We start from the raw sequence: 72089 nt of genomic DNA, 5'->3' as shown, positions 1-72089 counted from the left end.
TCTGTGATCCGGAAGGAAGGCAAATTCATTGAAGAAAAATAGTCATACATTCTTTCATCACCACAATGTAAACAAACGTCCATAACTCAGAAACCCACCTGTGTATGAAGATGAAACAAGGATGTTTGACCTCCCTATGGATAGGGGAACACAATGATTCCCAGGATTTATCCACTGGAGTGTCAGTTCACCAACCAGCAAGGCGATAAAAACTTGCGTAAATTTTTTTTCTGAAGCTTGCGTTTTTCTTTTTACCCGTTGTTTTTGAATGTGTTTTTTATTACTATTGTGCATAAAATATTGACGGTTTTCTAAAATTAGGTCACATATCATACCAGAATTGAAACCAGGGACCTCCACACTGAACACCCAAATTCTTAGCCACTACTATCACAGCTTTTCACCTCATTTAATGTCTACTTTATAAATGAAAATTTTAGCTAAAATTTACTTAATAAATAGTAAAAGTCCTTTGCTAATCAATTATGAGTCATTTTCAAGCACATGATAACCACAAAACAAAAGAACAATTAATGTAGTCTCATTCTATGTACAGAGAAACAGAGTACACTGTATACTTTGTAACCAAACGAGATTTAACCACTGTTTATCACTGTTTTCCCAATGACTTCAATACATTTTTATCGGCAACCACAGCATCCAGTTGTTATGTCATACGCAATTAAGACTAATTGCAATTTTAAGGTCTTTAAATGAAGGTCTGGCACACGAAACAAGCATTGAAAATGACTTAGAACTCAAATATTGTATGTTTGTAGGCCAAGTTGTAGGTGAAGACTTGTTGGAATTCATTAACACCTTCCACGGTGGTTGTGTAAGCTAGAAACAAGTTGCCTATGCTAATCATTCCAGACCCTTTTTTGGAGCAGGCACTTCGATAGCACCATGCGGAGAAAAAACGGTCCAGCCACACAGGACTATCTCTGCATTTTTAATTATAGCTATGTTCTAACAAAAAAAAGTTCATAAACAAGTGTAATAAAATTATCCATGCAAAAACAACCAAGCAAAGAAAGGTTGCAGCCTTCAAAAAAACCTGGGTGAAAAAAGTTGTAAAAGCCTCACTCTTTTTATACACTTGGTTGTTTTTGCATGGATTTCACTTCTTTTTGTATTTTAAATATATACCCCAAAGCCAACCATAAACTGGCTTTGAAGTTTTTTTGTACACAAATCATTGTTTTATTTACAGATGCAATGAAGATGATTATGACAAACTAGTACTCTCCAATACAGAAAAAAACCTACTGATCCAATACCAAGTCTGTGCTTGCTTGTACTATAGTGCCTGTATTTATTTGCAATGGTGTTTTGTAAATTCCTCCCAAGTTAGGTATACATGATTGTACTATTTGCCTATTAGGATTTTGCAGTAACTGTTCTATCACAGTATCCCAATTTTTAATGCAAAACGTTATATTTTACAGTTGCTCAATTTTTAATAAAGCTAATTCTGCACCTTTTTGCTAGAATACGACTTCCAGCCTGTTTTCACACGGTTTTATTAGCATAGCACTTAATATGATGATTACTATAATGACAATTGGCATGAGCGAGTCTTAATAGTAGTGTACTACCCCATCAATCTGTGCCAAAATAGCTATGCAAAATGGTGCCACACCCTTTAATTATAAATGCTCATACTCTCGTGAGACGACATTACATGTGAGCTGCACTGTACCATCACCTTTTGTTTCATTTAGCTTACTCCAACTGGAGCATTATTTTACAAAAATAATACAGTGTATGCCAGCTCAGATGTACATTAGTGACCCCTGACCTTCAATTAGGGCCTAACCTTCATTTATATCACAGTTGATTGTAGCTTGCAATTTAGATATGATGAGAATTTTTATACTTGGTTCTTGTCCCAGGTTAGAGCTATGAGACTTAACTGGCTAATCGACCAGTTATTGTAGTTATCAGTTATTTTTTCTCATAACCGGATAATCGATCTCTAATATATTCACTCAAAAATGTATTGTTTTCCTTTTTAAACATTGATATCACACTAGTTGTAAGATTCAGCTTTACGTATAATGATATGTTGTCTATCACTTTGGCCACTACACGTATAATCTGACAAACTATACTATGAATTTTAAGGTGCATGGAGCTTAAAAACTAAGTTCAGCATAACAATTAGAGAAAATTTTGTTAAGTTTAGTTAACCGGATAACCGGCAGTTATGATTTGCCCAGTAACCGGTTATGATGATCTGTCCAGTTTCACAGCTCTATCCCAGGTTCACTTTTATGTCATGCACACTTTTTTTACAGCTTGGCTGTTTTGGATTAGATTTCACTTCTTTTTGTATTTGTATACCCCAAAGCCGGCCTATGGCCAGCTTTGGGGCTTTTTAAACCTATATTTTCTTTTCTACAGGAAGAAGAAAAGATGAAGCAGATGAATACTTTAAATATTTCTGATTTTATCAATAAATGTACAAATTATATATATATATAATACATATATTTATTACAGAACTCTACATGGTGGTTTCTTTGCAACTGAACACTCTACAACGTGACTTCTTCTAGCTGCTCTCTCTACAGGGTGAATTGTTTGTAGATCGTCTGAACGATCTACAAGGTAACTTCTTCTAGCTGATCTCTCTACAGGGTGATTTGTTTGTAGCTGAACTATCTACAAGGTAACTTCTTTTAGCTGATCTCTCTACAGGATCACTGTTTCTAGCTGATCTCTCTACAGGGTAAATTGTTTCTAGCTGAACTCTCTACAGGGTGGTTTGTTTGCAGCTGAACTCTATACCTGGTGGTTTCTTTGTAACTGAACTCTCTACAAGGTGACTTCTTCTAGCTTATCTCTCTACAGGGTGATTTGTTTGTAGCTGAACTCTCTACAAGGTAACTTCTTCTAGCTGATCTCTCTACAGGATCACTTGTTTGTAGCTGAATTCTGTACAGGTGATTTGTTTGCAGCTGAACTCTCTACATGATGGTTTCTTTGTAGCTGAACTCTCTACAAGATAACTTCTTCTAGCTGATCTTTCTACAGGGTGATTTGTTTGTAGCTGAACTATCTACAAGGTAACTTCTTCTAGCTGATCTTTCTACAGGGTGATTGTTTGTAGCTGAACTCTCTACAAGGTTACTTCTTCTAGCTGATCTTTCTACAGGGTGATTTGTTTGTAGCTACAAGGTAACTTCTTCTAGCTGATCTTTCTACAGGGTGATTTGTTTGTAGCTGAACTATCTACTAGGTAACTTCTTCTACCTGATCTTTCTACAGGGTGATTTGTTTGTAGCTGAATTCTGTATAGGTGATTTGTTTGCAGCTGAGCTCTTTACAGAATGGTTTCTTTGTAGCTGAATTTTCTACAAGATACCTTCTTCTAGCTGATGTCTCTACAGGGTCACTAGTTTGTAGCTGAATTCTCTACATGGTGGTTTCTTTGTAACTGAACTCTCTACAAGGTGACTTCTTCTAGCTGATCTTTCTACAGGGTGATTTGTTTGTAGCTGAGGAAACTTCTTCTAGCTGATCTCTCTACAGGGAGATTTGTTTGTATCTGAACTCTACAAGGTGATTTCTTCTAGCTGAACTATCTCTTTCCGTAGTTGAACTCCCTAGAAGGTAACTTCTTCTAGCTGATCTTTCTACAGGGTGAATTTTTCTAGCTGATCTCTATACAGGCTACTTGTTTCTAGCTGATCTCTTGAATTCTCTTCAGGGTGACTGCTCTATTAGGGTGACTGTTCTATTAGAGTATCTCGATCTTGCTACACCAAGTTGGATTTCGTGTTATAACTCCGTGGCTTTAAGTGTGATTCTTCTACACCATTGAAGAGCCTTTCTAAGATGATTACTCCATCTGTACAGTGATTTTCAAAGCATTACCCCAAGAGGTTTTTCTGGTAGGCGTGGCAAGCAGTGGTTTTTTTTATTAGCTAATCTCGATTGCATAATTGTTACACACTGTTGGTTTTTCCGTTGTATCTTCCTGGTTTTTAGCTCAATTTCTTTCAAACCACAAAAGGTTTGAGGTTCAATAGTTAACCTATTCACCCACCGATTTTCAGCTTCTTCCCATACGCGGTTTACCCTGTAGGCGTGACAACATATTGGTGTAATCTTTCGTGAATAATCGCTCATAACTCTTTGCCTGTTTATCGTATTCTAGCCAAAGTTGGTACAGAGATGCGCCTTTATACCCCCCTTCTGTGTGCCAAATTTCAAGGCAATCGGATATGGCGTTCGCGTTTTATAGCAGTTTTTGTAAGTGTGCGACAAGAGGAAGAAAAATAGGAAGAGGAAGAAGAAAAAAAACGAAGAAACTAAGCCAATTTGTGAATTCGCATATCTCGGGAACGCTTGAAGCGATTTCGCTCATATTTGGAATGTGGAGTGCTGAAGTTGGAGGGCATGTCCACAGCAAAAATCGGCTTGTTTCATCAAGGCAGCACAGAGCTACGGAGGTGCGCAAAATTGCGTTTTCTTTCTTCCTGTCAATATACTCATGAGTGTTGCGCGCCGGCTTCTTGGGCCGCACAACACACTACCGTGTGTCTTGATGCTTTCGTTTTATGTTCTGTATAATTGTGGTCAAAACATCAACAGAGAATTCATCATTTGTCTCTGTAAACAGTATGGATATTCTATGGTACATAAGCATTTATCATTCTATGCTTGTTTCAGTACTTTTTATCGATGTGTTATGGTCCCTACTCTAGTTGAAAATTCCAAATTTTTCTGTGTACTTGTTTGTTAACTTTTTTTTGTAAATTATTATTATGACTGGTGAACCCACGCATACCGCATCTGAAATGGCACCGCGCGCCCCAATTATCGTATGAAAAGTGAAGTATCCATTATGCTTCATTGTCAGCTTTGTTCAACCTGTTACGCAGCATTTCGAATCAAGAACTGTTCGAAAAGCACCTCTGCAATCCACGCATACTGAAAGAAATGGTGCCACGCGTCCCAGTTATATCAATTATCATCTGAAAAGTGAAGTATCCATTATGCTTCATTGTCAGCTATGTTCAACCCATTACACAGCAGTGCGAATCAAGAACTATTTGAAAAGCACTTCTGTCATTAAAATAGCCACTATGAAAAATACGGACAATTAGGGAAGCCATCATGTGCTATCGCCAAATTGACGTTTTTCGCATGAATGGGAGACAAAGGAGTACACTAGTAAGTCCATGAAGAATGCATTGTACGTACTGCAGTATGCCAAAAGGCACCTGTGGGGCCGAAGTGACGTCGAACAGTGAAAAAATCAAGCCCGTAGCCTTAGCCGTTATCGAGTTACAGTTGTCTGAAAGCATCGGTCAGTCAGTCAGTCACTTACTTACTCAGTCTGTCAGTAGAAAATTCCGTTAAATAAATTATTTTTAAAATTCAATAGTAACTTGTTGAAAGCATTTCAGGTCAATCTGAAAGTTTGTTTGGGCTTAGTTTTACCTAACCAATACTGCCTCATCGTTGTCAGGGGAAATTGAGGCTGTTTTTTGGGTGATATTATTTTGTGGACCACACCCACTCCTTTGTGGTCCGTACTATACAGTACTATTGTACTGTATGATCAAGAAGTTTGCAGACATTTATTATACTTTGTTCATCACAAAAATGCCACCTGAAACAGGCATGTACAATACATTTTGATTGAAAAACCATTAAAAATTAAATTAATTATTGTATACTGCCTACCTCAAGTCAGTTCAGTAACTTTCCAGGTGCGATACATATATAGCAACTCTCTGCAAGTACAATGATGCCAGAAGTCAGAAATTTTGGAATGTCAAAATGGCCTAAACCGACCTGGTGTACTAACAAATTTCCCTATACATTTTGTATTCGGGCATGTAATAAAAGGCGTAATAACCCGTGACATGTAATAGATATGTCAGATTCTGGACCAGATTTTGAAAGAGCAGTGAATAGCAAGTAAAGTAGAAAAGGAAATTTAAGTGCATCATTTTAAGGTTGAAAATCACTTTTTCTGATGCTCTGAAGCTATTTCGACATCTTGACACCCATTAACCTTCACTACATTATATAATTAGCGTTACAATGAAACATAAACATTGTGAATTAGCTTTGCAGGTTAGTTTATGAAAATTACAGTGTTCCATCATTAAGCACAATAATGCCCTGTAGCAAACTTCTTCATACATGTTACACAGGTGACGCACCCTAAAAGGCACCCGAGATATTCCATCTCCATAGTAACAAAAATAGGCACCATAATTTCTCGATTATTATTCCAAAAGTTGGTCATATTGTTGTGCAGCACTATCAAGTGTTATATGGTGAAATTTTGACCTTTAACCCTAACCCTTACAAATTAGCTTGTCCGTTATATGTGTTAATACTAACCTTATAAGATGCTCATCTACCATGGTCATTTTCGATTGTTGTGTGCGAAATGCACTCGATCCTTCTTGTAGACCCAGTGTGTACAAATTTCAATAAATTACACAACAATATGGCTGACCAAAAAATGTTGTTATCGAGATGGAATATCTCTATAGAGCTAATTCTGGAGGAGGACAGAAACATTTTAGGCACTACTTGAAAATATTACATTAATGCATAATTTTGTTTGGAATATCACATGAACACGAATGGTTGCAATACATAACCAGCAAATGGTGGGAATCACTGGGGATCATTAACTCTTTCAACTACACTTTTTGTGAGGATTCAGATGATGTACAAAAGCGCTCAGATTTCTACACAAAAACTGATGAAACACTTTCGCGCATATAGTATTGATTCTAGCACTAAGCAAGTTTGCATATTCTTAGGCCACTCCAACTAAATTCTCTGTTTCCCATCCACTTCCCGCATCTGGTTACTTTCAGCTCTAAATATTCCATTATTCTATATTCTTCCATTACTTTCCTTGCATACTGACAGGCTCAGTAGAAGCCATCTTGAAACTGTGTCAGCATTACTATCAAGTTGGTGCAAACTTCATGTTTGTAGTACTTAAAAGAGAAGGAACAAACTTAAGTATGCTTTTATGCAGCATTTTATGATTGTGCCAGACAAATAATGACTTGAAAAGCTGCCAATCTTGTAATGAAATAATGGAAATGGACCTTGCCTCTTGTGCTAGGTGGGTGTTCCATCTAACCCAGGAAAAAAAGGAAATGGACCGCCTGCTCACATGCCTGAGTCCAGGACCGGAAACAGAGAATTTATTTGCAGTGGCCTTAGCATAACAATGATGCCAAACAACTTTGCTACATAATCCACATCCCAAACCGAGAATTCATTTTATTGGTGCTTAAACCGCTTCCACCCTCCTCTAAGTTGATTCTAGCTATGCCCAACCATCAGAAATTAGTTGGCTACGCCCCTAGATGACAATTCCCAGACACTGTGTACAAAAACACTGAAACGGCTGAAGTGACAAAGGTGAAGAAACCACCAACCCTAACATGAGGTTTGCCTGTTAAGCACTATGATGTCTTTCACTGTCTGTATGAAGGTGAGTTTGAGGCGAGCTAGACTGGTTGACCCGCTTCAGTCACTGCCAACCCTAGCTCACCGGCCATAAAGTTAGGCCAGGCAAATTTGATTGTTTCTCATCCCCACCCGCATCCCTTTTTATCCCACCACCAATAATTTCATTATTGCTGCTATCAATCACGTGTCCACGTATTTTGGTGCTAAGAAAGTTAGCTATCATTTTAGGCGACTCCAAATAAATTTTGTTTCCCGTCCTGGACTCAGGTATATTTGTATGCGGGCAGGCGGTCCATTTCCATTATTTGTCATTATAAATTGGCAGCTTTTCAATGCTTGATAATATGCAAGAATAACCGGAAAATAATGGAATACGGAATATTTAAAGCTGACAGTAACCAGATGCGGGCGGTGGACGGGAAACAGAGAATTTATTTGGAGTGGCCTTACAGCACAGCAAATGTCACTTGCACCTCAGAAACAGTGCCCGGGGTAAAACGTAAGTACTAGTTCTTAAAAAAGGCTTTAGCTACGGCCACTCCAAATAAATTCTCTGTTTCCTGTCCTGGACTCAAGCATATTTGCATGCGGGCGGGCGGTTCATTTCCATTATTCATTATAAGATTGCAGCTTTTCAAGCCATTATTTGCCTTGCCCAATCATAAAATGCTGCATAAAAGTATGCTCAGTTAAGCTTGTTCCTTCCTTTTGAGGTTGCAAAAATAGCACAAACGTGAAGTTTGTGCAGACTTGATAGCACTGCTGACACGTGAGCTGACATGGTTTCAAATGAGCCTGTCAGTATGCAACAATAACCGGAAAATAATGGAATAATGGAATATAATAGAGCTGACAGTAACTAGATGCGGGCGGTGGACGGGAAACAGAGAATTTATTTGGAGTGGCCTAATCTTTAGCTATAGTAATAGACAGCTTGATTTGGGGTAGTTTTCATGAATAATGAAAAATGACCTCCCGCCCGCATTGAAATTCGAATTTTTGTGGATGAGAACAAGTAATCAAGTTTGCCTGGCCTTACCTTCATATGTACAACTAGTGTGTTTGATAGTCGACTCGTAAAATAGCTACTGTGTTTCGTATTCAAAACCGGTCACAGCCGGCACAATAACCACTGCCTAGTTTTCATTACTGTATTATATTCGTAGCTAGGCTATGGGACACCTCAAACAGGCTCTGCCTTCTGTGTACACCCTCCAGTGCCTAACTGGTAAAGTAGATAATAACAATAACAGCTATAGCCTCGGCTATAGCTACCGGTATATAACTATCGTTGATTTCAGCTAGATCTACTCTGAGAATCAGATCTACTCACTTTCCTGAGGTATCTTCACTTCTTGCTTGTTTTCCATCTCTGCTTTTACTTGATTGGGCGGTAGAGGGCTATCGATCGTTTTGTTCACCCATTGCCCATTGCGAGTCCATATAAGCGCCTATAGGCACTTTCATAATAATTGTTTCGTGCGGTAAGCTCTTCATGATGACGTCTCGAATCGCCCTGTTTACTAGTCTAGCGCCGCCCGCCCTACTTTTGCGGAGGGGCGGGCGGCGACAACACCGTTACATTACACCAAGACTTCATAATAAATAGAGGGCGGCGCCAACACCTCCCTCTAATGAACACATAGGAAATGCTCTCGACTGTGTTAAAAGTTTTCAACGAAACCCTCCAATGTTCTATTGCTCTATTTAGCTAGCTAGAACACGTTGAGGCTTTTTTTCAGCATTTGTCCCGCTTTACTTTAGGATACTAAACTCAACGATTTTCGCTTAGGTTCCCTGGGCTAGTGGTGAAGCACCTCGTGCAGGCTCTGCCTTCTGTGCAAACCCTCCAGTGCCCAACTGGTAGACTTGATAATAATAAATAATAATAATAAGTGGTATCCCTGGAGGATAGGCCATCACTTGGTGGTGGTGGTACAGGACATGATTGCATTGGTGGAGGGTAGGGTGGATAATACAGAGATGATGGCACAGCATTTAATTGATTGACTTGCCCTGTGTGAAATGTACCAGTTGGGTTTGAAGGGAAGGAAGATGATGGTGTGTTAGCAAGCTGCTGTGGTGGTGGCAAATAATAATGTGGTTGAGGGATAGCTTGGCTGGTTAGCTGGGTCCTTCCTTGCTAGCGCTAGGAAAATATTTCTGCAAATGTGGATCACTTGTGTAACTCTTTGACGATCCAGTAGCCTAAGATGCTTGACTATCCACACGATGTGTGCTCTTGTGTGAGTGCTTCTTTTTTCTTGTATTTGTATTTTAAGGATAAAGGCTTATGCCTGTACATCCATAAACAAATTATGTACTTAGCTATTCTTCTTGGCCCTTGATGAGAAGCAGCTGGAGGCATCCTACCAATGTACGCACATACTAACATAGATAACACTACAACTAAAATATACCTCTGTTTCCTGCCTTCCTTTCTTTGCCACGGTTTCTTCATCCTCGTCATCAGAATAGTCCAAGAACTGATTGGAAAATAAAATGAAAAATAATAGTTAAAATACAGGGGCGTAAGAAACATGGGTGCAATGGGTGGGTACCCATAAATACTTCTAATGGCGTAACTAATGGGTGTCAGCACACTGTACTATATATTACTGAAAAGATCAAGATATTCTAATAGAGCAGTCGATGACTCTAATAAGGCAGTCACAGTATGCATTCAGAGAAGTAGTGTAGTCAACTATGTAGTTATAAATACTGATTTTGATTATCAGCAATAGAATATGCAGCCATTGCTAGCAGCTCAAGACTTATTTTTGGTCTTCAGCTTTACCACCAGGCACCCATAAGTTAAATATCTTCCTACGTCCCTGAAATATTCAGAGAGTGAACATGTCAATAATTATTCGGTGACTGCTCACACCTACCACATAAAACTGTGATATAGAAATAACTGATTAAGGTCTACCAGCTACACTATGACTGGCATGCACACAAAGATGGAAAAACATGCACATCAACAGAACAGTTTCTTGACTGATTCATACAAAAATAACACTCACTCCTACACATTTTTCTCATATAGCATTATTAGTACATATGTAACACTTTCACACCTCAAATCAAAGGAATTCCAGAGGATACATTTGCCATGTATACCTGTTCACAGGGATACAACTAAATGCACACCAGTGTACATCAAGATGTATCTTGGGAAGTGGTTGCACTTCAAAAAGTAAGCCACTTTTATCAAAGCAAGAATAGCCCTATTGTGGATGAGGTATAGTGGTACCACCCTGTTTGTTTCATAAAGGTTCAAACTGATTATGGGAATAAATTAATGCTCACATCACAAACTGGAGTCTTGCCACAAGAACCACTCAGATAAAGGTGTTTCAGTATACTTGCCATTCTACAAGTTAATTGGGAAACATTACTTAAAGGTGAGAACTAGTCCTATAGCACAATCACAAGTGTTTTGGCACATTTTTTAACACAGACCACACCTACATTACAGATAACACGAATAACCACTCTATAACCAAACTTACTCCTTTAGGCCTTTAGTATATGTTGCAATTAGTCTTTAAGCAACACGATGGTATTAAAACACTTGCCAAGATTCACCCAACTCGACTTTTCCATGATATCCTTAGGACTCATCCATTCATTATAACAAACGTAGCTGCAACATTCCTAGCCATAATCAATCTTTCTGGCATGCATATAAAGGAATCCATTGGTTACACTCGTATTGGTATGGGTGATTACTCACTCAGCACAGGCTATTAGCCTGAAACAGAAGTGTTACATATTAGCTGTAACATGGGCACTTGGGATTTTCCTGATATGTATGCCCACAGTCCTTGGGCTTTGGGCATACATATCAGGCAAATCCCTCATGCCCATGTTACAACTATTACCTATAAACTTAAAAACGTAAATATACGCACCTGAGCTGGTGGTTCCTCATCGTTTAGCCATGATGCGTTTGATCCTTTCTGTCTACAAAAAGGACAGAAAAAAAACACTCATTCATACAACATGACTACCACACAAAAATAGCAACATAACCACTCATATCCAACAATACGGAGTTTACAATAAAGGGAACACCACACATTTACATATTATAACTATGGTGTACAGAACACTGAGTATGTACTTCTCAATGTGATTAGGAAATACATAATATATCAGGTTGGAATCATTGCCACTTTACTTCCCACAGCATAGGACAACTCCTTTCCATCATTTCTGTGGATCTTTATAGAGTAGTATGGATGAGCCACAGGTCCAAAAACTTCAAACACCTGAAAAACTTGGCTGTGTATGTGCTTTAACAATGTCATATAAGTAGCACTTATCTTTCCAAGTGGACTGTGATCTTCAAGCCAAAAGACAGTATCAACATTAACCACCTTTAGCTTGGAATTGTGAGCTACAACAACTAAACAAAACAAAACTATTAAGGAGGCACATATGTATAACATAAATGTAACACATCCATGAGGCTTGTATCTGATTTGTAAACACAATGCCCAAGGGTTGCAGGCCAGAGGACAGAGTGTTTGTAAATCAGATACAAACCAAAATGGGTATGTTATTATTGTTTAGTATAGCATGGGGTAATTACTCCACTATAAACATTGCAATTAAACTTCTGTTTTCGGTTTATGTACACAACATGCATTATGTTATTGTCATCAATAAATGGCTTCACTAGTGCCCCACTACCCCTTTAATTTATTGGCAATGTTAATGAACCTGGATGTGATGAATGATGAAATAGTTTTGTTAGGACAATTGATCCAGAATTTTAAGATTAGGTATCAAAGAAAAAAGTAGCAGAACAAAGGGTTAAACAAAAGAGAGATTTAATCCCTATACTTCAGTCTATACCCATGACTGAATTAGGGATTAAATGTACACTAGCAAATCTGCAAGTTCTCTTGCTTCACTACCCTTTTAGTTTTTCCCTTGTTCAACTACTTTTCTTCTTTGATCCATATTCCAACTTAAAATTCCTAAGTTTTCCTTCGGCTTGTTTGTTTATAACATAATTATGACTAATGAACCAGCGCATACCATATCCAAAGAAAGAATGGTGCCAGGCATGCCATAAAATTAATTTGCGTCTGAATGTGCATCCAATTATTGCTAAGCTGTCATTAAACTGGTTTTAGGGTACCAGACCTTCATGATCCCTAATATACAGTACTATCACATTGCAACTTAATCGAGACTAAGTACAAATACACATACATGTAGCAACACTACAGTTTCCTATTGCTGCAGATGTACAAGTAATCTGAGAATGTAACTTGAGATCTTGTAAACATGTCACTTAGTAGTTGTCAATGATATGTGATAAGGATCAAGAGAGCATATCTACAACATGTTTATGGACATGATATTTGCATGAATAGCATCATTATCGTACAATATGGTAGCACTTTATAGTAGGGACCACTCCCTCCCAAGAATACAGCACCCCCTAAAATGCTTCCACTAAAATAAAAATATTGTACATGACAAAAATAAGAGTCTTAGTGTATGTATCATCAAATCTAGTGTGAAATCCTTACAAAAGTACCAACACCATTTTTTTTTACAAAAAAATGTCATATCCAATATTTGATCTGCTTTCCTGCCAGTCTGCCTTACCACAATCAATAGGTAAATGCAGTCATTATCATATATTGTTTATCTTCAAATCTACTGATTGTCGTCAGACAGAATGGCAGGCAGGCAAGCAGACCAAAAATTGGGTATTAACAATTTAGTTGTCAATACCTGAATTTTAGCCCCTATTTTAAATACACTTTCTTCAAAAATTCACGATCTCACTAACTTCATAGACCATACATTTTGGCACTTGTAGATGACTATTCTTTAGAAAGCTGTTCACAAACTCCTCCCCATCACTCAGAATCCATTGTTGTAATACCGTCAATGCTATGCCACTTAATATTATCGCATCAACTTTGGTATATCCTTGAGATATTACACACTGTGTGGGTAAGTGATTGTGAGTTGACGTGTGCGTAGTAGTGCTCGGCGGTATTGAAATTTGAATACATGACAGGAAAGTATTCTGATATATAGTTAGCTTGTTATTGTAGCTATTGCATCATTTCTTGGGCCTAATATGAAGTGGCATGCATCCCAAAAACAATAGAATGTAGTTCAGTACAAGTAAGTTTGATTACGGTATGGCTTCTGGTCACTGCTAAGCCATGAGTGACTGAACACCAAAGGCTGGGTTAAAAGCAAGCCTACAGTGGTATTTCTATATACCGCTGCTCAAAGACTGCCATGTACTCATAACCAGTTATGTAAATTTATCATGATAATAGTATTTCTGGTATATCGCCAAGCACTAGTGTGCAGTGCAGTGTGTGCATGTGTGTTGTTTGTATGTACCATTGCTTACCACCTAGTGTAGGGCAGTTTAAACAACATAGCATAACAAATAGCATCCAGACTTTTATCAATGTCACTAGCATTTTTCTGTATCTGATTGGATAGGAACTCAAACTTGCTCAGTGCCTATTGCATATAGCAACCCTTATACTTCAAAAAACACAATAGTCTAGTGCCCAAAATATGCTTCACAAAATATGTTAGTCGAGTTCCCCAAATGCAGTTCTTGGTGCAATCAGAATACCATAGGGTGACGTGTGTTTTTTTGTTTTTGTTTTTTTGCAAAACAGCTATCTATGTATTTAGTGCAAGAACTGACTTCAAGCAAATGAAGTAGGGAGCAATAAAAGTAGAGATATGAATGATGATATCACAACATAGCAACATGGGAAAATCCCTACTTTGTATGTTCAGAAAACACACTAGTCTGTTTATTATAGCATAGCTATGATATACACTTGTGACTGATTTATTAAAATATCACACATGGCATTATATTAGGGTGACTGCTTTATTAAGTACCTTGACTTCACTGCTGATCTCAAGTAAGCCTCTGGTAAAAGTATCCCAATATGATAGATCATTAAGGGCATAATCACTGCATGTGCTTTTTTTTGTGATGAAATGATCAGCTGGGTCAATAAGGGAATGGTTGCCATGTTCTGTTTTCTCTATCAAATCATTTTATAGTTACTCTTCAAATAATTTGGGGTTTCTATATATACACCCTGTACACTTGTAAGGAAATGTCAATATGAAGAAATAACATCTCTATGAGGTTTCTTTGTATAAAGATGACAACTAGAAATATTGCAAGTAAAAGGCAAGACAAAGAGGGCAGGTACTCTTCAGAACCTGAAAAGGTACATGCCACTTGTGAGTTTGTTACTATGACGTATAATGGTGAAGGGTCTACAATAGGTAGCCCTGGCTAAGAAGGTATAGGGATACAGAGATGGAAAAAACAAATTCTCAGAGTTACACAAACACAAATCAACCTGAAATCTAATTATGTCAAAGATAAAAGACTGTTCAGTAAAAATAATAGTCATACCCCCAATCTACATGGCAACTAGCTCATTGTGCAAAGTCTAGTATAAATTCAGTTATGTCACACATTCTCAAATACATACCAATTTGTTTCATAATACTGAGCACCCATCCGATCAACTCCAGCTGAGCATCTTCAGGTAATACTACATCCAGTGGTAGTATGGGAGGTAAATCCTAAAGTAAATCAAATTGAACAGAATGTAACATATGTACATGTGCAATGCTCTGCAGGGTTTATTTTAGAAAATTGAGCTAGGGGGGAGGGGGGGGGGGGGCAAAATAAAGTATCAAAAATTGCTCTGGTTATACAAGTATGTGAAGTACACCAGGGAGCATGCTCCACAAGCATGCAAAGCACACGAGGGAACATGCTCCAACTAGGGGGGTCTGGGGGCATCTCCCCCCCAGAAAATTTTTGAAATTTACCTGTTGTGAGAAGCAATTTTGTCGAAGATGCATGTTTCTTCAATCGTCTATAAACTTGACTACAATTAAGTACTGTATCATATACAGTAGCTAGGATTATTGCAGGTGTATTGGTGTATTATTGTAAATTGAGTATTAGACTGTAAGGGAGATATAGAGGAAGCTACCAGCATAAAAATTACCACTGAAGAGTTAGGCTCATTTGAAAAGAGTACTGTAGGGCCATTCATACAGGACTTAAAATGTAACATTGCAAGCCATTATTTTTAGCTCCCAGAATATTATAGCTGCTTTCAAATATTTTTAATCCCAAGAAAATTGCAGACATTGAATCCAATGAATTTAAAACTTACGGGGAGCAATCACTAGAAACATTGTTACTACATTATGGAGTTCCAAATACTGCAGTTACACCAAATGGTGACCATTTTACAAAGAACCAATAATCTCCTCAGATATCCAAACAAATAACAGAGTGGGAGCAATCAGGCATTACTACTCAAGATAGCAAGTAAAGGATACCAAGGCACAGCTGAAAGAGCTAAGCAGTCATGGAATGCTTGTGACTATGTTCCCAAATTTAAATGTGTTGGCTAACATTTGCTTAACCACAAAGAACTCCTAACTTTGACACTCTTTTATAGAAACAACCAATGTAATTTTCAATTGTACTCAGCTAATTAAGTAATTACTTTATTACTTGTAACTCCTGACCACTGGTAGCTATAGGATATCAGTGGACCATCAGTGCTGCTCCTGCAGCACTGTAAAGCTTTAATAAACAAATAAATAAAAACCATTCCAGTTTCGACTGCTTCTGTGGAATGCAGTTTTTCACAAATGAAAATGATTAAAACCCGACTTAGAAATTGTGTTGGGGATAACAGTCTCAATTATTTGTGTTGATAGCAATTGAATCACTAGATATGCTTACTGATAGTGAACTTGACTGCATTGTTGATATTTGGAAAGAAAAGCCTAGGAGAATTGTTGTATAGATTGTTTGATAGTTTAGTTGCTTGTCCCCCTGCCGGGCTCCCGTGAAATCTACGCCTGTTACTGTAAATGGTGGAGATTCTAAATGCATACCTTAGGCAATGAAGAAGCTCTATAGGGTTTTCCCATCAACTTTTACAAACAATACATCACCTTAACACTTTCCTGGCATATTGCCAGATGGAGGGTATCCAATAGACCTGGCTAGAGCTGTTACAGTGATGCTCACTCCTCCATGATGGAGTTTATCATGGGTGTCCATGACTATCATATCACTAAACTGGAAATTAGGGGGTGGGAATTTACTCGCTCTGTGGTGGGGGCATTGTGAATCCGTCCTCTGCAACGAATCAACTGTTTGTGATCAAGGAAAAGGTGTAACTGTCTGACTAATGGGGGACACTTAGATTGCCTTTTGGGTAAGTAAGCAAGCTCCTCTTGGTAAGCTGAACTCTGTATGCCCTTCACCAGATGTCTACATGCACTAGCCAATTCAATGCTTGTTAAGAGGCCAGATAATTTGGGTTGCTGTTTGCATAGATTGTGAAGTCATCTAAAAACATAAGCAGTGACAGCTAGCGTGCGATGAAAACTACTGGCATCAATAACAGATAATATATCTGTGGCTGTCTGTAGTTGTAAGCTTTGTTGTGCGGGTAGCTTTAGGTTTAACATCCTTTCTTTCCTGTAGATGGAGTACACTTGTGGGTGTCCATGTGGGCCAATCTGATTTAGTGAGCAGCCAGTGTGGGCCTTGTGTCCACAGGTGAGACTATCTTATTTGGTTGGTAGATATCCCTGGTATGGAAGCTTCTGGGAACACATGATAGGACTTACCAAGCAATTAGTAAAGAAAACTCTTGAAAGAGCCTTTGTTACGCAGGAACAGATCAAGACCATTATCGTGGAAATTGAAGCCAATGTTGAATGACAGGCCACTGACCTGAATTTGCTGATCCAAAACCACTTACTTCTTCTCATCTGCTATATGGCAGGAGAATGCACCTCCTCACCCCATAGACAACCCAGAAGAGTAGACGATTCAGACTATCTTGATGCTGACAACATGAGGAGAGAGTAGACAAACGGGCACATCTTATTGAACAGTTTTGGACACATTGGAAATGCGAATACTTAACTTCTTTGAGAGAGTTCAACAAGATTTCGGGATACAACAAGCAAACTATCAGACTAGGTGATGCTGTAATTGTACATGATGACAAGCCAAGAATGCGATGGAGATTAGCTGTTGTAGAGAAACTCATTAAGGGAAGGAACAATTTGGTCGTGCAGCTCATATTAGAATTTGTGTGTGTGTGTGTGTGCATGCGTGTGTGTGTGTGTGTGTGTGTGTGTGTGTGTGTGTGTGTGTGTGTGTGTGTGTGTGTGTGTGTGTGTGTGTGTGTGTGTGTGTGTGTGTGTGTGTGTGTGTGTGTTTTCTTGCTTTTTGTACGTGTTCTGGGTAGCTAATTTGGTAACTTATAATGTATATGTTTGTGTGTAATATTTTGGAGAAGCACCCTTGTGCAAGCCTAGCCTTTTGATGCCACCCCTTCCAATTTAGATAATTATTAAATGAACAAATAACTGAATAAACATTGCTTTTGTCTTTTGGCGACTAGGACTACCAGAGAACAATGCTACGAAACACCTATGGAATTATCAATGAATAGCCGGTAAAATAATCCTCATGAAAGTGCCATAAAAGTCAGCTATTTCATGGATATTTCATGGTGATATCCATGCCATCAGAGGTGGGTATATTATCTATGATACCATGAACTGAAATACTCATGAAGAGTGGAGATTTCATGGTAATTTCATGGCACTGACAAATTATTTCATGGCACAAGAAAATTTAACTTCATGGTTGCAGTGCCCATGAATCCAACACTCCTTGTATTTGGGTGGGGAAACACCCAAATACAAAACGGAAACTTGAAACCAAATACAAAAGGTCTACACTGACCACCCTGGGTGGCTGGGGAAATACGCTGAAAAGGGAAAAAACTGTGGTGTGGGTATCCCCCCCGCCAAATACAAAAGGAAAAAAGCGGTGCCGAGACTACTTGGCGACCATCTGATGATGGCTGAGTTTATTACGTCATACTGGGCGGGTAGCTACGTTACTAAAATTAACTGCTGGTAGACTAATACCACATTACACTAAAGCTATTTATAGTTCCACGGCATGGTACTATAAATACTGGCAGGTAGGACGGTATGCCCTTGAAAACCCGCCGGGATGCTCTAGTTGTGCATCATAATGGTCTAGCCAACAGTGTGGCAAGGTCTATAGGTCCCGTCTAGCAATCGGAAATCATCAAAGTTTGGACTCTTCACAGTTTAACTGATTTAAGGATTTATACAGTAGCTACGCTTCAAGAACTGATCGCCGGGAGCCGTGTTGTACATGGTCATAGACTCAACCGGTACCTAAGCAATGGGGGCACGCGTGAGCCAAGTACGAGCCGTACAATCGCGACATAATATCCCACTTTGTTAACTGACTGGGAAAGAACATACCATCATGATGAAATCGCCGGAAATCGCACCGACACTGACAAGCGGCTCGAGGGCAAACCTGGCAAGGATCATTGCAGTGTTGCTACGTCCACTGAACGCAAGGAGGTAATCACCTAGTACATAATAATCCTTGCCATTTTTATACTAGCTATAATACACTTGTTAATTTTATGCCCCACCCCCGGGGGTGGTGGGGGAATACAGGAGATTTGACGGATCGAGGTGTCAAATTCCCCACTACTGGGGCAAAATCAGTTGTCAAATCCCCACTATGTCCCCACCCCCTAGTAGGGGATTTGACAACACTTCAAGGATGACTAAGCACATATTTTATGCATGCGACTAGTAATTAACCTCATAAAATGCGATTTTATTGTTTAGAAATGCAACTACCAAAAATCAGTCAGTGAATTGGACAACTGTCAATTGCCCCAGGGATGGGGACAAGAAGCAATGTCAAATCCCCACTTGGGGTGTGGGGACGCCCGGGGGTGGGGCATGAAATTGACAAGTGCATAATGCATAGCTGTGTTCAATCAGTTTTTTGTTATGTTCAGTTTCACTGAATATATAGCCGGATAGCAACTGTACCGGCGTAAAAATTGTTTTTTATTCTAGAAACTAAAAGGATCACTAGATGACTTGTGTACAGATAAAGATTTGATAGAAATAGCCAAGCAGCTGCCCAATTGGGAGCTGACAATATCCAATGAATTGTCATATCCAGTAGCTGAAGTTAATGAGATTCGATATGATAATCCTAAATACCGTGCACAAAAGATAGACGCCTTGTTGAGGTGGAAAGAGAAAGAAGATTGCTTTGCCACATATTCAGCCCTTGCTACAATATTCAGAAATAGTGACAATGTTCACCTAGCTGAAGAGGTTGAAAAGATTGCATTAAAAGGTAAAATTTCTGCATAGTTAAATCCATGGACTATTTGTATTTAAACTGATCGTATGTACGTATGCACAAGTGAGATATCACCAGTTACATAAACCTGCATAGCCAAAAGCAAGAGTATATAATAGAAACCAAGAGTGTCAAACGGTGTATTACCCCGTGATTAATGATTGCATAAAGTAACATGGATATTTGAGTAATTGTTTGTTTACGCGAAATGGTAATTTGAAATGTGTACGTGGCAACAGGTCTTTGTTTTCCATGTTATTCAACCAAGTATTTAACAGTTTTTAGTAAGGACCCATGATAACTCCAGCTCGCTAAAACAGCGGTTGCGCAAACGAGTGTGTCGCCACGCCTTCAGGGATCCACTTGGCAGTACCAGAACTTTAACATTAGCCAATTCCCTTTAACACTATCATGTTTTCACTTGATTTAGTGGCTGAATTGGACTAAACACAGCAACCCTTAATGGCAATGAAAATGAAAAATTACTGAAATATCTGTTACTGTACGCAATCATTAATCACGGAGTAATACACCTGTTCGATACTCTTGGTTTCTATTATATGCTCTTGCCAAAAGGTAATACTGTATAAACAACTATAACTATTATATACCTTGCATGGTGGAGGGACATAATATTCATGAGTATAATATTGCATGCTTTTGCATGTTAATAAAATAATTATATACAATTTTGTACTTTTGTAGGTAAAGAGAAAGAGGATACTTACCATTACAAGAGACCCAGTGACAGTGAATTACTCCAGATAGCACCAATAATATCAACCTATTGGTCTCTGATAGGAGAAAAAGTGGGTTTATCTAGAAGTAAAATAGATGAAATCTACCATGCTGAGAAAACAGATATTGACTGTTGTAGGGCAGTACTCCACACTTGGCTCCTTATGAAACAAGATGTCACCTGGGACGACTTTTTAATGAAAATAGATTGTCACTATTTAAAAGATCAGGTCAGTCAGATCAGAAATGTGCTTAGGATGCCCACAAATAATAACACAAAGCTGCCAACTGAAGTTGATAGTAAATACTCCTCCATGATACATGAGTTATTGGACCACTTGACCAAACACCCAAAACACTTTAAAAAACTCTGCAAAGTCTGCATAAAGTTGGAAATTTTAGGTGTTATTGGACTTGATGTCCCAGATATGTATGAAGATCCTCATGCTTTCTTGTCAGCATTACAAAAAAACAAAAAGATTTCTCAGGATAATGTTTCTTGGCTGAAATATTTAGTTGAAGATCTACCAGCTTGCAGTAAAATTGTTAAATGGTATGATCAATCCATTGCAACAGCCACCAATTTAGCCACCCGAGGACAATTTAGTGATAAAGGGGGGTGCATGCAGCCATTAACATAGGGGCACCTGTTGACTGGAACTGGATGGGATAACATGGCCAGCTATATGTATAAATTTTGGGATGCTCGAACAACAAAATTGTTTGAACAAATGACCAATATTGTTTGTCAATTAGTTTAATTGGTTAGACATTTATCATTATAACTGTTAAAGACAACTGAAAGATAAACAGTGTCATTGATCAGATTAAACCATTTTAGTGGTTTAATCTGAACAATAACCACTGTTCTTCATTTCAGTTGTCTTTAAATTATAATGATAAATGTTAGTAGCCAATTAAATTGAATGACAAACAATATTGGTCATTAGATCAAACAATTTTGTTGTTCGAGCATTCCAAAATTTTTACAAATACACAGTATAGCTGGCCATCTTCCATTCAGTTGCAGTTTACAACCGTCTCTTTGTTAATAGCCATGCACACTTCCTTATTGCTAAACTACATTTTGGATGACTTGCATTTGTGTGACATTTGAATACATTCTTGTAGTACAGCAATCATTAGTGTATTTGTTACTGTATCATTTTTCTTGCATCAATTTTTGTTAAACACACATAATTGTGTTTTGTACTGAACAACACAATATTTAGAGCACTTCTGTAATGTTTCATGCATTTAATTCAATGCTGTTTTATAATATAAACACATACTTTAGTTATTGTAATGGTTTTCTTACATTATACCTGTGAAAATGATTAGGTTTTCACTAATACACTCTAAAATTGTTTTTGTAACATACTATATATCCTGATACTACTGCAGTATGTACTTCAAACATAGTTATGTCTTGTACACGAGTTGAATACAGAATGTTTTTTCATCTGAGGAACACATATTCAAACATCTACACATCATCATCCTTCTACTGCAATGATGCTGCACACAAATACAAGGCAAATTTAACAACCTGTATAATTATTAAACACAATAAAAATTGGTATGTCATGATTTGTGGCTAACGCTAATTTGTTTCAGACAAAGCAAAAATTAAGTATTTCTATTTAGATCATTCCATAATGTGTACACATGAGTTCACTGCCATTTTCTTTCCAGCTAAGAGTGCAACTAAACAACTTAAGTAGTCAAAGTGGCAATCTGAGTTAAGGTTTACCATTTTAGAGTTTCGTTTCATGACAGTAAGTATAATGATACACATGCGATGTGCATGCTGTATAAATAAAGAAATCACACACGCTGTAAAGATTATATTATACAAAGGAGTTGGTGTTAGGATTTGTTTCAGAAATTGTTGGTAACATTGAATGAGACGAAGAGTATGACTGAGCTCCCGATTGAGGTGGTTGTGACGCAGGCAGTAATCCTTGGCTAGCTGCTTGTGGATATTGATGTGGAACAGGTTGAAGTGGTATCCCTGGAGGATAGGCCATTGCTTGGGGAGGTGGTGGTACAGGACATGGTTGCATTGGTGGAGGGTAGGGTGGATAATACAGAGATGATGGCACTGCATTTACTTGATTGATTTGCCCAGTGTGAAATGTACCAGTTGGGTTGGAAGGGAAGGATGGTGATGGCATGTTACCAAGCTGTTGTGGTGGTGGCAGATAATAAGGTGGTTGAGGAATAGCTTGGCTGGCTAGCTGGGTCCTTCCTTGCTGGTCAATAGCACTTAGAAAATATTTTTGCAAATGTGGATCACTTGTGTAACTCTTTGATGATGCAATAGCCTGAGATGCTTGACTATCCACACGATGTGTGCTCTTGTGTGAGTGCTTCTTTTTTCTTGGCCCTTGATGAGAAGCAGCTGGAGGCATCCTACAAATGTATGCACATACTAACCTAGATAACACTACAACTAGAAATTACCTTTGTTTCCTGCCTTCCTTCTTTGCCACAGCTACTTCATTCTCATCATCAGAATAGTCCAAGAACTGATTGGAAAATAAAATGAAAAATATAGTTAAATATTCAGAGAGTGATCATGTCAATAATTATTAGGTGATCTACTCACACCTACGACGTAAATATGTGATACAGAAATAACTGATTAAGGCCTACCAACTTTATTCGTGACATTAGCTACACTATGACTGACATGCACACAAAGATGGAAAAACATGCACATTAACAATACAGTTTTTTGACTGATTCATACAAAAATAACACTCATTTCTACACGATTGTCTCATATAGCATTATTAGTACATATGTAACACTTTCACACCTCAGATCAAAGGAATTCCAGAGGATACATTTAACATGTATACCCGTTTACAATTAAATGCACACCAGTGTACATTGAGATGTATCCCAGGAAGTGGTTACACTTAAAAAAGCAAGCCACTTTCATCAAAGCAAGAATAGCCCTATTGTGGATGAGGTATAGTGGTACCACCCTGTTTGTTTCATAAAGGTTCAGACTGAAACTGATTGTGGGAATAAATCAATGCTTACATGACTATTATCATGAACTGGAGTCTTGCCGCAAGAAGCACTCAGATAAAGGCGTTTCAGTACACTTGCCATTCTACAAGTTGGGAAACATTAGTGAGAATTAGTCTTCTAACACATTCACAAGCATTTCGGCAATACGGACAGTGGTGTATCTAGACTTTCCCTATTGGTAGGGCACAGCTAGGGCACTGTATATGCTGCTGAAGGCAGGGGCATTCCCCCCCAGAAAAAAATTGAATTTCAATAGCTGCAAAATGGCATCTGAGGCCATTTCAGCAACAAAAACATGCTTTTAGATTTTTCATGAAGTAGTTTAGCTATACTTAACCTGTTCAGATTGTACAGTAACACTAAAAACATTAGAACAAGACAACACTACACCTATATAGGGACCAGTCTATTTAGCTTTTTTTTCCACCTATTTTTCTTTCCAGCAATTCCTTTATTTTTCACCTATTATGCTCAATATTTTGCTCAAGAATTATAAATTTTGCTCAGCACTGATCTTTGTTAATTGAATATTTCCAAGTGCAAAGCTACAGTTTCGCCTTAAAGTTCTATTAGAGTATCTCAATCAGCACTTCCTTCTAACATGTAAAGCAAGAAGCTAGCTAATATTGCTTAACATGTGTGACTGTTTAATTAGGGCATCTCTATTGTTCCTGTAACAATTAGCTATGCATTGTCGATATTTTAGCACGTCTGACTGTTCTATTAGAGTATCTCGATCTTTTGTGCAATTTTTATATCCACTTCACAAAAATTATACCTATTATGCCAGCATTTAGTTCATTGCTTTTACCCACCCATTATGCCAAAAATCAACGCATCCCTATACCTATACCTGATAAAATCTTACAAAGAACTATAGATATGAACTACAAGAACACTAGGAAGACATGTCCTTATCAGGTAATAAATAAACAAGTAATTTAATCACGTGCTCAATTGATGGGCATTAATTTGAATCGTTGTAATTATTGGCTTCGTGACAGCTCAATACTAATAAATTGGTGAGTAAGTTAATAGAATAACTAGTTTCACTTGTTATATAATGCAATGACCCATGAAAAGTTGGTGATTGTGGGGTTTAGTAGTCTTCAGTTTGGTAGGGCACTAGCCAAATTTAGCAGGGCCTAGGCCCTACAAAGCCCTGCCGTAGATACGCCACTAAATACGGACCACACCTACATTACAGATAACACGAGTTAACCACTCTACAACTAAGCTTAGTAACCCTTTAAGCCTTTAGTATATAGTTCTTAAACATTACGATAGTGTTAAAACACTTGCCGAGATCTACCCAACTCTACTTTTTCATGATATCCTAAGGACTTGTCCATTCAAACAGACACGTAGCTACAACAATACATGCTTCCTAGCCATAATCAATCTTTCAGGCATGCATATAAGGAATCCGTTGGTTACACTCGTATTGGTATGGGTGATTACTCACTCGGCATAGGCTATTAACCTGAAACAGAAGTGTTACATATTAGCTATAACATGGGCATTTGCATGGGACTTGCCTGATATGTATGCCCACAGCTCTTGGACTTTGGGCATACATATCAGGCAAATCCCTCATGCCCATGTTACAACTATGTATTTCATATCATAATTATAAGCACCTGAGCTGGTGGTTCCTCATCGTTTAGCCATGATGCATCTGATCCTTTCTGTCTACAAAAAAGGACAGAAAAAAAAACATTCATTCATACAACATGACTACCACACAAAAATAGCAACATAACCACTCATATCCAACAATACGGAGTTTGCAATAAAGGAAATACCGCACATTTACATATTATAACTATGGTGTACAGACACACTGAGTACGTACTTCTCAATGTGATTAGGAAATACATAATATGTCAGGTTGGAATCATTGCTAACAAAGAACACTTTACTTCCCACAGCATAGGACAATTCCTTTTCATCATTTCTGTGGATCCTTATAGAGTAGTATGGATGAGCCACAGGTCCGAAAACTTCAAACACCTGAAAAACATGGCTGTGTATGTGCTTTAACAATGTCATACAAGTAGCACTTACCTTTCCAAGTGGACTGTGATCTTCAAGCCAAAAGACAGTATCAACGTTAACCACCCTTAGCTTGGAATTGTGTGCTACAACAACTAAACAAAACAAAACTATTAAGGAGGTACATATGTATAACATAAATGTAACACACCCATGAGGTTTGTATCTGATTTGTAAACACAATGCCCAAGGGTTGCAGTCCAGAGGACAGAGTGTTTACAAATCACATACAAACCAAAATGGGTATGTTAGTACTGCTTAATAACATGGGGTGTGCCCATGAGGTTTGTATCTGATTTGTAAACACAATGCCCAAGGGTTGCAGGCCAGAGGACAGAGTGTTTACAAATCACATACAAACCAAAATGGGTATGTTAGTACTGCTTAATAACATGGGGTGTGCACTGATCAAATCCACTCATTTGTAACACAGAAGGAGCAAACATTTGGTGAGCACAGTGTCCAAGGAATGATGTTACCTCTACTAATACAATAGTAATTACATAGTTTCACATGAACCACGTCAATGCCAATTCAGCCCAGTAATCAGAGCATAAGTGTTTTGGGTATTCTTTGGGGACTAATGTATGTAGTTATGTAATAATCTTCAGTTAGCTTAAAGGGATAGTGCAGCACTAGCAAAACCACTAACTTTGATGATTTCACCGGGCCAGTGAAATAATGCAACTCATGAAAGTAAACAGAAATACGCGGAAACTCACATTGCAAGTGTACGTAATGGACATGAGTAGAGTAGCTAATGGGCAAGGTTAATACTACATTAACAGGGTACACATTAAGGTGCCACAGAAATGGTAACGTGTTCTTCAACTCTCACCTCATGTGACCTTCTCTCAAATGATGAATTAAATATGTGGATCAGTTTACGATTGTTTTCCATTCTTCTCCCTTCATATCAGCTATGTTAGCCATTTTTTATTGCTATAGTGTAGTTACTCCACCATAAACACACATTACAATTAAACTTCTGTTTTCGGTTTACGTACACAACATGCATTATATCATTGTCATCAATAAATGGCTTCGCATTTTACAATAGGTTTTGGTTGTGTAATAATTAATTTATTATAATTATCAGATATCAGATTTTGTAATTCATGAAATTTTCGTAATTCTTCAATTACGTTGCTATGCACTACTATGGAAGCACTTGTTAAACAAACCGCTTTTAACAACATATTACGCACAGAAGTATCTTCTAAACTGTTTTATAGTTTAACTATCGTGTTTTTTCCACAAATTCTCTTGACAAAGCCTCAAAGCCGCTCTTCACTTTCATTCGCGTACGTAGGTGATATGTCCCCTTAAAGGAAGGCTATTCTTGGTAGTCTGTGAGGCCTGTACCATAGTTGTTAAACGCCTGTAAAGCCTGAAGGGAAGATAAATACAAAGTCTGAGAAGAGTGCCACACCACTATTTCAGACCGCTGAAAAGAAACCACCTCAGAACAAAGTTTACCTGTGCGGAAGTTTAATACAGCTTCATTTCACTTTACTTTTCGCATAAAAGTTGCTTTGACCATTAACAATTTTGCTCACATGGGTGCATACGGACAAACATACGTAGATAGATAGGTAGATAGGTACACACACACTTTATGAAAATAATTTCAGTAAACCAGGTGCACACCCACAGCCAGCCTTGGCCGGCTGCAGGTGTGTGCCTGGTTTAAAAAGAACAAAGGGCTAAAAAGTACGTAGTTAAACAAAGAGAAATTTAATTCCTATACTTCAGTCTATATCCATGACTGAATTAGGGATTAAATGTCCACTAGCATATCTGCAAGTTCTCTTGTTTCACTACCCTTTTAGCTTTTCCCTTGATCCACAACTTTTTTTTCTTTGATCCATTATCCAACTTAAAATTTCTACAACTTGTAATTATGACTAATGAACCAGCGCATACCACACCAAAAGAAAGAATGGTGCCAGGCATGCCATAAAATTAATTTGCATCTGAATGTACGTCCCAATTATTGCCAAGCTGTCATTAAACTGGTTTTAGGGTGATATTCTTGGTCAGACCTTCATGATCCCTATCATATAGTACTATCATACTGTATGATACCATAAGTAAATACAAATACACATACATGTAGCGACACTACAGCTTCCTATTGCTGCAGATGTACAAGTAATTTGAGAATGTAACTTGAGATCTTGTAAACATGTCACTATGTAGTTGTCAATGACATGTGATAAGGATCAAGAGAGCATACCTACGAAAAGTTTATGGACATGATATTTGTTTGAATAGCATTATTAATATAATAGTACTTTATAGTAGGGACCACTCCCTCCCAAGAATACAACACCCCCTAAAATGCTTCCACTAAAAATTTATTTTAATTATAATAAGAGTCTTGGTGTATCTAACATCAAATCTAGTGTGAAAATTCTTACAAACTGTTATATCCAATATTTGATTTGCTTACCTGCCAGTCTGCCTGACCACAATCAATAGGTAAATGATGTATTGTTTATCTTCAAATCCACTCTGATTGTCATCAGACAGAATGGCAGGCAGGCAGGCAAGGAGACCAAAAATTGGGCACAACCTCGTTAACTTCATAGACCATACATTTTGGCACTCATAAATGACTATTCCTTAGAAAGCTGTTCATAAATTCCTACCCATCAAAAATACTGTCAATGCTATGCCACTTAGCATTATTGTATCAACTTTGGTACATGCTTGAGATGTTAAGCACCATATGGGTAAGTGATTGTGTGTTGGCGTGTGTGTAGTAGTAGTAGTAGTGCTCAGCATTATTGCAGTATATCTGGTATAGTTAGCTTCTTATTGTAGCTATTGCATTATTTCTTTGGCCTAATATGAAGTGGCATACATCCCAAAAACCAAAGAATGTAGTTCAGTACAAGTAGCTTTGTTTAGGGTATGGTTTCTGGTCACTGCTAAGCCATCAACATATTGAGTAACTAAACAGCAAAGGCTGGGTTACCCCTTTGACAACCGTAACCCTATATTTAGGCTTTGACGCATGCCTCTATACAACTTCTCAGGTATTAATGACAGAAAGGTCCCACAGCCACCACGTTACTTACCATGAACTTCCCAACAAAATGGCACCATGCATGCATCGAAGAATTTGAGTAAAACACCATTCACCATACCACTTAGAAAAGAGCCTTCTTCCTCAAATGTCCGCCATGGCTGTACACTGTTCACTAATCAAGGCGTACCTTCGCCATACTTAATGCTATGGCCTTAAACTAAGCGCCATTAGAATCCTCGTGCGCTACTGAATTAAGTGGTATACAATAGATCACATGATGTTTAAATGGATGCTTGTATCAATAAAACGCCATCTAGTTCCAGTGAAGACGATGTCTGTCATTCATTGCTTCGTATCAAAAGTACTCTTTAGTGTTGTTTAAAACTGTTTACATGTTCTTGTAGTGCTTGAAATAAAGTTTTATTTCATGTACCGTATAGAGGGAAATTTTGGCGGGGGAAAACTTTGGTGAATTTGGCGATTTGCTACAAATTCGCCAAAGTTTAACCTGCCAACTACTCGTAGCGCTTGAGAATAGCATCTATATAGCTATAGATTGAACTCATATTCGCCACCAAAGTTTATTTCACCAAATACAACTTAGCTTGCTATTTGCCAAAGTTTACCTCCGCCAAAGTTTCCCTCTATACGGTATAAGAATATCCCGTTGTGCAGTAATAGAAGCCTGACGCTCTGCCTACAGCACACTCTTATACATTATTTCATATTCAAAATTAATTCCGTCTACAAAGGGTTAAAAGCAAGCCTACAGTGGTATTTCTATACACCGCTGCTCAAAGACTGTCACATTATGACAACCAGTTATGTAAATTTATCATGATAAACGGTATTACTGGTATATCGCCAAGCACTAGTGTGTGTGTGTCATTTGTATGTACCATTGCTTACCACCTAGTGTAGGGCAGCTTAAACAACATAGCAGAACAAATAGTGTTCAGTCTTTTATTAATGTCACTGGCATTCTTCTGTATCCGATTGGATAGGGACTCAAACTTGCTCGGTGCCTATTTCATATAGTAACCCTTGTACTTCATAGCAACCCTTGTACTTCAAAAAACACACTAGTCGAGTGCTAAAAATGTACTTCACAAAATATGTGCAATCAGAATTATCATGATGTATTAGGTAGGGTGACTGCTTTATTAGAGTATCTTGACTTCTATGCTGATTTCGGAGATATCCTATGTGATCATGTATAAGAATCTCGGTCGACATTTTTTTGGTTTTTGTGTTCTTTTTTTTGTAAAACAGCTATCTATGTATTTAGTGCAGGAACTTGCTTTAAGCAAATGATTCAGAAGTAGAGATTCAAAGTAGATATATGAATGATGATATCACAACATAGCAATGTGGGAAAATCCCTACTTTGTACATTCAGAAAACACACTAGTTTGTTTATTATAGCATGATAGCTATGATACACTCATGTGACTGTTTTTAAATTAAAATATCACACCTGGCGTTATATTAGGGTGACTGCTATATTAAAGTATCTTGACCTTGCTGCTGATCTCAAGCAAGCCTCTGGCAAAGGTATCCCAATATGATAGACCATTAAGGGTATAGTCACTGTGCTGTTTTGTTTTTAAACCAGGCGCACACCTAGTTTACTGAAATTGTTTTCGTAAAAGTGTGTGTGTGTACCTATCTACCTATCTATGTTTGTCTGTACGCACCCACGTGAGCAAAATCATTTAATAATGGTTAAAGCAGCTTTTACGTAAGAAGTAAAAGTGAAATGAAGTCTGTATTAAACTTCTGCACAGGTGAACTTTGCTCTGAGGTGGTTTCTTTTCGACGGACTGAAATATGGGTGTGGCGACTTTCCTCAGACTACCTTCCTCTTGAGGTTTTCAGGCATTTAGCAACTGAAAAACAACGGTGCAGGCCTCGTACACTACCAGGAATAGCCTATCGCTTCAAGTTGAAAGGGGGCGTATCCCTTACGTACGCGAACGAAAATGAAGAGCAGCTTTGAGGCTTTGTCGAGAGAATTTGTGGGAAAAAACACGTTAGTCAAACTATAAAACAGTTTAGAAGATACTTCTGTGCGTAATATGTTGGTAAAAGCGGTTTGTTTAACAAACGCTTCCGAATAACGAATATTTCATGAATTAAAAAATATGAGAATTAATACAAGAATTAGCGAATAATGTTATTACACAACCCAAAATTACCCTATTGTAAAGTAGTAATACATAGTTGGTCAATTCATAGTAGCATAGATGAGTTAGCTAGCTGCATGACGCCTGGTTTTTAGAAGTAGCACAACATCAACTTGTTTGTTTTTTTTTGTTTTTTTTTGTAAGGAAATGATCATTATAAGTGTGGCTAGATCAATAAGGGGAATGGTTGCCATGTTCTGTTTTCTCTATCGAATCATTTTATAATTATTCTTCAAATGATTTGGGGGGCTCTATATATACGCCCTGTACACCTGTAAGGAAATGTCAATATACACCTCTATGTGGTTTCTTTGTATAAAGATGACGACTAGAAACATTGCAGGTAAAAAGCACGACAAAGAGGACAGATGCACATGCCATTTGTGAGTTTGTTACTATGACGTAAAATGGTGGTTGCACAAGGGCCTACAATAGTGGTCCCAGGTATAGGAATACAGAGATAGCTCTAAAAACACAGGATAAGTAATCCCAAGAGTTATGCAAACACAAATCAACCTGGAATCTAATTATGTTAAAGATTAAAGACTGTTCAGTAAAAATCATACAAACCCCAGCCTATGCAACAACTAGCTCATTGTGCAAAGTCTAGTATAAATTCAGTTATGTCACACATTTTCAAGTACATACCAATTTGTTTCACAATGCTGTGCACCCATCCGATCAACTCCAGCTGAGCATCTTCGGGTAATACTACATCCAGTGGTAGTATGGGAAGTAAATCCTAAAGGAAATCAAATTGAGCAGAACATAACATTTGTACGCGTGCAACGCTCTGTATACAAAGAGCCACACTGTGTACTATATTCTAAGTCTGACCTTTTTGACCCAACCTTAAAACAAGTAGGGCTTTTATTTGAGACTAGGTGTTTATGTTGTATAGGTCAGAGTGACACCCACCATTTAATCAGATGTCAAATACAAATAATTTAGTGATGCAGAATGTGCTACTGACTGGAGCCACTGACAGTGATACACATATGCATGCTATTCATGTGAGTATACTTTGCCACTATATACAATTTTAGAATCTAAATTTTTTTATGAAGAGAGTTATGGGCATATATGTATGATTGGAATATGAAACTTATAGTTAAATGAGTGGCTCCAAATCTAGAAACCAGCCCCAACATGAACCGCAAGGTACGTAACAAGCCATGTGACACATCAGAAAAAGACGGTGTGTATGTTTGTTTGTGTGTGTGTGTGTGTGTGTGTGTGTGTGTGTGTGTGTGTGTGTGTGTGTGTGTATGTGTGTGTGTGTGTGTGTGTGTGTGTGTGTGTACGCACACATGTTGCTTGTAACTACGAAGCTAGTGTCATCATTTACTACAAATAGGTTGAAGGAAATTACGTTACTTGACAGTACTCCCTTCAGACACATTTCCTCATAACAGAATTCAGGTAATTAAACCACCTGCAGTACCATCATCTATATGTGATGCAGAAATCCTAGCTGGCAAGTAAATCTGAACTGTCATGGTCAACCTCGAAAAAACAACTGCATTACAAGACAAACGTTAACAATTCTTTGAAAACAAAGTTAAAGGGTTAAAGATAACACATGAAGCCAAATATGTAGCTGGAAAGATACACTCCACAAAACCAGAAGAACCTTTCAGACATTGATAAAAAGGAGACCATCATGGATTTTGACAGATTGATGACAAGTGACTCAAACAAAGGCCTAAGTACAAGACTACTGATTACTTTGGGAAACATATACAACTTCAGAATTATTTTGAAGTAATTTATACCACAAAATAGAAACTGAAACATCAACTTGTCATGGAAGATCAGAGAATGCAGAGTTAGTATAACATGGCCAGACCGGATTTTTCTCCCTTTTTTCCCTGCCAATCACCAGGAAAAGAAGCAGTCTGGCCAAGCAAGACTAATGTAGAGCTACCGTAACTTGAGCAGCCAAACATCCCAAGCTGTTTTTGCCAAAGTATCACAGATTAATTGTCGTAGATAATCACTGTCGAATGGAAACTGGAAAGTGATGAATTTAGAGAGTCAGTGCTTTGGCACTTTTAAGTGTCAGTTCAGAAGAAGCAATTACAGACAATGTTGTTAAAGAAATGATACAAGATTGTGATACAGACTGCCCATCTCATATATACCAAACAGAGACTCCAACAATACTCAGCCCCACGCCTATTGCTAGATAGAGAAAGTTAAAGAGTTATAAAATTATTCATTGCTCACAAAGAAAGTTTCTGCAGCAGATGTTCATTGCTAACCTCAAACTGTAGCTTTGACTCTGCAATATAGTCAATACATTCTAAAGGGCAAAAAGTAACTCCCTTACTATTTCAAGGAAAAATGAAACCATATGTATTAAGATTTTATGACTGTATGTCCCTTCTCTAATGATTCAGTTTTCTAAGAAAACGAACTTTCTCAGAAACATCCATCATAACAATGCCAATTCAATTAAGCACCACTTCCTATCAGTTGCTATGAAGCCCTACTGCTTTTGAAATGTTGATAAACAGAACCTAATTTGTCAAATACCAAACAGAGATATGTTGACAATGTACATACATACCTGTGGTAAAATTTCATTCTTCGTACGTGGGATGACTTGCTGTTGCTTCTTTGGAGTCTCATCTCCATCACTGTAGCAACAAATACCATAACAATGTGTACACAGGTATGTATGTATGTAATACCATGTACGCACATATGCGTAGTAATACATGTCTCAAACAGGCCACTCCAATATCACAGAGAATTGCACTATACAAAAACCATTTTATGTACAGTAATATCTGTAGTACGTACCAGAGGCAGTTCTAGAAAATTTGCTGACTGGTTTCCAACTCAAAATCATCAGGGACGAGATCCATTCTGAGACATTTAGTTACAGCTACTTCAGTTAAGTAATGAATAAAAATTACCCTTCGATAATTATACTTAACACGTTCAAGGCTCTCAAGAAGCATTTTTGTGCTGGAGAGAAGCAGTTTATGTAGTTTGATCACTAGAAGTTACTATCTTTTAGTAATATGCCTCATTTTAGACTTCAATTTTACTTGCTGTTTTAATTTTTTATTTTTTTTTGATTTATAAAGCTGACTGGTTTCCGGAAACCAGTGAAAAAACCCCCTTAGAACCATGCCTGGTACATACTACACTGTAGTACTAATACTAATCCTTGCTTAAAATAACTCTAGCATTGTGGCTATCTTTTACATTAAAGATACCATGCTTCAAAAACTTGGTTTTGACTACAACTTAGTTTACTATGCAGTATGTCTGCAATATGCATGGCTCATGTGATCTCAGGTGATCCAATTTAGTCACGTGATGTCAAAATGACATCATCATTCGGCAATTCCTAAATTTCATCATTGATCACATAAGCCAAAACAAGATGCAGTACAATATCTGCAATAAAATAGTTCTAGTGAACCTTTCATAATGAGTCTATGCTATGAAAATTAGGAAATTTTACACTGTGAGCAAAACTGAAAGTTCTCTGCTATAAAATATTTATATAGTAACATATTGTCAAGAGTTTATAATATTAAAGGGGAGGAGAGTATTCTACTTCAGTATAGCCGGTACAAACATGAATCATGAAGTTATGATGCAATACCTATAGTCACTTTTAATGTGTTAGTTGGTCAGGCTTTTGCTCAGCCTATAGCCAGAGGAGGTTGGACGTAGGGATGGGCGGTATTGTTTTTTTTGAAGAACGGTATGGTACCTTGGTATCACTAAATACCTTTTGTATTGTGCACTTTTTAAAAACCTGGGTAAGCTATGATTTACACTTATACCCACATTGTGCTAGTAGTGAAAGTTTCTTTTAAAGGAACAAATGAAATGACAATTGTACCACAAAGTAAGGTTTGAATATCTCAAAAGGTAAATGATTGTGTTTGTCTTGTCCACAGCATAAACACATGGCTTGTATGGGGCTTGACTTCATGTGTAGCCACCACTAAACCACCAAAAATTTAATTAATACATTAAATTCGGTATTCGGTATTTTTAGAAAGCCACAACAGTATCTGAATAATACCTTTTTACCTAAATACCTCCCAACCCTAGTTAGACGTGTTCTAAGCGCCACATAAATATATTGCTCTTAATTGCATTCTTTCCTCTGGTATTTCATGTGACCCTCAATAGTCATAGTACAAATTTGAAAAACAATGAGGTTGACTGGGGTTGATTAGATATTCGGATGGTGCTTCACGTAAGCTTCAAGGTGATGTACTTTGTTTTGTAAAAGTGCTTGGTGACTAGGGTGAAATTAATAAGTTGCGGTTTGGGGTGTAGAACTTCTCCAGAATTGTCACGTAGATATTCTATAATCAGAACAATAATACTTTACCAAATTAAACTGAGATCGATGTATAAACCTCTTCAATAAAATGAGTTTTGCATAATTTGTTTTAGGGGCGCTTAAATCGCGTCCAACCTCCTCTGGCCTATAGCTACAAAGATTGTTGTAGGGTAGCTTCTATAAGCAAACCATTGGAGGTATCATCAACACTCAAAGTATTAAAGTCATGTCCTAGAGAAACCAGTGTTTTACTGAAATTCTTCATGCTATTTCATCATAACTTATGATTCTTGTTAGTACAGGCTATACTGAAGTAGGATACTCTCCTCCCTATAATATTATGAACTCTTGATATTGTTTTATTTTACATACAACTGGCTACAGGATGCCTACTGGTATGCACCTGGTTTCCTGAATAAAACATTGTAATGTAGATGTATAAATGTACAAATTTTGAAAAATGAAATTTTACAGACTTGCAATTGTTATCAATATTAGTTCTACACTACATAAAACAGGTAACCTGAATGAAAAACAAAATATTAAACTCCTAAAATTTGTTGATGCACAAAAATATGTCCAATACTCACATGATCAAACACTTCATGTAGTACGAAGCAAATGGAAGGCTACATTAGATCCTGTATTATATTTCTGCATGGGTAAGCTTTGCATGTGGTGTAGTAAGTTTCAGAAGGCTTTATGAATCGTTTCTCAATTAGCTTTTTAACAACTGAAACACAATGTAGTTAGCCTTGTAGACTACAGATCCATTTAAGTGGAGGCTTTGCATGGAGAATATTTGCATGAAAAATGAATTGAAAAAGATATAATGATAGCACAAAACAATAAAAACCAGTTGACAAGATACTCCTGTACAGTTATGATTTAAAGGTCAAAATACTCCAATACAGCATTCATATAATTCTCCAACAGCAACTATTGGTTACTCTAATAGAACAGTCACTTTTATGACAGTGAAGCTAGTTTAAAACCTGTGTTCTAAGCTTCCTGGGTCTATATCTATTATGCACATTTTAGTTATTAATGCCTGCATGATTTAGTGAGCTGAATAGGAACATCTTCCTAAGGATGGGCTAGTACAACACAGAAGGGTCATACAGTGCCTCGTAGATGCAAGTGACCACCTAAACTCCCAACTGGACTTCACCACTTAAAGCAAAACATGACCTTAAGCCTAAACCACATTCCAAATAATACACTAGACTGGAGCATAGTGACACAAAAATGCATACACACTCACTACATGCAAGCACACACCCACACGCACACAGACTACACACATTACCCTAGTTCATCATCAGAGCCGCTACTACTACTACTGTCACTACTATCACTGGATACAGCCACCTTCTTCATTGACTGCTCCACCTCAGATGTATCCATAGCAACAGCATCAGGAGCAGTAGCAATTTTGTTACCTGCGGTAGCTCCCAGTTCCTCGTCTTCTGATTCGTCACTGCTAGAAGATGACTCATCACTGTCACCATAAGATTGAGCTATCCTTCCCAGTGCTGATCCACCTGTAGCTGGCTTGACTACAATATCATTCACAGCAGCTATACTGCTACTAACAAGTGGTGCTGGCTTTGTGGAATCATGGTTATTGCTGCTCCCTCCACTGGTTCCAGAAGCAAGTGATTTGAGGAAAGAATCAATTTCTGCCATCTCAGCAGCTACTTTGCTAGAATCATAGGTTGACATTTTTGCTTTGGTAGCAGCTGGTGCTTGGAAAGGAACGTAACTCAAGTTTTTCTGCTCTGTTTTGACCATTGAAGAATCAAGCTTGAGAGAATTTGTGGGAATAGCACCAGTGGAAGAGCCAACAGTTAGCTTAGGTTCAGTTACAACTGATGTTGAGGTAGTCATTGATAAAGATGAGTTTATTGGAGTAGAGTTAACATCTACTGTATCACTACTTACAGGTATTGTCTTACAACTAGAGTCCTGTGGAAGTGTAGAATTAGCAACAGTATTTATGGGAGCTGCATCAGCTATTATTGCACTATTCTTTCCATCCATAGCACTTGCGGATAAAGATACGTCTACACTTGTAGCAGCAAATGTGGACACAGATGATGGTGGTTGAGTGTTACAGCTTGTAGTGACCAATGTGGTAGAGTCTTCACTGACAGTTGGTAAACTAGCACTATTGTAACTACACAGTAAAGTTGCGAGCTCATGACTACTCTTGTCAGCACTCTCATCGGCATTAGAAGAACTAATGATTTCTTTGTTAACTGTCACTAAGTTATCATCCTTTTCACAAGAGTCACCTGTCACTCCTGAATGATCCATTATTTTATCAAGTTAAAAGCCAGTGGCAGCTAAACAGAATAACAGAACTCATAAAAGTACAGAAACTCAGACAAAACGTGTTTGTATATATCAATACAGCAACACCATTGTAATCTTAACCTAATTGTAACCAAATATTGTTTCTTTAACATCAACAAGTAGGCTATTGTCCATATATGAGTTTGTTGTAGAAGCTTTCCTAAAATGGATGTTGAAAACCCCACATACAAAGTACAAGCCAAACTGTGAACAAGTCATTAATTGTCATAAATATATATAAAATTGAAGGATGTTTCTTTAATTGCGTATTCAATTATACCAATGGCTAAACAGGTGCAGTATACATTTCTCACATATTCTTTTGACAGTTCAACCTGTTTATTTTAAGCTGAAAATATTCCCATTTAGAACAAAAGATTAACTAATTCATGCAAATAATTTAATAATGAAACCTGCATCCATAATAACATCATACACCATTGACCTCATTTTGATAGTAAAACCACCAACTCAGCAGTAAACAGGACATAGTATATAATATTAATATTGAATTGGTTGCTGTCTCAGTTATGTATCATGTCATTGCAGAGTACAAGAACAATTGGTAATGCTTTCTGTTAGTTAACCGTCTATAATATTTTCTTAATTTGGAGTAGCATTGATTTTGAGCACCATTAACAACTCTCGGCTAGTACTACTGTAAGTTCTATCAACAGGCTGGGTTTAAAGTCATGCACTAATCTTATGCCCAGACCGCTTTTTTTTCTTTCGTGTGGGGTGGAGGGGTCTGGTGGACCTCTGTGCAGCAACTTTTGGGGATCGTTGATTAGTTGTGGTGAATAGCAAAGGCCTGTTAACAAAGCAAGAATGGGAAAACTGCATGGTCATGTTAGTTTGACAAGTCTGCAGGGCAACACAGCATTTCCCATTCTCACTTTGTTATCAGGTCTTTGCCATTCATCGTCACCAATCAACAATTCCCAAAAGTTGTATATCTGGAGAACCACCAGATCCTTTTTTTCTCCGCTTCCACACAGAAAAAAACAGTGGCCTGGGCACGAGACTGGTCATGCACTCCCTATGGTGTGATTGAACACTATCAGCTTACTGCACAGCTCAGCAGTATTATGGGGTATGGGGACTCGAGAAGGCGACTCATCTCAAGTGTGGCGAAAGTGCAGTTCGGTGCACCGCGAAAGCTTCTAAGTGGATGAAAGAACACTTGCAAACTACTCACCACTGTGTGGTAATACACTCCATACACTTAAAATGACGGCTTTCCAAGAAGGAAAGTCAAACTAGTCAGCAAAATCATGGCTGCCTCTAAAATCTGTGACAAAATGCACTCGGTGTATGACAAAGACAAAACACGCTTGGCCAATGCAACCCAAAAACAATCAGTACAACACACAGCACACAACTTACATCAACAACTCAAAACAACAAGCGCACCTCGCACGCGTACAATGGCTACAACACCTCTGTGAAAATATTCATCAACATTCTAAATAATGATCTTTATTCTAATAAACAATCACCAACATGACAAGCATCACGTGATATACAGCCACACAGGCAATGCAAGCTATAAGCTTGATATTATATACATAAACTTTTTCCTTGCCACACCCACTCTTGGGGCATAGCCCCGTGAATGGCAGTGGGTGTCCGAGGACTCACCTCACATTATTGTTGTTGTAACACACAATTTTCATCAATAAAATGATGGTCTTTCCCTATATTAGGTGGTCATGCTTGAAATGTTCATGATCAGTTCTCATCCCTATAACTAACCCTAGCCATGCACCCATATGTACTCAAATACGCAGACGGGATCTGGGCATATTACAGTAGCTATTAGCTTCTACACCTACAAGGTCAAAAGTGTGTCCTGCCAGCAGCTAGTTGGCATGATGTTGTCAATTGCAAGTAACAGTCACACATACAAAAAGAAATAATGAGGATGACTCTCCAACCCAATTCTGTTCAATGCTATGTATACAGTATAGCCACATATAGGATACTAACCTATGGCCAGTTGCTACAATTTTAGCCGTAATTGACAGTCAACTATTTCACATTACAGTTAAATAATTGTGACCGAATTTGACAAAACAATTAAGGCTTCCACACACATCCACTTTTATGCCTTTGAAGTACCATAACTCAATGTAGGAGTATGCTATTAGTTTCAAATTTTGACCTGGTATTGTACTATGCTATGGAAGGATGTTGTGAAAATGTTAGGCCAATAGCTTACTGAGTAGTCAAGTTACAGCTGGTTAAAGTCAGAAAATTGGATGTGTGTGGAAGCTTTGTTTTGTCAAATTCGGTCACAATTATATACAAATTACTTGACTGCAGCTGGCATATAGCTAGCTGCTAAGTCATGAAGGTAGAGTAGTCGATGAAGTGATGTGTCACTGCCATACGTAATTTATATCCCCCAATACTACATGTCTACTGCTTATCTTGTAATTACACACAGTAAAAAAAAACTAGTGAAGGTCACTACTAATGTCTGCCACAATACTCACTATTTTCAATTGTATACTGACGTTCACTACTAATTTGTAGTGACCATCACTAAGGGTCACTACAAAAGTAGTGAACGTTACTACTTAAAAGTAGTGAGTATTGTGGCAGAATTAGTAGTGAAACTCACTACTAATATTTTACAGTGCATGCATGCAGTGCTGTAAAGTCTACATCTAACTTCCGCCGATCAATTCCTTACTGCACAAAAGGAGATATGCAGCTATAAACAATTATTGTAATCATCAGCCAGGGTGCATGAATGCATACTGGCGAGTCCACTTCTACTGAATAGGTATTCCAGTAAAGTAAGTCCACCACTGAAGAAAACAAAGAAGCCATATCAGAATTAAATGGATGATTGTGTACTTCACATGCAGTGATTAGCTTTACACTAACCAGCAAAAGCCTTGCTTATCTGTCAACTTGCAGTGGTATATACTGTAGCAAACAGCACCCCTGTAGCATACATATACATGCAATAGTACACACACACACACACACACACACACACACACACACACACACACACACACACACACACACACAGATATATAGCACAAAATATCAACATGTAAAATGTATAAAAGTATAGACGTAATCATTTATGTACAAGTACAGCTGTAGAGTATGTATATGATTCAAGAGAAGTCAAGTTTTGAAGTCAGTTACTTGTGCACTATCAGATTACTGGCCACCATTTCTTGTAGGTAGAAAGGCATATATACCCTCATCATCAGAAGACAGAACTGTACAAAAAAAGTACAATAAATGTTGTAAAGCACTCGGCTCTCCTCATACTGACTGTTCTATTAGGAAGTGTTTGATATGTGACATTGTGTGTGAATGGAGCACTACAATTGGAACAATGAGCATTATTTACTGAATTTATAAATTAATACAATAGGAACCAAGAATCATTCATGACATGCATAGTGATGTCACTATTAAATACCATGAGGCCATCCTGCAAGTATACTGAAATGATGTAAACAGCAGAGCTGCATGTAGCCAATTTATTATGCATAATAATGTTTACTACACAAGTGTATGTACCACCCCACCATTTTCTGAGTCAGTTAGAGACTGCCCACTCATACCCTTGGCTTTGCATCTAGTTTTTAAAATCACGAAAATCCTCATGGTAGGTCTCTAGAAAACTATAACATAAGACAAATGAATGACATGCAGAGACGGAGGAAATATCTACAAGTTGGGTAGGCAACTGTGAGATCATACTTCTATGACTACCACCAGCATCATAGTTTTGCAGCATTTGCAGTTAGGCTAGCCCCATAAAATTACTTTCTGAGATTGAATTTCTGGAGACAATTTCACATCTATAAAAATAATAGGATAACTGCTACAAATATATTTTTAGTCACTGACTGGTCTATTAGGATATTACTGATTGTTCTATTAGAGTATCTCAAGTGAAAAGCGATCCTGGAAAACCAGAGCAAACAGACTGCTTTCTATAAACTTGGAACATGGCTCAATAGCTACTACTAAAAGTTGGGTAGGCCTACCCTGTTCTGCCGCCCCTGTCATGTCTGCAGTTTTCCTGCCCTATCATGCCTCACTCACAAAAAGTGTTCTAATGTGCCCAAAAAGGTATGGATAAAAGAAAAAATTGTCACTAGCTGGATTCAAACCCATGAATTCTTGCATGCATGTTAGATTCTCTACAGTAAAGTTTGCACTCTTTGTGCTGTGATTTGGAGTAACTCAAGTATTCTCTACACCCTGGCCTTCAATTTGGTGTAATGGATAAACAGAAGCATGCAGAAACTTGCAATTAAAGTCTTCAAGAAGCCAGATGATGAGTATTTTATTTTGGCATGAATACAGATTGCTCAGCTTCACATTATCCGGCCATCATCAATTATCCTAACTTTCTGTTATCAAACTGTGGGAGTGACTGTTCTATTAAAGTATTTTGCATTCTATTAGAGTATTTTTACTGAGCTCAGTATATAAATGTATGGGTTCCGAACGTTTTCCATTATCTGAACACACCTAGGGCCTAATGAGTTCAGGTATAATGGAGGACCACTGTATATAGACAGTTGCCCAGTTCACTTAGTCAGCCTATGTAACATTTATTAAGTATTGCTAGTGTTCTACTGCATTACCCATGCATTAGCAGATTTTACGGAGCTTTACGTACACTGTGTACTGCTTTAGAATTCAGTATGGTAGCACCCACCCCTTTGCAAAAGTAGGGGGTGCTGCCAGACTAATTAGAATCTCCATCGTTATACACCACAACTGACTTACGGTATGTGTATGGGGCTGGTGCTTTTTCCAGCTTGTCTATGACATAGCTTCCATCATCAGCACAATAGCCATCTCTATTACCTAATGTAATAATAATGAGCAATATAAATATTTTGAACTATAATGTAATTAGCACAAAGTCTGTAGTAATATAGAATTGAAAAGGTCTAATCATCCACTAATATTGTTCAGTGGAGTATACGTAGTTCTACCCAGTTCTATCAGTATCTAGATCTTTATTGATGCCCAGGCATGGGTTCTGGCTATGCCACTGATTGTATACAGCAGACTTCCGTTGCACACGCACACACGCACGCACGCACGCACGCACGCACACACACACTGAAATTATCCTACATAATGTGCATAATATGTGCATTTTAAAAACATAAATAAGTTGTAATAGTTTCTGATAGTAGTAACTGTATGTAAAATTCTATTTTTTTTGTCACCAACACATTTAGATATCACTACTTCTAACTATTAATCTACATAAGTATTTACATAAATTACTAAGTAAAAATTAAATAATATATTGTAATTGTCATTGCAAGCCCTTCTTACCTTTAGACATTTCAACTATGGCACTTCTTGGTCTAATATGGTGTCGTATACTTGCATACATTTTATCATGTGTGAGTGCAGTGGGTGGTAGTGAGCCTGTGCTGGCACTGATGGGATGAGTAGTACAATATGGTGTAGGCATTGGAGGTCGTTCGCTGATGGTAAAATTGAGAGACGATGCTGACTGGATTTTCCTTTTGTACGCCAACCGACGTTTTGGTGACTTCAACTTGCTACAGTTGAACACAGCATTAATGATACAATTTATTATTTAACACCTCAATGATATTTTCAAATTAAATACAGCCAAATATGAAAACATGCAAAAACAAATACAAGAGGTGTTTAAATAGGACAAGTAGCTATATTACAACTGCAAGGAAAACTTAGGAATTTAGGGATCATAGAACAAAACAAGGGTGGTGACCTCCCTTTGTTTCACTACTTTTTCTTTCTATGAGTCCTAATTGAACTTAACATTCCTAATTTTCCTTGCACTTGTTTGTTTACTCTTTTGTAACATAATTATACATGTGTACGGTGAAGAGAAATGGGACACAAAGAGTAAGTCCATAATGCATGCATTGTACATACTGTGGTATACCAAAAGGCACCCATTGGAGTAAAGCAACATCGAACAGTGAAAAATCAAGCCCATAGCCTCAGCTGTTATCGAATTTCACTTGTATAAAGGCATTAGCAAGTATAAGTAAGTACGAGCAACGAAGTAAGTAAGCAAGTAAGTCAGTCAGTCAGTCAAAATTAATGGGTTGTACTGAAGGTATTTTTGGGTTTGAATATATCTCACCACTGTTGCCAAGGTACTGTGAGGCTGGTTTCTTGCCAATATTATTTTGTGAGACAGTGCAAACTGCCATGATCAATAATATATTATAGTTACTACCGTACTGTGTGAAATTAAATGGTAAATGAGTTATAGTTAAATCACAGCAGGAGTAGAATATCTTAATAGCTATTGACATGACTTCAAGACAAAGACAAGGAATGGTATTAATAGTTATGATTGCTGAGATATAGTTATATTATTGTGCCTTGTGGCACTTATGAGCTAGTACAATATTAGGGATCATAAAGGTTTGGAAATATTACCCTAAAACCAGACTCGTAATACCTTCATGGTGCCTTTATTGGTAGGTATAGCCAAGAGTACATGATGGAGAAGGAGAGTGTCAAACTGTGCTATAGGCTGTGAAAAATGAGCCTGTAAAATAACCTGCATACCTTCGTTTACTCTCATAAACCTGACCGCTGTTGATTGCCCATGTTACTAGTTCAAAGCGGGTGGTCCACATGGAATAACAATGGCTGAAACTCTATCTAGACATGTTAGTTTGCTAAAAGGCGTCGCGTGCAAGGTTGATATTCATAACAACCCAAAGTACAGCACATGTGGAAACTGGAACTGGATTTGTTTAAGGCAGTGTCAATATTCCTGGTGATGTTTGCTTTCCAGTTTAGCTGCCTGTGTCTCTCTGCACAATGTGCCATACTTTTCTTGAGTACACTGTTCTTTCACTCATTGGATTCGGTTTCTTCACATATGTGTACATGTATGTGCAAGTGTGTCCACTGCACTTATTAATCCCCACTCAACACAAATCACTGAGTTGTTTGGATGATGCCATAGGCCTTTACGGGCTCATTTTTCACAGCTATAGTGTAGTTCAACACTCTCCCTTATAATACTCTTGGTATAACCAAGCCCTCAGTATGACCTGAAACACTTCCACTATTTTTTAAAAATATATAATTATATTCAGTAAAATTTCTACTGACTGACTGACTCTTCAGACAAGTGTAACTTGATAACAGCTATGGTTATGGGCTTTAATTTTTCACTGTTCAACATTGCTTCAGCTCAACAGATGTCATACTGCAATATGTATAATGTATGCTTCATGGACTTACTTGTGTCCTTCATTTACTTTAATTTGCTGACAGCACAAGGTTTCAATTCATGGAAGCACTGTGTGATGGCTTCCCTACATTTGTAACTGGCTTTCCGTTGTGACTGGATTGATTGCAGAGGTCTTTCTCATAGTGATCTTTATTTGTAGTGTTGTGTAACAGACTGAACATAGCTGAAAATCAAGTGTAATGGCCACTGTAAGTGATAGTTGGGGCACAGATTCAGATGAAAACAATAAACCTGGCACCAATCTTTCTTCTAATGTAGTATAGGCGGGTTCACCAGTCATAATAATGTTACAAAAAAGTAAACAAACAAGTACAAGGAAAATTAGGAATTTTAAGTTTAAGGTCGCCTACACATGAAGATATACTAGTGGATGTTTAATTCCTAATTCAGTCATGGGTATTGACTGAAGTAGGGATTAAATGTCCACTAGTATATCTTTAGGTGTAGGCGACCTCCCTTGTTTCACTACGTTATATTTCTTTGCTCCCTAATCAAACTAAATCTTAATTTTTACTTGTATTTGCCCGAGTAAAGACTTGTGGGGGTAGTTTGATGTATATGGTTTTGTTTACAACCTGCATAAACATATGACACTGCATTGTGATTGCAAACATTGCATATTTGGTGTTTAATTAATTTTGCTGCATTTGGTGTTTGGAATAAGCACTTTTTGTCAAAGGCAATAATTGAACACTTTACTGGACTGTATGGTAGTTATTGCCTGGGCAACAAGTCCCAGTAAAATTCTTTGTACAGTGATATATAAAATGGTTACAGTTATATATGGATACATACTCATGATCAAATGATGTGTCAAAGGCATCATCATCATCATCATCTTTGACAGAAGATGTTATCTCTAGATCTGCTGTATTATTTGCTTCAAGTTGATGATCACTGGAAGATATTTGAGAACGTGATACTTGCTTTTTCCGTTTCAACATAGGACATTTTGGTGTATCACTTCTTGAGAGAGTTTCAGAAATACCCACTGTCACTTCTATGCTGGCTTGAAAATTTTCCACAAGTCCAGAAACCACATTTCCATGTGATTTATTATCATCACTGGTAGGTGTAGGGACACCTACTGGTAAGCTAGTAGTACTCTTCAATGATGAATCATCTATAAGCACAGTTGAGGTATATAATTGAGAAAAATTTGTAGATACTCACCAAGTTACTTGTATGCACACATGATAATATACTTTTTATGAAAATAAAATTGCTACAAGGTTCTTTATGATCAATATAGTAGAAAAGTTGTAGGAAATGAAGCACGTATGATGGCTGGTCATGTGCATGACATTTATTGCACAGTTACTCATTAGTGGCTTGAGTTCACAAAATGAGTGCTGACCAGAAAACAAACAGGTACAAAATTTCTTTATTCTAACAGAACATACACACAATACATATACCTGCTATACTAGTATGAGTAGCCAGTGATAGAGGAAGTTGTTGGTGTGAAGGACTGGCTAGAGAATCTCTGAAAGCAGGGGTGGGGCCTAGAAGTGTGCACCCAGGAAGCTTTTAAAAGCTCATATATTACATATTAGGCCACTCTTCTGTTTTCTTGGGCCTGACTGACCCTTTATTGTTCTGTGCAATTTATATTGTATACATAAATTTCTCTGAAGCCAGCAGAAATAAAAATATTTTTGAACTTGCCCTGAAAGTAATTGTAGAGGCCTTACTTACAATATACTACACATGGATGCGTAGTATATAAAATATCTGATACCAAGACACACAGTGATGTGTTGAGTGGCCAAGAAAGCCAGCATGTCACGCTATATTAGTCCGGTAGATTTAAGGTTGGACCCGGAAAAAATTCGAAGAAAGCTGATTTTGGTATCATTAGAAAGCAAATTTTTCATAGAATAACATATCCAAAATCCTCTAAAATCCACTTTGGGGAAACATTTTTATGGCCAATTTAGTATTGAGGCATATGTGACTGGATTCAGGAAAGTGGATCTTCCACACATATCCAATTTACCAACTTTGACAACTCATAACTTCAGATTGGAAAATGGTATTGATTTGAAATTTGTTTGGTAGTGAGCACCAGCATCACTTATTAGGTGGAGAAAAGTTCAGGTTGATATTCACCTTGTACACTAAGTTGTGGTTTCTTTATTAAATGCATTTGGTAGACCTAGTTTTGCAAATCTGGTCATTTGTGGCTAACAAAAATGCATATTATCCTTAAAATATTTTCTCATAAGAAATTCATTGCAATCAATATTAGCTGTATGAAATAAGGATAAGACTAGTTATAAAAATAAAAAAGGTGCCTATCATGTAAGTTCTGAACAAATATATTTGTCACGATTATTGTAAACAGTTTCTTCAGCACTTCTGCAACTCTCTCCCCTGCAACTGCCACATGCTGCAACATACTTCAATCCACGATTACACTGAGAGCATAATGTTGCTATATACCACATGGATTTGCAGTAGAAAGCTTGCATTTATATTGTACAAATTTAAGTTAAGACTTCTGGTGCTAGTCCCATGTCTGTTATCATCAGTTGCATACAGCCTCGATCCTTCTAGTTTCTAGCTCCATTATGGTAATGGATCAAGTTAGTCATTAAGTTCCTTCTAATGAATAACTTGTAGATGCACATACAAGTCGTGAAAGCGTGTTGTTCTTGCAATCATTTACACATCATTTTCTTCTTGATTAGGCCAACTTTACCCCATTCAAATGTCGCAGATGTTGTATCACAGCCATGCACTCCATGCCAGCATGCAAAAAGAGAAGATGTAATTATGACATTACAATAGGACCTATGTACCCAATAATGTCATCAATTTTCCAATGCTCAAATGTTTCCCAACCTCTGAAAGAAAATATATACTTGCTATGTTCTGGTGCATCGTGCAGGAGGACAAGAACATCAGTGTCATTAGCTACAACACACTTTACTTCCTTCAATTGCAAATTGAAGTGCACATTGAACAATCAGTGTGCCAGCATCCAAATTACTCTGATGCACAACCTGGCCATCATCTCTCAGATATTGGACAATCAATTGATGTTTGCTCTTTTCATTTGCAAGAAAACGTCCTGGCTTTTGTATGCTTCCATAGATTCACTTGACTGAATATCTACACCTGCACATACGTACCATAACATACCTGGGGATGCTGCCAGCCCTACACACTGATTGCACACATGGAGATTCTGACATACTGATGGTCCAATGCACACTTCAATTTTGTAATTGAAGGAAGTAGAGTGAATGTTGTAGCTGCTGACAACAATGAAGTTCTTGTGCTACTGGTGCACACTGGAAGCAGAAAATGACAAGTAGGTATCTCTTTTCATTCAGAGGTTGTAAAACATTTGAATATCTGGAAAAATAATGACATTATTGGGCACATATGTAGGTCCTCTTTTCACATGCCTGGGTGGCTGTGATACAATGTCCGCAACATTTGAATAGGTAAAGTCGGCTTAATCAGCAATCAAATGATGTGCAAACAATTGAAAAGTTAATGATAGATTATATAATGCAACAATTGCACATGTTGAAAAAGTTGGAGTTCGATGGAAATCAGTCTGATTTATTGAGGAGACTCAGGTATACAAAACAAAGTACATGGAAATGGTGGCATCAGAAAGTTATTACACATGCGAGCTGTGAAAGTGTGCTAACCCTTGCAGTTGGATGGAGTTTTCAGGATCAATGGTTTTAGCTGATGCCAGAAGTTATTCATTGGAGGGAACTTAATATGGGGCTGGAAACTAGAAGGACTAAGGCTGCAACCGATGATGATAGACATGGGACCAGTCCCATAGATCATATAATTAATTTTGTACAATATAAATTCCAGCTTTCCACTGCAAACCCATGTGGTAGTAATATTATGCTCTTGTTGCAAACATGGATTATTAGTGTGTTGGAAAATGTGGAGGAGAGAGTTGCAGAAGTGCTAAGGAAGCTGTTTCTTGTGAAAAAATAATTTAAGGATAGCACATTTTTGTTGGTCAAAAATGACCAGATTTGCAAAAATGGGTCTGCAAATACATCCGATTGAGAAACCACAACTTAGTGTTCAAGTTGAATATCAATCTGCAATTTTCTCCACCTAATAAGTGATGCTGGTGCTCACTACTGATCAAATTTCAAGTCAATATCATTTTCCAATCTGAAGTTATGAGTTGTCAAAGTTGGTAAATTGGTTATGCGTGGAAGATCCACTTTCCTGAATCCAGTCATATATGCCTCAATACTAAATTGGCCATAAAAATTTTTCCCCAAAGTGGATTTTAGAGGATTTTGGATATGTTATTCTATGAAAAATTTGCTTTCTAATGATACCAAATTCAGCTTTCTTCTAATTTTTTCCGAGTTCACCTCTTTTTTCAGTTATATCTACCGGACTATATGTGTATATTGACTAGGAAGAAAGATTTTCAATAGCTCCATGGTTACTTCTCCAAAGCACACCATTTTTGTATTATAGCTGTCTGCCAGGTAGGGTATAGGCCTCACAGCAAATTTGCACCAGTCATTCATGAGTGGGCAGCGAGAGTTTCAATTATTTTTCTTTGTTCTTTTCGCACACTTTGCAAAATTTGTTATGAAACATTAAAATGAAATTGGATTACCTTGAACTTTGGTACAGATAAAGAGCGTATAAAGTTGAATTCACATACTAAGCTTACAAGGCTTTCTGAGAAGGATCCATGGTGCTATGTATGTTTATTCATGTAAAATAGATTGAAATTTTGGTCATGACTACAAGGTAAACCGCTAGTAGGAATAACTTGACATTTGGTGTGTACATAGGCTAGCCATTGTATCAGTGCTTTTCGATGGTTAGAAAAACAAAGGAGTGACAACTACAGAGAGTTACAAAGCAAAACCAAACAATTGTATATCACAGGTTTGAGATACTCTAATAGAATAGTCATCGTGTGTTAAAAAGTGCATTGAAAAACTTGCCACAGGGACCTCTATATTTAAAATACCCAAATTCTTTATCACTGAACCACTGCCATCATGATTGTGTACCTCACTGAATTTCTACTTAATAAATTTATTAAAGTATTGCAATAATATTATAACTTCAGTCTTCAACAATCATCATTGCGTCTGTAGATAAGAAGAAATGTGAGTAAAAACAAATCCCCAAAGCCAGCTAATGGCTGGCTTTGGGGTCATACAGAATGCAAAAGGAAATGAAGTCTATGCAAAATAGCCAAAACTATGAAAAAATGGTTCAGCCCGTAGTAACCTGGGTGAAAAAAGTGAATCAAAGTGGCAGCCAAGAAATGGTTACAATGATGTTAATGCTAATACATACAGCCATTATTAACATTTATTACCACTGACATCATTTCAGTGTTACTAGTAATGATTTAATAGATATCAAAAGTACCTTAGGTTATAGTACTGCATTTTGTAAAGTAACACTTATATTACTCAAACTTGTAAATTGTAATATATTATGTAACACATTACTCTATCTCTTGTCACATCAACTTATTTAGCCAAAACAGAGCTGTCTGCAATTAGACCACCTCAAAAAAAACCTGTTTTGGTGAAATTTTAGTGTAGCTACATAAATTTAAAGTAATAGCATAAAGACTTGTAGAAGGGTAATATAGGTACAGTGGTAAGTTAGATGGCTAACCTTTAGGATTTAATAGTTGTTGTCTGTGAGTGATCACTTTAACTATTTCTGCAGCACTGCTTGTGGTCACTATCAGAATGTCTTTTACTTTGTAGCTACACAAATACAGAAAGTGTACATAATATGCATAATATGAATATATCAGTGACCGTAGCTACAATGAGCAAAAAGAAGCACTCAAAAACTAGAGATCTACTGGTCTGTCCATGAGACCAATGATTAACAACATGTGGTAGTTATTGCATGCTGTTAAGCAACCGTCCTGTAAATGTAGTGAGTGTATGAAGTCACTGAGCTCATCCAGGGATGATGAGGGCATGACATGATTGTGGATCAATGCTGTAGTCACACATATTTTGTGGTCATGTAAATACCCAAACAGTCAAACTGTGAAAAAGTGTGTGGTTCCCAAAAAAATCAGGGTGAAAAAGTTGTGAAATCAAAGGTGGTGGCCAAGAAATGGCTGCTGTGATGTCAATGGTCAATCATTTTTAACAATTTCGGTGTGATCATTAAAAATTATTTCCCATAACATCAATGCAGCAGCTATTTCTTGGCCGCTGCCTTTCATTTCCCAAATCTTTCACCCTGGATTTTTTGGGACTACACCCTTTTTTCACAGTTTGGCTGTTTTGGCATTGATAACTATATATCACTTTTTTGTATGTGTGATGCCTTGTGGCCAGCTTTGGGGTGAAAACTAACTTGAAGTGTTTATATTACAAAATGTAACTGTATTATTTGAATGAATGTTCTATTAGAGTATATCAATCAGGCAAGACAGGCATTATTGCACACATATTACAACTCTACTCTGCAACCACATTTTTTTATCCTCATAGTATTTTTCAATTGATACTATTAGCCATTTGCCTGCAATGATTGGTCAAATCTCTATGGTGCATTAGCTATCCGTGCTTCCTTTTTTCATCATAATACCATAGCTGTTAGCTACTTTAATTTCTACTAAACCACAAAAGGTTTAAGGTTTGATGGTTATCCTATCCATGTAGCGATTTCCATAATAAGTGGATTACCCTGTAGACATGATAACATATTGGTGTTATTTTATGTGAATATCATTAATAACTCTGCAACTGTTTCATACTTTTAAAACCAAACTTGGTACTAATATTTACCATTAAACCCCTTTAGTGCTTGTTACATTTCAAGGAAATCAAATACTGCACTTGTGTTTATGGCAGCTTTTGTCAGTGTATGAAACGAAGAACAAATTAAGACAATTTTTGATGGATCATAACTTGGGTAGGAATGCCTGGAGTGATTATGCTCATAGTTGGTATACAAACCACTGAAAGTGGAGGAAATTTTCATAGCATAAATCATAAATCTTCTTATTTTGTAACGGAGCTGTGTATGCATGAAAATCATGTTATTATTCTTCTTGTTGGCTGTTTATGTAACAATACACTGATGTAGAGTGCCGGCTTCTAGTGGGCCACTAGTCATACTATCATTTGTTGTTAAGGTGGATCAGGCAATAATTAAGACTGTACACTAAAACTGGACCCATTTTCTATGTAAAATATTCTCTATACTAGGCAACAGTCATAAGGGCTGTTAGAGTGGTGCTCTAGTGGTGACTAACTAACCAGCTGATATACTTGACATGTAAGTACATATTAACTTATCATGAACTCTTGGTCTTACACATAAAGTCTACAAGTATTACGCCTCTTAGAAATTTGTTTTCTTTCATTCAACCTCCAGTTTCTCACGAAGTTAAGTGAATGGTTTTCTGCTTTGGCTTATACTTCTCATTACTCTTGTGACCCATAGATTAAAAGTTTGGTACATTAAGTAGAACACTCAAATCAAAACACTCCATTTGTCCATGATCTATTCAAAAGAAAATCCAGTTTTTAACGGGAATTCTACTAAATGGCTAGGCTTACGAGTTGCTCAGATGCCTAGATGTCTCCAAGTCACGATTTACATGTGGATGACAGACATACAACTCATTGAACTCAGCTACATTGCCCCTTGCACATGCACGATTGACACCTATATTTAAAGCTACAAAGATTTTCAGGTTAGTTGGCTACGACTACATTGTGTGTGTGAAATGAATAGCCAATGACATTCAATAATGAATTTGAATTCTATATAAGAAGACTAAATTTCATTGGCTATTCACTGCACATGTGCTGTATAGTTGTGGATGATCAGCCTTAAAGTCTCCATACAGCAGCTTTTTTTTATCTTGATACACAAGCATGGACAACTGTTATGCAATTGCAAGCTGTGCAATTACTGTAATGCATTTCTGATGAGCCTTTATAATCATGTACAGTTCTTTTACGGCAATTCTACAATGAAGACCCTGAATGACTTGAATTCAGTCATGACAGCTTAAAAGTTTACGCATGCATATTATAAACGACAAGATTACAAAAACCTCTGTATGTAACTCCACTATTAATTATGAGCTAAACTAACAGCATGTACAGTAACAACACACAACAGGGGCGGATCCAGAGTTTGGAAAGAGGGGGGGCACCTTGCTGAAAAACAGTTGAAGACCAAAAAAAAAAAAAAGGTCACAACAATAATAGCTAGTGATCCTTTACCAAATATATCACGTCTGTTATGTAAAATAAAATCCTATTTATAGCTTCATAGGTAAGCTACACTGCCTCATGAACATTGTGCCTGCTTTATTAGAGTAACTGACTGCTCTATTAGAGTATCTCGATCTAGTATGCAATTTCTTGAAGGGGGGGGACATTTGCCCCAAATGCCCCATCCTGGATCCGCCATTGCACAACCTGATTAGCAATGACAGCTTCTTACTTGGACAAGATGTTATTGATTGATATGACCACACAGCTCTGCATAGTTAAAGTAGTCTTGTATTTTGCCCTGTAAATATCCTTTATTGGACAAGAGAATTTGGTGGGAAGTTTTCCATTTGATGTGAAGATCCTTATTTTCTCATTGTTTATTTTCAGTATGTAATCACCATATGGTGTGTGCCCATCACAATTCCTCTCCACTTTAACTCTGTAATCATCTGTGTACATTATATAAACATGGATAATTTTTCCCACATATGAAAATGACATTATAGTCAACTTATTATTACTAAAGCTTTACAGTGGCCAGCACCGAAGGTCTGACAGTAACATGTGTTGTAGCCTTAATGAACAGTACTTACATACAACATCACACTTTGGTGGTCCAAGCAATTCTTCATTTATTATCTTTATCCAGCTATCCATTTCTTCTGAGGTATTTGTTCCAAACAGATGTTTTCTTTTTGGTGTCATAATTTCAAACCCAAATTTATCCTTCCTCAGGCCTTTGTTCATGGAAATTTTTAGCACATTAACAAGTGGAATAACTTCAACTTTTTCTGAAGACTTAGTCTGTAATTCATGAAGTACCAGTTGTCTTGGGTGATCGCCAGTCTCTCTGTGCAGTTCACACCAATATTCTTTGATGATCTAGAGAAAATTATATAGTGTATAGCTGTTCACTAATATTTTGAAAGCAGTGTGATAATTGTAACAAGTATGTATGTTTGTGTACAGAACAACAGGTTTTTGTTTGGTGTTAACATAATTATATCAAATGGCTGCAAAAGTAACACTTACTGTGCTAGCTTATTGCTTGTGACTTTTAGTTAAAATTGAGAGCTGATATGACCTCCTGTACAAGACAATTTTTTCTTGTTGTTCAGCAGCTTTGTTGTATAATGGCTGTGAAAAGCACAAAATTGTATAACTTGAGAAAACAGTAGAGTTGAGTTGCACTGTTCAAGCTGCACGCATTCTTATTTCAGTCGAACATTCATAGCATCCTCAATTAGTCAATGATTTCAGGCTGCCGAACAAAACACTACCAGTATCATAAAGGTACAAATCTAAGGCACCATTTCATGTGTGGGATTTGTGTATGGGTTTCTGAATTATTTTGACAGCAAGCATAAAGTATAATTGAGATATGTAAATAATTTATTTTGGAATTCTTTTACATGTGATCCATGATCATTCAGAGTGCTAAGCAGAACAGTCACTAATGACTCTAGTTAAAATATAGCATTTACCACAAAAGAACTGTATAATATATATGCCCATGATGTGTAGACATCAAAATTAATGTTTCCAGTTCTTGAATTTAAAAATTCAAGATTTTTTAATCAACAGTTGCAAAAATTTTGGCTTAGTTTTAAAAATTGACTAATCAAGTTTACTTCTTCTAGTATGCTAGAACTAAAATTAAATTACCACTCTGCCACTGTCATCAGTTGCTCACCTCACTTACAGTAATTTCTACCTTGTAAATGAAAGTTTTGGTTTAGTATACTAGAATGATAAAGTTTTATAATCTCGTAGATCTATCAGTGGAAAATCTAGATTGTTCTAGAACATTTTATGTACGTTGTAATAGAAGTGCTCAGAAAAAATGTTTGCTTTACCAGAGAACTATAAAAATATTTAACTAGCCTATATCAAGACACACAGAGTATGTCATGCAGCTGGTGCAGATGCATGACAGACTAGTTTTATGGAACCAAGAAAATGCCCCTTTCACATATCCGTAGCTCAACAGTGCTTGAACAGTAATTGACTCTTTTTGTTGTGAAAACCTCTGCAGCTAGGATGGGGCACCTCTCATTCCAAATTTGATTTGAATTTGTCCAGTCATCATTGGGATATGCACCTTCAAAGATTGTCTTATGTTCTTCATAAATACATGGAATGGCCATGCAGTCTTCAACGATTCCTGCTCTCTAGTAAAAGGAAAAAGTTAAAAATAAACCTCAAAGCCAACCATAGGCTGGTTTTGGAACTTGCAATTGCAAGAAGAAGTAATTTGTATACCAAAACAGCCAACTCAGGTGTGAAGAAGAGTGCGGCCCTCCTAAAAGGCCAAGATAGGAAATTTTAAAAAGGCGGCCAAGAAATGGCTGCAATGATGTTAATTTAAAAATGATTGGTATTAGCATCAATGCAGCAATTTCTTGACTGCCGCCTTTGATTTCATAACTTTTTCATCCTGTTTTTTTTGGAGAGCGGCACCTTTTTTCACAGCTTGGTATAGATTGTTTTAATTGATTAAATACTGTAGAAAACTGTATAGCTACACCTCTACTACAATGGCCTCTATTTTTTGGCTTCACTCAGCACCAACATCAATTGGATTCTTAAAAGAATGTATGGTATATAGTGTGACAAACAAAAAACATAGCTAAACCCTAATGGCGAGCCATCAATGTGCTAACTGTCTGCATGCAGAAACTAGGAACATGGCCATAAACTGCACCTGATCATAAAACAACACTGTAAAAACCGAAATGCCTACATGATTTATTTAATAGCATGAGCATGAGTGATTTGTTTGATATATACACATAAGCATGATGGTCTGTATGCAAGTGTGTATATGTCAGAAAAAACACAAGTGCCCATGGTATGTTCTATTTGAGTACCTCATCTGCAAGTGTGGGAAACAACAGGCATGCTTCGTGAGTGTATATTGGGCCATGTGAATATTAACCTCCTACCAACAAGGTGTAAGTGTGCATTGACACAAGCACAGAAAAAGCTTTGATTGTGCATGGGCACATGGGTGCATGAAAACCAAAAAGTGAGCTCATAGCAATGTTTTAAGTGCACCAAAGTACTTACTTTACCAGCCATGAACAAACTAAAGTTGTGTAACATGTTTAAAACACCAATGGCTAAATTCATTAAGCAACACACTACGCACATATTTAGACTATGGTATAGCTAATTTACAGGTTTACTAAATCACTTATATAGTCATCTGACATGCTCATTTAGTCACCTGCACATGTTCATTTAGTAACCCGCCCACTGAATACTGTAATAGTCTTCTCCGTGTTCCACAAATAATTCTGGACAAATAGTAGACTAAACCGGCATATGTACTGTAGCTCTAGCTGTTACTTTGGTTACCAGTCGAATAATTATTTTTGTGGGCACTGTAAAGGCTTCAGGAAGAAACCGTTCCGTTGTTCTGCATTACTCTTTCACCCCACACTCATGCTGGCTAAACTATAGTCTAAATAAGTTAGATAATGTATATCGATTTAAAGATGAGTGTGACCATTAAAATGATTGGGCATCAATATTATTGCAGCTATTCCTTGGCTGCCATGCACCTTTGATTTTGTAACTTATTTCACCCTGACTTTATTGGAGGCTGCACTGTTTTTCACAACTTGCATAAATATCACATCTTATAATTGCAAGCCCCAAAAGCCAGCTATAGCTAGCTTTGGGGCTTGCTTATTTCTTGTCTTTTTATTACAACAGGAATAAGAAAATATTTTCATTTGTATGTGACTATGTGTCTATTTTCATTTTGCAACTTTAGTATGTATCGTCAGTGTTCGTCACATAGAGCTAAACATTCTAATAAGGTGACTTGATACACTATACAAGATGCCTTGTTGAATATAGGTGAGGGTGACTTGCTATGTAGCTTAACATACTACATGCAGGTGACTTGTTATGTAACCTGAACAGTAGTGTTGGGAATAACATGTTACTCAAGTATGTGTTATGGAGTAGCAGGAGCTCACAGCTTGATACTCACATGTTATTGACAGTGACGGTTGTAGTGCATTGTTTTAGTAACAAAACTGGATCATGTGATTGCTATACACTGTCGGGTTTTGCATTGTATCTTGGTGGTTTTACCTTGATTTCGTTCAAACCACCAAAAGGAGCTCTTATGATAGTTTATCTATCTACAAATTGATTTTCAACTTACTCCTTGAAGCGGTTTACTCTGTACGTTTGACAACAAATCGATCATTTCAAGCTATAATTGGTCATAACTCCAAAATGGATTTTTGAATTCACACAAAACTTGGTACTGAGATTTGCGTCTTTGGTATTGAAAAAACCCATGGTACTTCATGAAATGACTTTCATGGTATGCTATAAGTGACATTCCATGGGGGCAACTTCGCTATTCATGGCAAAGATGTAGACATTTGTGGTAAATACTTCTCAGATCTTTAAGCGCATTATATTGCATTAATGAACTATCAAAAAACTTCTTAATTATTGTGGCATCTGTACTGATACTGTATGATAGTAATAGTAATAAGCATCTCAATTATACAACCCAGCACTGATTAAGGTGGATATTATGGTAAGAGGTCATACTGCAGTTTTGGTAGTGCGTACTGATATTTCTTGCCCAAGGAAACAACAGTAGCAGTGAGTCCTCACCCGGTGGGCATCAAACCTGGAACCTTTCGATTACCGGGCTGATGCTCTCCCACTTGAGCTATGATACTACTGTGTGCTGAATGGCCAAACCGCATACGCAGTTACAGCTGATCAGTTTAGCTACTTCAGAGGCGGCGAGGGGCTAAAAAGCTCGAAACGGCAGAAGTTTGATAATTACGTAGCTATACGTAGCAGACAGTGTAGCAGTTCAGTAGCTGCCGGAATGTACGTAGTTACGTTAAATTATGAGCGCTATCACAGTGTACCTGCACATAGATCTTCGTCGACTTGTAATACAGAGCACCTTCATTCACTAATTCAAACTGATCGGTCGACTCCATTACTCTTGGGGACTGCAAAGCATGAGGTCGAACATTTGCCATTACTGTGAGCGGCCTGCCTGGCTGTTGGCGGTTAAGTGTTTTAGCACTGAAACTAGCTAGCTAGTTCGTAAAATATATGGCTAGTAAACTTAGTATACGGCAAGACTGTACGGAGCGCTCGAATTATTATCGTTAATGGGCAAAACTGAATTGCTTGGCCGCACAAGACTGTCAAGAATTAAACTTCACCAATTTAGGTGTTAAACAAGCCGAATCTGACTCAGCCACCATTCTAAGGAAACTGACAAGTAAGTTGTAAAGAAATATTTGTATATTTTCGTTATTCATGATGATTATGATTATGATTAAATACAGGCCCGTAGCCAGGAATTTTGAAAGGGGGGTTCTTTTTGACCAAAAGTGGACCTTTACTTGCATGATGATTAATAAAGGTACTGAGACTGGGTGTGCGAAGCACACCCAATCTAGGGGGGTCTGGGGGCATGCCCCCCCCAGAAAATTTTTTGAAAACAGATACTAAAAGGTTGAATTTAGTGGCATTTCAGTCAATAAAATTAACAATTTTTTTAGGTAAGCTGAAGACCAGCTGTATGAATGATATCTGGAAAAATATCTCTACTGCTACTGTAATTATACCATCTGCACATACATGTGTCTAAATATAATATATTGGAATGTCACAATGAATAAGAATGGGAAAGATTGAGCACTCTGCCATGATCAACAGGGGCAGTGTAGCAGAACAAATGGTGTCTTAAACAATGAAAATACATATTGCATGGAGTTGAAGCATGGATGCTATTCGTGGGCTCTGCATGGAGGGGCTTGTCCACCAAAATCTTATATTTTAATGAAAGCTCGGTTTAGACAATCTACATGTAAATTAAGTAGCTTTTAAAAGAAAATGTAATTGTGACTGTTCTATTAGAGTGATTGTTCTATTAGAGTGGTTGACTGCTCTATTAGAGTATCTCGATCTTGCATTGCATTTAATGCAAGCACTGAATGAGTTACTCGGAGCACTTATTTTAGCTTCTTATTATAGTGGTATCTAGTAAACTGTAGCTAATGGACTTTTGCTCCTGAAAATTTGGACTTGTATACTAAAATTGTGGACCTTTTTGCTAAAATTGTGGACCTTTTACTGAAATTGTGGACCTTTTTTCCAAGAGGGCGGTTCTTCAGAACCCCCCGAACCCCCCCTGGCTACGGGCCTGAAATACGGGTAAAGGCAAAGCCTGTATACCCGATCAATGCATTATGCACCTATCAATGTATTGCCCCACTACCCCCTCGGGCATATATGGGGCTATAGTGGGGATTTGACACAGCCAAATGTCAAATGCCCCATAGTAGGGCAAACCTATCGTGTCAAATCCCCACCGTTGGCCCCAGTTGCAACGCGGGATTTACTCGGGATTTGACATAGCGAAGGAAGTTACAACAAAAAATATTTGGGTGCTTACTGAACGATCGTCAAATGCCCCATAGTAGGGCAGCAGTAGTCTCGCGTGCCAGACGGTTTGTGTGGGGGCGGCAAATAAGGCCCCTATTTGGTGATTATTAGTTTCTCATCCACCGCCCGCATCCTTCTTAAGCTACCGCATGGTAAGCCATTATTTACTCTATGCATGCTCAGAAGAACATGTGATACCAAATTGTTATAAGTTTTTGTAGATGAACGCTACAATGCGCTATATATCGCCAGGAGAACTGTTGTTTTCATTAGCAAATTGCTACAGTGCCAGTTGCAATCTTGCTCTATCGACTTCATCAAAGCAGGCTTTCAGTTGACTGTCGAAAAAAGTTGGTGATCACGAAAAGTAGGATTAGCTGGTGAAGGAAATGTTTGTAGTAAGAAAGAAAGACAATTTGGACAAGGTCTGTACATCAGTGTGTTAATATTATAAAATAATGGCATAATGGTAATACCCTCCCGCCCGCATCATAATAATTAGAAAGGCTGGATGAGAAACTAATAATCACCGAATAGGGGCCTAAACCGTCTGGTCACTGTTGCACACTTTCCGTGAACTCACTGGAATACAATTAGATTAGCTACATCACGGCATTGTTTTGTGCCAAGGATGATGCAATAATCGTTCCAATCACCTCTTTGAGCAGACTAAGACAATAATTGTACTGGTAATGTCCTGGTGACGTATTCGAAACATTGCTGGACGTCTTCCTCGACAATTCTGTCGTTTCACAAATCCGTAGCGAACTACGATCGTTCTTATACGAATGCTTTTAAGAGCCCTGTACTAGGGAAACAAAGATCCTAAGCCCATGGCATTGTTAAACTTTCGAAAAAGTGATCTGTAGCCAAGATTCAGTTCTTTATTACACTAAGAATTTGAATTATTAGTGGTTGTTTCGTCACAGAGTGCGCGAAGCGATCTGATTGGCTCTGCCAACATTCCGGCAGTGGTCCCAGAATGTGTGCAACAGTGACCAGATGGTTTATTTACCGCCCCCACACAAACCGTCTGGCACACGAGACTAGGGCAGCAGTTTCGTGTCAATTCCCCCTGTAAAGCCCCACTTACGCTTGAGGGGGGGTGGTGGGGCAATACATTGATAGGTGCATTATACAAAAGTAAATCTAAAAAAAATAATTATCTAACAGCAATTTAAAAGCGTTAATTGAAGTACTTTCTACAACAGAGGTAGGTAAACTGTTCCAATCATTAATCACTCTGTTCATAAAGTAATTAGATCTGCATAACAATCTTGAATGTTGCTTGAGCAATTTAAACTGGTGCCCCCTGATAGTAGTAGTGGAGTAGGTGTATAGATTAGTAAAGTCAGAGCTAAAGTAGTCGTTAAGAATTTTGTATAGAAAGATTAAATCACCCCTCTGGCGTCTATACAACAGTGATGGTAGGGATAGTATTGACAGCCTCTCAGTATAGGATTTGTCATGTAATGATGGGAGGAGACGGGTAGCTCGACGTTGTACCTTTTCAACCTTTCTCTGATCAAGGGTAAATAGTGGTCCCCAAATGGCATTATCAAAACACCTTCCGATGTGTCAGACCTTTAGGCCACGGCAAATTAATCTAATGTAGCTAGCTACTCATTATCAAAACACCTTCCGATGTGTCAGACCTTTAGGCCACAACAAATTCATCTAATGTAGCTAACTACTCAGTACTCAATATTCGGCGGGTCAGTGTTCCTGGAAAACCTTGCTGGAAACACAAAAAAAAATCATGTGATCCTTTAAGAATGCAAATATAGCTGTAAACTCTACTAGAGTCTACAAGCAGTTATAGGTGTAACAATGGGGATGGAAATGGAGAGTATTAATGGTCTGACTAGCTCCTGCACTTGTCAAGATCAAGATACTCTGATAGAGCAGTCATAAATACTCTAATAAAACAGTCAGCTGCAGCTGAAATGATCTACATTTTTATTTATTTTTCAACCTGCACTAGAATCCTTGAAACAAATGATTAATTTGGTATGGCCTTAGTTGCTCTAACTATATTAGCAAGTTTTTATAGCTTCAACTCAAGTTTCAGCCGGGAGTTGTATAAGTATTTTTTGGCCACTGATTGGCGACCAAGAATTCATAATGATTTTAAAGTACAATCCATTCCATTACTACTAAATGTGTTTGTGTTCTGATTGTTTTCAATTAATTCTCTTTCTGGGCATGGGTCTGTTACACCTCTCAACTGAACTTGGAACTATGGTTAACCTTGAGACACCATGGTCTCTAGGGACCCACCGATTATGCTGGAATAATAGTGAGCATAATAGGTGCCTAAAAGCAGTGAGCATAATGTCAGCATAATAGGCATGACACTTGTGCGTTACCATAAATTCTTGCTTATCCAAATACATTTCACAGAAAAATATTGATATACTCTAATAGAACAGTCAGAGAATAATCAGACAGCTGACTGTTCTATTAGAGTATATCGGCATTTTGACAAGTAAGGATTTAGAGTCTGTGCTTCAGCTTTAGTACAAATTTACTAAAAAAGCATGGGAACTGAGGCATAAATATTGAGCAAAATTTGAGCACAAGGCCACTCCAAATAAATTCTCTGTTTCCTGTACACCACCCGCATCTGGTTACTATCAGCTCTTAATATTCCATTATTTTCTGGTTATTCTTGCATACTTACAGGCTCAGTAAAAGCAGTGTCAGTTCATGAGTCAGCAGTGCTATCAACTCAGCACTAACTCCACGTTTGTACTATTTTTTGCAACTTAAAAGGAAGGAACAAATGTAAGCATGCTTTTATGCAGCTTTTTATGGTTGTGCCAGGCAAATAATGGCTTGAAAAGCTGCCAATCTTATAATGAAATAATGGAAATGGACTGCCCACCTGCATGTAATATGCCTGAGTCCAGGACGGGAAACAGAGAATTTATTTGGAGTGGCCTAATAGGTAAATATTGAGCATTAATTTAAGCATAATGGTAAAATAATGAGCATAATCAGTGGGTTCCTAATGGTCTCATGCAATACAAATAAGCCCTACAATCATCTGGTGGGGCTCATGCACACACATTTAAATTCAGAAAGAATATGAACAAGCATAAACTAGCTATATTATTCTGTTATTTGCAGTATATTTTAATCTAATCTATGGTGTTATTATATAGAATCTAAGCAACCTGCACGGTGCGGCATCATGTGAGTCATAAGTCTGCTTATTTAGCCTTTTGCCTATCTTTGGGATATCAAATTGTCACATGGCTCTTGTACAAATTTGGCCTCTAGTCTGGCATGTGATAGTGGGATACATTTCTCACCCTCTATCCTCGTATCCAAAGCTGTGAAAAACATACTTAGTACTAAACAAAAATGAGAAGACACCTTAATACAGCGTTGGGTTACAAGTTGGCTCTTTTTGTTGACTTGAATGCCATTATAATTTAAATATTCATCATGCGAGCACAATTTCTTATAATTATTAAGTTGACAAGATGTTTTGATTGTGGGTTCAAGTTTGTCGAAAACCTTGAAATTTTTGAGATCCATATAGCGTGACCTTGAGAAATTGGTACCTGACTGTGAGACTTCAAAAACTCAAGTCTCAAAGTGAAACCATGAGAATTGAGAGGTCTGGTCTGTACATGTGTTACTTTAATTTTGCAGTAAGTTATGAATTACTACTCACGGTAGTGAGTTGTACAGCCAAGGAAAGTAGGGCGCGTGACTACCGTGAGTTATTTACACGAATGACTAACTCTTATAGAATGCACACCTAAAACCTACCTTTAAAACTATATTTTTGTAAAAAAAAACTCGTGCTACAACAAAACCTTTGGTATATTGGTATTACTAAGTAAGTAATCCCTGTTATATTTTAGTAGCACTGCATGAAATTGTGCTGAAAACGTCATATTCTTCTCCTTCGCATACTCGTTAGCATGAGCCACCCTTTTTTTTACTCTTATCTTACTCTGTGATAGTTCTACAACCTTGGATTTGCTATCACAAGTTCTTTGGCTAGTTAAGTTTCTTCAGTACAAATCTTGGAACTCCACCTCTCTTGCGAGAGCCACCATTAACAATTTTCTCAAGTTTGATTCATTCACTCTTGCGCTTCATGGTACAATCTTTGATATGTGATTAAACTTATGGAGTAATTTCACTCGATTATGACCTGCCGTTTTCTGAAAAGTGGTGAGTTAATTTCCATATGTGCGCTCATAGGATAATAACGGTGCCTACGCTAATTGCTGATTTATTTTGCGGTCTTTTAGAACCCTATCTTAAATTTAAGACACCTCTAACTACAGTAGCATTTATTTACAGTCGGTGAACTCGGGCCGTAAATGTCAACACTAGGTGAACATGATCACTGTAGTAACCTCAATGAACTTGCTATCACACGTGCTATTCTCGTAAGTGTTTGTTGTTCAGTTGTTATTTAATAATGGGTCTGAAGTAGCTAACACAACCCACAATACAGCTTTGTTTGTGCATTTCAAGGGACAATCCAGTATAATAAGAAGTTTGGGGCACATTCTCACCTGCCGGGAAATGGCCTTTACTCAATCTGTTCACTGATAGTTTTAATGATGCCTGGAAGCCATACTGTGACCCTACTGAGGTTGCAACACCGGCAAGTACCTGCCTACTTGTACCAAACTACATTCTTTTGTTTTGCCACTTCATGTCCCAAGCTATGATGTAGTACACACAATAACTGTTGAAGCTGTTGTGATATCCAAAGGTGGCTTGTGTGAAACTAGCTATTAGCTTTATGCGTTGATTGTTTTGGTCTTGCTCAGTGACAAAAATGTGTGATATCCTAAAACAAAAACAGCCTTGGGGCTGTAAAAAAAGGGTGCTGCCAAGCAAAGTAGGATCAATCAAACAAACTTATTCTTACATGACTGGTAAGAACAAGGATTGATATCAAGTTGCGGCCAAGTGAATACAGTATTACCCATTCTCTTTGTATCTAGCTATAGCTATATAATAAAACTAGAGCAAATACACATGCAACTGTTATTAAATTGTCATTTGGCCGCTTTTTTTGTAGTGTGTGATTTAAAAAGCGGCCAAATGACACAACAGTTGCATGTGCATTTGCTCTAGTTTTATTATATAACAATAGCTAGATACAAAGAGAATGGGTAATACTGCATTCACTTGGCCGCAACTTGATATCAGTCCTTGTTCTTACGTTCTTACCAGTTGTTTAACAGATTGATCATGGTAATATTTCAATCTACTTGGCCGCAACTTGATATAAGTCCTTGTTCTTACCAGTCATGTTGAATAAGCTTGTTTGATTGATCCTACTTTGCTTGGCAGCACCCTTTTTTACATCCCCAAGGCTGTTTTGGTTTTAGGTATGAAGATTACTCATTAAGTTACCTATTACTTCTACAGGAAGAAGCACCAAAGAAGATGTTCCCAGTGACGACAGATTCACTATAAGTAATACAGTACCTTCTAAGATAGTGGAGCAGATTGTCTCTGTCTATGTGGTGGATGGGAACCATTTGTTGACAATGATGATAACTAGTAAGTCTATTTGTAGAGCTTAGGGTTCTGCAATATATACCTATATTTAATCATACCTAGGTATTGTAACCCAAGCCACAAAAGCATATTTGAAGAAAACTTGACATTAAAATATTGCAAATAACAAACATATGGTAATGGTTAATACAAGGATATTACCATATGTACTTGGCCAAATGCTGCAGCATTTATTACCTTAGTTCTAAAAATCGATGCGGTGACTATTTGAATTTGACTACTACTCGATGCTTGAAAACGATGTTGAAGTACAGCATTAACCAAGCAAATATGATAATATGAGAAAGTGGCAGTAGTTCTTGGAGCCCTTAAGTGCCCTTGCAGTGTTTATGGGCTTCTAGTAGTACTAATGGCTAGAAAAGTTTGAGGAACAATTTAGACACCATAGAAATTTATACTGAAAGAAATTGCCAAGGATTTGGCTATGTATATTTATATATAAACAAACATAAACAAAACAGTGTCTATATGTAGTAGCTATTGACTACAGTATGTATATCAAGATTATGAACTCTTGATGATATGTATGACTAAAGTTTGAATGTATTTAGATGCATTAGCTATTGGTAATGACATAGTCATTTTCTGTATTTGGATGTAACACTTTTAGTACCTTAAATGGAATTCAGAGTTCCAATTTTATTACTATATTTGGAGTAGAATAACTACCAGAAATGTATGTAGGCATGTGTTCAATGCATATCACTCGTTAGTCAGTTAGTAGTTGTGACTGACTAAAATTGATAATCAGGAAACTTTTACATGTTTCCATTAATACACTCGCGTTAAGCTGAAACACTCTTGGTTGAAAAGATGAAAGTACACAAGATCTTGTAATTTGGTTCATTTGTTGACCTACACATTTTTGTTTCGATTTTATTTATGGCTCATCAAAGTTTTCACCATACATCCCATTGGCAAAGCCATAGGATGCACAGTCTAATACAGGTCTGAATTAGTGCAGTAGCAGATGTTTGCTCTTCACACCATTTCTGTCATTACTAATCATCTAATTGGTTGAAATATTATTTCTTTTAAGAAACAACCCACTGTACTTTGCTTTCCTAGATATCAGCTCAACATGAGCATACTGTATTGTACATATATTTTGACATCTGTGTATGTAATCAGGACATTTCGCTAATAAGAAAACTTTATCACAAGGTATCTCCACCTGACATATTCACATGTCTAAAGCTTATAAGCGTTGAAGGTGCAACTTGCAATGCCTATGAGCTCCTGATCTCACTAACCATGATATACATACGTACGTGCGTATTCTTGTCATAGTCTGGAGGATTAACTTTGAAAGTGAAGAAGTCTTCATACAAGAAGGTATAGGACCATTGTTGTAGAGGACATTGCTTTATTATGGTGACTACGTAGTTATCAAAGTTCTTGAAGAGATGCAACTCAAAGAGGTGAAGGAGTTCTCCAATGGTGTGAAGAGCATTATTAGCTTTGACAAGAAACACTTAGAGGAAGTTATATGCCATATAATAAGGAGATATATTCTAAGGTTCTGGTGTATTGCCAGATTATTCAGTATCTTAAGATACACCTTGGCTATATATTATGTGTATCCAGCACCCTAGCTTGATTGTGTAAATACATATGAGAAAGAAAAGACACGTGTATGATTATTAATGTAAATATTATTCAGTTAAGATTTGAATCTTTTGAAGCTCTAAAGAAAACAGTACCTACAATACACACCATATATAGAGCCACGTTGTGTACTGTACTTCCTCATAGACCTTTAATTCCCTTCCTAGCATTTTTGACCAGCCTTTGAACAAGTAGGGCATTTGTTTGAGACTAGGTGTTTATTTTTTATAGGTCAGAGTGATGCTGAGCATTTAATCGAATTTCAATTATGGTCAAATGCAGCTCCAGTTGAAAAAGGCAGTTAAATGCCTTTATAGCAATATCCAGATAATAGAGTGTCAGGGTATATTACCTGTAGGCTTGTAGTATTCGATGCTACAACAAAATTTACCAACACTTCACTGCAAATAAGTTACAAAATTTTTAACCTAGCAGCAAAACACAACTGGTATAGCACAGGCCAAGTTATTACCTTGTGACAATGCCACAAAACTTCCACAAACAGCCTTTCTGGTGTCGATGGAGTTAAACAGCAGCACCACAAAGATTTTCTTATAATCAGTGCTATAAAATTTAAAGATGTTTGTTTGAGATACGGTCTGTATAACTTTCAATTACCATTTTCTCTCTATATATACTAAAAGCACTTTATTTCCCTTTTTGCCCTTCAATTAATTGTAGTGATAAACAGGTGTTACTGTATGAGTTTCTGGAACCATTGGCAAGCACCTGTTGCATGTACACACTACATTGGAACTACAGATGAAATAAGCCATGAAGTTGTTGAGTATACATGTGTATGTAGCTTGATCTCATTTTGTGAAACATCAGCAAAGATGAATGCAGCACTACCAGATTCCTATAAGACAGATTTGAATCTTTGCAAGACACTTAGTTCCTCAAAATGCAACTGTACTTTGACTTGAGATTTTGGGAATACTCATTGGGGTGAGATTGAATACTGAAGTTTGTATTGTGGATTTCACCTACACTGAAAATCCTGTACTACGTCACCACATTAAGAGAGCCTTTAATCAAACTAAATGTCCCAAATAAAGAGATAAAACAGGCAAAAATTCAGAAGAACTTCAGAAAGTGACAATTGGGTCTATTTAGAAAAGCAATTAGTAACATTGTTAGAATGTGATGACAAAGGGGTGCTCCAAACTACCTATCCCATACATAACTAACGGCTGTGATAAGAGCCCAACAAAGACTACATCAATGGTTCAGCCTTGATAAAGACAAAAATTTCTTTGAGGAGTGTTGCGGATCACACAAGTAATGATGTAAATTATTACGATACATACATATTATTAGATAGGAAAGAAGAATTCAAATTAGCCAAGAACATATTTAAAAATGTTCATTGTTCTGATGTGAAGAAAGTTGTTGTTGTAGCTGTTCATCTAGAAGTAAAGCTGTTTTCAAAAAATTGCATGTTTGTTCACCTTTTTTACTCACCTTTGGTTTATTGTTTTGTACAATCACAAACTGGCTCTTTGAACTATAAAAGGTCTAAACAAAATATCCCTTTTCTATGATAAGAGAAACCAGGGTTAAAATCTTTACAGACTTTGGGACTGCCAGTTAACCACTATAAAGGTTTAGTGACATGGTCTAAGAAATGTTAAAAACATGCTTAGCTAGTCAGTGGGAGAAGATAACAAGTTTGCATAAGCTCTTGTTAAGTATAGCAGTGTGGTTATCATGTCTGGCAAAACAGCAACCTAAGCACTTTACCTTCACATGTGATGTCCTGTAAGACATTTTTTATAAAAAGGAGCTGCCACGTGCACAAAAGTTTTGTCTATACCATGTCAAGCAAGTTAAACGTGATGCCAATTTTATATCTCACTGCTGTCATTGCCTACATTAGCAATAGCTGAAAATGGGACCTGTGCAAGGTATGGATTCCTGGAGTCTCCTGTGCTGACATGTATGACAAGAACCCAGCCAGTCATGGCAAGTCAGTTATTGGAACTGATCATGTCCACTCTGTCTACTGTGATATGGAACTAGAGTGTATAGTGGTCACAAAGGAGGTTAGATGAAGATTGCTTACTTTGATACTAGTAAAGGAGATGACTGCCCCAGTGGATGGAAGAAGATCAAAATAAATGGCTTAGATTTATGTCGGCCACCTAATGATAATGCTGGCTGTCACTCCACATACTTCCATGTTAATAAAGCCAGTTACAATAAGATCTGTGGGAGAGTGAAAGGCTATCAGAGAGGATCACCATCTGCTTTTGGAGAAGTGAGCAATCCTTTTTAGATAATGGCTATGTTGAGGGAATATCCATAACGCTAGGCAGTCCTCGTAAGCATGTGTGGACCTACGCAGTGGGCCTTAATGATGACTACAACTATCCTCCATGCAACTGTCCTTGTGCTAAATATCCTGGACCGTTGCCTCCTGTGACCATTATTATTGTGAGTCTGTTAACACTGGAACAGCTGACACTACCACATCCCACACTACAGATCCCTTGTGGGACGGTGACAGTTGTCTTCCCAACAATAACTGTTGTGCTAAGATTAACCAACCTTGGTTTTTCTGTCAAATGACTATGGCCAGAAAAGATGATATTGAGGTACGACTGTGTGCAGTGAAGTATTCTCAAATGAAGCCACTCTAGTGGAAGAAGTAGAGATTTACGTGCAGTAAAATCTGCTTTATATATGCATACAGTATGTTGTAACACTTTGTTTAGCACCCTCAATTTAATGTATAGATTGTATATAGCATGATTAAATATGTTTCAATGCTGTGTAAATGTGATGGTTTTTATTTTGTACAGTATGTGGGAGTATCAAAGTGCCACGCTGGGTGATGACTACCATACAGCTGCCTCTGCTACTGTAAAATAAATTTGTTATCACCCAGTGATAACTACTGTAACTTACATATCACCAGTGTTGGGCAAGTTACTTTTTAAAAGTAACTAGTTACATATTACATATTACTTGCAACTGAACTATTTAGTTACAGTTACATATTACCCATAAAATAAAGTAACTATAATAATATTAAATTACTTTGTGTCCACAGCCTTAAGCTGTCACATGTGAAACAACCACCTTATCACGTGACATGATTTCATTGTTGGGCAATGTGCAAATCTTGGTTATAAGCTTCATTCAGTAGGCTTCAATACTTCGCTGTGGCTAGGCATTACTCAGTGGATTACTAACGAGATTAGTAACTTCGTTACTTGTAGTAATAATATTACGTAATATTAGACTCGTTACAGTAACTATATTACTTAGGTAACGCGTTACATTTGTAAATAAAGTAACTTGAGTTATATTACCTGTTTTTATAGCGTATTTCGTTATATTACTTAGGTACCACAAAAGTAATAATATTACATAACTCGTTACTCCCAACACTGCATATCACCCTGTGGTGGAGCCACTCAGGCTGGTTCGAAACATCATAACAACTGTGAGTGGTGTTGTTTACCAATGGAGTAAATAGAAATATTATTACAAACAATACACCAGTACAGTACTTAGGGTAGGTATAAACAGTGGACCCTGGGACCAGTGATTCAAGGACCCGGGGACCCAAGGACCAGTGGGGACCCTAGGGATTTTTGGGAATTTTTATGTACTATACGTTCTATCACAGTACATGGCTAGTCAGTCTCAAATAGCCTATCATCATGACAGTTCCTTGCACAATTCCTAGAAATTATAAGTGTCTCGTAGGCCACTCATTCTTCACGCTTTCAGTAACTGTAGCTAGCCATTAATCAAGGGTTTGGTTTTAACAGGTCGTCATTGCCTTTGTGTGCTACCCTAGCTGTGCTACATGGCTGTTTATTGAGCTGCTGGTGTGCCTTGCAGTAATCACTTCACTGAAGCTATTTTCATGTGCACCGAGGTTCATTAACTGATGATGCATAATAGGCTAGTGTGCTTATTTCCCAGTGCAGCACAAGTAGCCTACTGCAGGTGATTTTCAGAGATGTTTGTTATTTCTAAACAGTGGTGTGAACCATGTGTGAACAATTCAGTGCAACGGACAGAAAGTGGATTGGCCATGTGAAATTAGCCACTGTATCTAGCAGAGATGCCTAGTAAAAGTACAGAATGTATATAAACATTGCGAAGTATGTAAAATTTCATGAAAAGTTGGGTCTCCACTGGTCCTTGGATCCCCAGTCCAGTGTTTATACCTATCCCCAGTTTGGGACTACCAGTTTATTCATACTCTAATGAGATCAAGTTTTCTAAGAAAGCGAAATTCTCAGAAACAATCCATCAAGGACAATCATGACTGCAATTATGCTCTATTTCCTGTTGGTTGCTATGAAGACCTACATGCTTTCATAGTGCTGGTAAACAGTCAAATACCATGATTCAGCATAGACAAGTTGACAATGTACATACATACCTGTGGTAACATTTTATACTTAGTACCTGGATGACTTGTTGTTGCTTCTTCTTATCTCCATTGCTATAACAACAAATACCATAGCAATGCATGTATACTTGTGCATATTAGTGCATGTCTCAAAGAGGACATTTCAAAATCATATACAATAAACTACAATAGGCATTTATGTTCAATGCATTGATCTTGTATCTGTAGTATGTACTATTACTTAAATTAATAACATCTCTAACATTGCCACCTCGTATACTAAAGATGCCATGCTACAGAAAGTGAGTTTTCTATTACAACTTCAGTGGGACTTGCTTTACAGTAATATGTGATCCGATTTAGTCTCGTGATGTTGACATGACATTGTTTGGCAATTCCTCTAAATTTCACTATCACCAGATTCAAGATAGAGTGCAGTTGTATGCGTAATAATTTGTGGTTGCAAAATTTGTGAGAAAGTTTTGCATTGTTGCAAAACTGAAGTTTTCCACTATGCTAAGTACATGTTGTAAACTGCACCCACATGAGCAAAATATTTAATGTATTATGCTTAAAGCAGCGAGTATTAAAGAAGTGAAGGTTGTATAGACCCTTATTAAACTCCCATACAGGTAAGCTTTGTGTTGAGGTATTTTACAGACTTGAAATATGAGGGCACTGCGAAACCTTTTTGCAATGGGCTTCATGAGGATTTCGACTAGTACAAAACAAGAAGGTCATACAATGTTTCATAGGTGAAAGTAAGGCACCGACCCAAACTTCCCTACCTAGACTTCACCTGAGGCGAATATTCAACTTTCAATGCCACACCCAATTAACACACTAGTCTAGAACACACACAGAGTCAGTACTATTACTGGATGCAACCTTCATCATTGACAGTGTTGGGCAAGTTACTTTTTAAAAGTAACTAGTTACATATTACTTGCAACTGAACTATTTAGTTACAGTTACATATTACCCATAAAATAAAGTAACTATAATAATATTACATATTATAATTACTTTGTGTCCACAGCCTTAAGCTGTCACGTGTGAAACTACCA

General features: G+C 37.4%; 2 protein-coding genes and 1 long non-coding RNA gene across 4 annotated transcripts; 1 reads left to right on the top strand and 2 right to left on the bottom strand.

Moving 5' to 3' along the window:
- Positions 1 to 22292: 22292 nt before the first annotated feature.
- Positions 22293 to 39004, bottom strand: LOC136260487 (H/ACA ribonucleoprotein complex non-core subunit NAF1-like). Of its 2 annotated transcripts, none has more exons than XM_066054225.1 (9): positions 38898 to 39004; positions 36463 to 37501; positions 33405 to 33474; positions 31481 to 31574; positions 25622 to 25704; positions 25410 to 25567; positions 25195 to 25246; positions 22976 to 23040; positions 22293 to 22924 (listed from the first exon to the last, which is right to left on the bottom strand). In XM_066054225.1, exons 2-9 carry the CDS (start codon positions 37470 to 37472, stop codon positions 22360 to 22362), a joined length of 2097 nt encoding a protein of 698 aa, XP_065910297.1. In that variant the 5' UTR covers positions 37473 to 37501; positions 38898 to 39004; the 3' UTR covers positions 22293 to 22359. The 2 variants fall into 2 exon arrangements, with proteins under 2 accessions (XP_065910297.1, XP_065910298.1); XM_066054226.1 differs by having other exon boundaries at positions 38925 to 38990.
- A 1607-nt stretch (positions 39005 to 40611) lies between these two features.
- LOC136260564 (uncharacterized) lies at positions 40612 to 58071 on the bottom strand. Its single transcript, XM_066054356.1, has 8 exons — positions 57941 to 58071; positions 53621 to 53909; positions 53257 to 53476; positions 50443 to 50537; positions 45586 to 45913; positions 42852 to 43084; positions 42288 to 42368; positions 40612 to 40756 (listed from the first exon to the last, which is right to left on the bottom strand). Exons 1-8 carry the CDS (start codon positions 58055 to 58057, stop codon positions 40695 to 40697), a joined length of 1425 nt encoding a protein of 474 aa, XP_065910428.1. The 5' UTR covers positions 58058 to 58071; the 3' UTR covers positions 40612 to 40694.
- A 98-nt stretch (positions 58072 to 58169) lies between these two features.
- Positions 58170 to 66595, top strand: LOC136262020 (uncharacterized). The gene is made up of 4 exons (XR_010704076.1): positions 58170 to 58305; positions 64887 to 65021; positions 66330 to 66374; positions 66426 to 66595. It is a non-coding gene; the product is annotated as an uncharacterized lncRNA (long non-coding RNA).
- Positions 66596 to 72089: the final 5494 nt, after the last annotated feature.

The sequence above is a fragment of the Dysidea avara genome, chromosome 7 (genome assembly GCF_963678975.1).
Source record: "Dysidea avara chromosome 7, odDysAvar1.4, whole genome shotgun sequence".
NCBI lineage: Eukaryota > Metazoa > Porifera > Demospongiae > Dictyoceratida > Dysideidae > Dysidea > Dysidea avara.
The sequence above is the reverse complement of the archived record's forward strand: the minus strand, read 5'-3'. Positions and strand labels throughout refer to the sequence as shown.

Excerpts from the sequence above, each read along its gene's own strand:
- LOC136260487 (XM_066054225.1), bottom strand. The coding sequence starts at position 37,472 with ATGGATCATTCAGGAGTGACAGGTGACTCTTGTGAAAAGGATGATAAC. Across the intron at positions 33,475-36,462 it reads GGCTCTGATGATGAACTAGG|TGATGGAGATGAGACTCCAA; the intron begins GTAATGTGTGTA and ends TTGTTGCTACAG. Across the intron at positions 31,575-33,404 it reads AGAATGAAATTTTACCACAG|GATTTACTTCCCATACTACC; the intron begins GTATGTATGTAC and ends GATTTCCTTTAG.
- LOC136260564 (XM_066054356.1), bottom strand. The coding sequence starts at position 58,057 with ATGGCAAATGTTCGACCTCATGCTTTGCAGTCCCCAAGAGTAATGGAG. Across the intron at positions 50,538-53,256 it reads ATCAATAACATCTTGTCCAA|CTACAAAGTAAAAGACATTC; the intron begins GTAAGAAGCTGT and ends GTATTTGTGTAG. Across the intron at positions 40,757-42,287 it reads ACCAGCCCCATACACATACC|TTCTGTCTTCTGATGATGAG; the intron begins GTAAGTCAGTTG and ends TTTTTTGTACAG.